Source organism: Mytilus californianus, unplaced genomic scaffold (genome assembly GCF_021869535.1).
Source record: "Mytilus californianus isolate M0D057914Y unplaced genomic scaffold, xbMytCali1.0.p SCAF_11, whole genome shotgun sequence".
Taxonomy (NCBI): domain Eukaryota; kingdom Metazoa; phylum Mollusca; class Bivalvia; order Mytilida; family Mytilidae; genus Mytilus; species Mytilus californianus.
The window spans coordinates 34,239,241-34,311,329 of NW_026262593.1; the positions used below are offsets into that span (position 1 = coordinate 34,239,241).

The 72,089-nt window shown below is 32.7% G+C and overlaps 5 protein-coding genes across 11 annotated transcripts; 1 reads left to right on the top strand and 4 right to left on the bottom strand.

Annotated features, from left to right (window-relative positions):
* Positions 1–22,085: 22,085 nt before the first annotated feature.
* On the bottom strand, positions 22,086–26,036 carry LOC127719960 (uncharacterized). The gene is made up of 3 exons (XM_052226337.1): positions 25,895–26,036; positions 23,461–23,756; positions 22,086–22,812 (listed from the first exon to the last, which is right to left on the bottom strand). The coding sequence occupies exons 1-3, from the start codon at positions 25,927–25,929 to the stop codon at positions 22,163–22,165; spliced, it is 981 nt and encodes a 326-aa protein (XP_052082297.1). The 5' UTR covers positions 25,930–26,036; the 3' UTR covers positions 22,086–22,162.
* A 5-nt stretch (positions 26,037–26,041) lies between these two features.
* On the top strand, positions 26,042–30,731 carry LOC127719961 (uncharacterized). Of its 4 annotated transcripts, none has more exons than XM_052226341.1 (4): positions 26,042–26,164; positions 26,855–27,027; positions 27,720–28,015; positions 29,399–30,731. In XM_052226341.1, the coding sequence occupies exons 2-4, from the start codon at positions 27,020–27,022 to the stop codon at positions 30,070–30,072; spliced, it is 978 nt and encodes a 325-aa protein (XP_052082301.1). In that variant the 5' UTR covers positions 26,042–26,164; positions 26,855–27,019; the 3' UTR covers positions 30,073–30,731. The 4 variants fall into 4 exon arrangements, with proteins under 4 accessions (XP_052082301.1, XP_052082300.1, XP_052082298.1 ...); XM_052226340.1 differs by having other exon boundaries at positions 26,053–26,159; XM_052226338.1 differs by having other exon boundaries at positions 26,053–27,027.
* Positions 30,732–32,772: 2,041 nt separating this feature from the next.
* On the bottom strand, positions 32,773–40,501 carry LOC127719958 (uncharacterized). 2 transcript variants are annotated; one of them, XM_052226335.1, is made up of 3 exons: positions 40,358–40,501; positions 39,332–39,627; positions 32,773–33,786 (listed from the first exon to the last, which is right to left on the bottom strand). In XM_052226335.1, the coding sequence occupies exons 1-3, from the start codon at positions 40,390–40,392 to the stop codon at positions 33,134–33,136; spliced, it is 984 nt and encodes a 327-aa protein (XP_052082295.1). In that variant the 5' UTR covers positions 40,393–40,501; the 3' UTR covers positions 32,773–33,133. The 2 variants fall into 2 exon arrangements, with proteins under 2 accessions (XP_052082295.1, XP_052082294.1); XM_052226334.1 differs by lacking the exon at positions 40,358–40,501 and adding an exon at positions 39,815–40,317.
* Positions 40,502–51,937: 11,436 nt separating this feature from the next.
* LOC127719962 (uncharacterized) lies at positions 51,938–56,488 on the bottom strand. Of its 3 annotated transcripts, none has more exons than XM_052226345.1 (4): positions 56,251–56,488; positions 53,709–53,916; positions 53,259–53,346; positions 51,938–52,752 (listed from the first exon to the last, which is right to left on the bottom strand). In XM_052226345.1, the coding sequence occupies exons 2-4, from the start codon at positions 53,781–53,783 to the stop codon at positions 52,085–52,087; spliced, it is 831 nt and encodes a 276-aa protein (XP_052082305.1). In that variant the 5' UTR covers positions 53,784–53,916; positions 56,251–56,488; the 3' UTR covers positions 51,938–52,084. The 3 variants fall into 3 exon arrangements, with proteins under 3 accessions (XP_052082305.1, XP_052082304.1, XP_052082303.1); XM_052226344.1 differs by lacking the exon at positions 56,251–56,488 and adding an exon at positions 56,025–56,183; XM_052226343.1 differs by lacking the exon at positions 56,251–56,488 and adding an exon at positions 55,342–55,712.
* Positions 56,489–59,695: 3,207 nt separating this feature from the next.
* Positions 59,696–65,863, bottom strand: LOC127719963 (uncharacterized). Its single transcript, XM_052226346.1, has 4 exons — positions 65,697–65,863; positions 61,606–61,813; positions 61,004–61,091; positions 59,696–60,495 (listed from the first exon to the last, which is right to left on the bottom strand). Exons 1-4 carry the CDS (start codon positions 65,720–65,722, stop codon positions 59,846–59,848), a joined length of 972 nt encoding a protein of 323 aa, XP_052082306.1. The 5' UTR covers positions 65,723–65,863; the 3' UTR covers positions 59,696–59,845.
* Between the last annotated feature and the right edge of the window lie 6,226 nt (positions 65,864–72,089).

Below are 72,089 nucleotides of genomic sequence, written 5' to 3' on the forward strand. Positions count from 1 at the left end.
AGGAGAGTCGTCAATAGTTATCGGCTGTCATTTCTTAATGTTTTTCGTTATATGGAGAATTGGGTTCTTATGGGAGATCTTTATCTAAATTTATTCGCTTTATAACCTTGGGACGATTTAGAGCTAGACATATTGACGTATAGATTGTCCGTTGCCCTCGAGATGTCTTATTGTTATTTGTATCGTTGGGTTGCTGTTTCATTGACCCATAGGATCCAACATCTCCTTTAGTTCATATTCCAATGGAAGGAATGATGATGCTAAAGCTGAAGTATTTTGTAATTTTTATGGTGTTTTTATATGATTATTTGATGCCCATACATTTTGATAGAATATTTGCTGCAAATTCCGTTTACAATTATTTTTTTCTTAATTTTTCAAAATTTTAATATTTAATTTCCATGGAAGTTCATTTCAATACCCGGTTTAACCTATAGTAAGTCAAACTTTCGATTTTTTTTTCAAAAGAATTGTACAGAGTGTGCAATGCAAGATTAACACAGTTTAACGGCTGTAGAACTCCTCTGTTAAAATATGATAAAACAACGAATCTTTAATTGATCACGTCATAAAGGTTTTTTTGGAAAATTTTTATATGCACAAAAAAGAAGTATGCTTTTTATTTGCTTGTTATGAGATTGCAAATATTGTTTGAAAGATAAATTACGTCTCACTTTTATTGTTGTTTCGTATCATCAGAGCTTGTGAATGGCTATAATAATAAAGTTCGTTTGAAATTAATGATGCTGGTGAATATGTCGCGCCCATTTAGGAATTGATTTGTTTCTACGTGAAATTTATTTGTACCTCGTGGGATAGTCTATCTTGTTTTAATGGTACATCCGACGACATGTGCAGATGAAATTCGAGGGATACTTAAAGTAAGAATTATATAATATGTAACTATAGAGCCATACATCTTCCTATATTTGATTCCCTTTTTATATTATATTTAATACTGTGCCAATCTTTTAATCCTCGTAGAGGGAAAATATATTTTGGTTTAACTTAACACTAAAGCACCAATGTTCATCCGTGGGTTTTTGGTGAATTTCGTGTGGCTTAAACTTTATTTTTCTTTGTAGTGTTCAGTGAACTTTTTTATTTGTCTATTCAACTTGTTTTTTTTCCTTAATGTTGTCTGAATGTGTTTGGCGTAGTGATTTATGACTGCCCCTTTGTATCTTCTCCATTTTAACTGCACTACTTTTGAACGACTTTTAATTTAATATAGAAATAATGAGATGTGGTATGATTAATATAGAAATAAGGAGATGAGGTATGATTAATATAGAAATAAGGAGATGTGGTATGATTAATATAGAAATAAGGAGATGTGGTATGATTAATATAGAAATAAGGAGATGTGGTATGATTAATATAAAGATAAGGAGATGTGGTATGATTAATATAGAAATAAGGAGATGTGGTATGATTAATATAGAAATAAGGAGATGTGGTATGATTAATATAAAGATAAGGAGATGTGGTATGATTAATATAGAAATAATGAGATGTGGTATGATTGATATAGAAATAATGAGATGTGGTATGATTAATATAGAATTATGGAGATGTGGTAGGATTAATATAGAAATAATGAGATGTGGTATGATTAATATAGAAATAATGAGATGTGGTATGATTAATATAAAGATAAGGAGATGTGATATGATTATTATAGAAATAAGGAGATGTGGTATGATAAATATAGAAATAAGGAGATGTGGTATGATTAATATAAAGATAAGGAGATGTGGTATGATTAATATAGAAATAATGAGATGTGGTATGATTAATATAAAGATAAGGAGATGTGGTATGATTAATATAGAAATAAGGAGATGTGGAATGATTAATATAGAAATAAGGAGATGTGGTATGATTAATATAGAAATTAGGAGATGTGGTATGATTAATATAAAGATAAGGAGATGTGGTATGATTAATATCAAGATAAGGAGATGTGGTATGATTAATATCAAGATAAGGAGATGTGGTATGATTAATATAAAGATAAGGATATGTGGTATGATTAATATAGAAATAAGGAGATGTGGTATGATTAATATAGAAATAAGGAGATGTGGTATGATTACATAAAGATAAGGAGATGTGGTATGATTAATATCAAGATAAGGAGATGTGGTATGATTAATATAGAAATAAGGAGATGTGGTATGATTAATGTAAAAATAAGGAGATGTGGTATAATTAATATAAAGATAAGGAGATGTGGTATGTTTAATATCAAGATAAAGAGATGTGGTATGATTAATATAAAGATAAGGAGATGTGGTATGATTAATAAAGAAATAAGGAGATGTGGTATGATTAATATAGAAATAAGGAGATGTGGTACGATTAATATAGAAATAAGAAGATGTGGTATGATTAATATAAAGATAAGGAGATGTGGTATGATTAATATAAGAATAAGGAGATGTGGTATGATTAATATAAAGATAAGGAGATGTGGTATGATTAATATAGAAGTAAGGAGATGTGGTATGATTAATATAGAAATAAGGAGATGTGGTATGATTTATATGAAAATAAGGAGATGTGGTATGATTAATATAAGAATAAGGAGATGTGGTATGATTAATATAGAAATAAGGAGATGTGGTATGATTAATATAGAAATAAGGAGATGTGGTATGATTAATATAGAAATAAGGAGATGTGATATGATTAATATAGAAACAAGGAGATGTGGAATGATTAATATGAAGATAAGAAGATGTGGTATGATTAATATAGAAATAAGGAGATGTGGTATGATTAATATAGAAATAAGGAGATGTGGTATGATTAATATAAAGATAAGGAGATGTGGTATGATTAATAAGAAAATAAGGAGATGTGGTATGATTAATATAGACATAAGGAGATGTGGTATGGTTAATATAGAAATAATAAGATGTGGTATGATTAATATAGAATTATGGAGATGTGGTAGGATTAATATAGAAATAATGAGATGTGGTATGATTAATATAGAAATAATGAGATGTGGTATGATTAATATAAAGATAAGGAGATGTGATATGATTAATATAGAAATAAGGAGATGTGGTATGATCAATATAAAAATAAGGAGATATGGTACGATTTATATAGAAATAAGGAGATGTGATATGATTAATATAAAAATAAGGAGATGTGGTATGATTAATATAAAAATAAGGAGATGTGATAATAAATTATGATTAATATAGAAATAAGGAGATGTGATAATAAATTATGATTAATATAGAAATAAGGAGATGTGATATGATTAATTTAGAAATAAGGAGATGTGATATGATTAATATAAAGATAAGTAGACGTGATATGATTCATATAAAGATAAGGAAATGTGGTATGATAAATTTAAAAAAAAAAAAAAAGATGTGGTATGATTAATATAAAAATAAGGAGATATGGTATGATTAATATAAAAATAAGGAGATGTGATATGATTAATATAAAAATAAGGAGATGTGGAATGATTAATATAAAAATAAGGAGATGTGGTATGATTAATATAAAGATAAGTAGATGTGATATGATTAATATAAAGATTAGAAGATGTGGTATGATTAATATAAAGATAAGGAGATTTGGTATGACTAATATAAAAATAAGGAGATGTGGTATGATTAATATAAAAATAAGGAGATGTGGTATGATTAATATAAAGATAAGGAGGTGTGGTATGATTAATATAAAGATAAGGAGATGTGGTATGATTAATATAGAAATAATGAGATGTGGTATGATAAATATAGAAATAATGAGATGTGGTATGATTAATATAGAATTATGGAGATGTGGTAGGATTAATATAGACAAAATGAGATGTGGTATGATTAATATAGAAATAATGAGATGTGGTATGATTAATATAAAGATAAGGAGATGTGGTATGATTAATATAAAGATAAGGAGATGTGGTATGATTGATATAGAAATAAGGAGATGTGGTATGATTAATATAGAAATAAGGAGATGTGGTATGATTAATATAAAGATTAGGAGATGTGGTATGATTAATATAGAAATAATGAGATGTGGTATGATTAATATAGAAATAATGAGATGTGGTATGATTAATATAGAATTATGGAGATGTGGTAGGATTAATATAGAAATAATGAGATGTGGTATGATTACTATAGAAATAATGAGATGTGGTATGATTAATATAAAGATAAGGAGATGTGATATGATTAATATAGAAATAAGGAGATGTGGTAGGATTAATATAGAAATAAGGAGATGTGGTATGATTAATATAGAATTATGGAGATGTGGTAGGATTAATATAGAAAAAATGAGATGTGGTATGATTAATATAGAAATAATGAGATGTGGTATGATTAATATCAAGATAAGGAGATGTGGTATGATTAATATAAAGATAAGGAGATGTGGTATGATTGATATAGAAATAAGGAGATGTGGTATGATTAATATAGAAATTAGGAGATGTGGTATGATTAATATAAAGATAAGGAGATGTGGTATGATTAATATCAAGATAAGGAGATGTGGTATGATTAATATCAAGATAAGGAGATGTGGTATGATTAATATAAAGATAAGGATATGTGGTATGATTAATATAGAAATAAGGAGATGTGATATGATTAATATAGAAATAAGGAGATGTGGTATGATTAACATAAAGATAAGGAGATGTGGTATGATTAATATCAAGATAAGGAGATGTGGTATGATTAATATAGAAATAAGGAGATGTGGTATGATTAATGTAAAAATAAGGAGATGTGGTATAATTAATATAAAGATAAGGAGATGTGGTATGTTTAATATCAAGATAAAGAGATGTGGTATGATTAATATAAAGATAAGGAGATGTGGTATGATTAATAAAGAAATAAGGAGATGTGGTATGATTAATATAGAAATAAGGAGATGTGGTACGATTAATATAGAAATAAGAAGATGTGGTATGATTAATATAAAGATAAGGAGATGTGGTATGATTAATATAAGAATAAGGAGATGTGGTATGATTAATATAAAGATAAGGAGATGTGGTATGATTAATATAGAAGTAAGGAGATGTGGTATGATTAATATAGAAATAAGGAGATGTGGTATGATTTATATGAAAATAAGGAGATGTGGTATGATTAATATAAGAATAAGGAGATGTGGTATGATTAATATAGAAATAAGGAGATGTGGTATGATTAATATAGAAATAAGGAGATGTGGTATGATTAATATAGAAATAAGGAGATGTGATATGATTAATATAGAAACAAGGAGATGTGGAATGATTAATATGAAGATAAGAAGATGTGGTATGATTAATATAGAAATAAGGAGATGTGGTATGATTAATATAGAAATAAGGAGATGTGGTATGATTAATATAAAGATAAGGAGATGTGGTATGATTAATAAAAAAATAAGGAGATGTGGTATGATTAATATAGAAATAAGGAGATGTGGTATGATTAATATAGAAATAATAAGATGTGGTATGATTAATATAGAATTATGGAGATGTGGTAGGATTAATATAGAAATAATGAGATGTGGTATGATTAATATAGAAATAATGAGATGTGGTATGATTAATATAAAGATAAGGAGATGTGATATGATTAATATAGAAATAAGGAGATGTGGTATGATCAATATAAAAATAAGGAGATATGGTATGATTTATATAGAAATAAGGAGATGTGATATGATTAATATAAAAATAAGGAGATGTGGTATGATTAATATAAAAATAAGGAGATGTGGTATGATTAATATAAAAATAAGGAGATGTGATAATAAATTATGATTAATATAGAAATAAGGAGATGTGATAATAAATTATGATTAATATAGAAATAAGGAGATGTCATATGATTAATTTAGAAATAAGGAGATGTGATATGATTAATATAAAGATAAGTAGACGTGATATGATTTATATAAAGATAAGGAAATGTGGTATGATTAATTTTAAAAAAAAGGAGATGTGGTATGATTAATATAAAAATAAGGAGATATGGTATGATTAATATAAAAATAAGGAGATGTGGTATGATTAATATAAAAATAAGGAGATGTGGTATGATTAATATAAAGATAAGTAGATGTGATATGATTAATATAAAGATTAGAAGATGTGGTATGATTAATATAAAGATAAGGAGATTTGGTATGACTAATATAAAAAAAGGAGATGTAGTATGATTAATATAAAAATAATGAGATGTGGTATGATTAATATAAAGATAAGGAGGTGTGGTATGATTAATATAAAGATAAGGAGGTGTGGTATGATTAATATAAAGATAAGGAGGTGTGGTATGATTAATATAGAAATAAGGAGATGTGGTATAATTAATATAAAGATAAGGAGATATGGTATGGTTGCCAATGAGACAACTATCCACCAAAGTTCAAAAAGTGGATGTAAGAAATTATAGGCAACCGCACGGTCTTCAACAATGAGAAAAACCCAAACCGTAAAGTCAGCTATAAAAGTCCAAGACAAGAAAAATATGAAAAAACTCAATTGAGAAAAACAAACGACTTAATTTATATCACCGTTATGACCACATGTTTGCATAAAAATATGCAATTCTTGCTGCAATGGCGTCGAACGTAAACTGAGATATCGACTGATATGTTTTGGAGACTTTTTATTTTGATGGTCGCGTTAAAAAAGTATTCAGCTTTTCAACATTCATAACTACACAAGACGTACAAACGACATGCGCAACAATTCATCAGAACTCTTTTCTAACTTCAGTTAACAGATCATTGGACAACGTCCCGGACAATATAAATATAAATGATGAATCCATTAAAACTAAACAATTTTAAGACTACTCGATTCAAAATTGATTAAAATACAAAATTACTATTGGTACGGTGAAATCAAAGTACAAATACGTCATACAAGACTTTGTAGTTTAAAAGAGAGACAAAAGATACCAAAGGGACATTCAAACTCACATATAGAAAATAAACTGACAACGCCATGGCTAAAAAAAGAAAAAGACAAACAGACAAACAGACAAACAACAATACACAAAACACAATATATAAAACTAAAGACTGAGCAACACGAACCCAACCAAAAACTGGGTGTGATCTCAGGTGCTCCGGAAGGGTAAGCAGATCCTGCGCCACATGTGGCACCCGTCGTGTTGCTCATTTTAGTAAAAACCCGGTAATAAGTTTAATTCGGCAGGTCACATTTAAACGAACATTTATGAGGTTCAGGATGTTGATTCCTTCAATGCTGTATTCTTTATTTGTTTAGGTCATTTCCTCTATTCTTTATATATATTGGCCATTATTCTCTATTCTTTATATATATTGGCCATTATTCTCTATTCTTTATATTTAAGCACCCATTATTCTCTATTCTTTATATTTAAGTATCCATTATTCTCTATTCTTTATATTTAAGCACCCATTATTCTCTATTCTTTATATTTAAGTATCCATTATTCTCTATTCTTTATATTTAAGTATCCCTTATTCTCTATTCTTTATATTTAAGCACCCATTATTCTCTATTCTTTATACTTAAGCACCCATTATTCTCTATTCTTTATATTTAAGCACCCATTATTCTCTATTCTTTATATTTAAGCACCCATTATTCTCTATTCTTTTTTTGTCCTATTTTTCTCCATTTTTTATATATGTTTGGTCCATTTTCTGTAGGATTGGTCCATCATTCTCTATTCTGTAAACCCCATCCAGACCCTTATTTAAATAAACGATATCACTCCATGCTCGGAGAGTGAAATAACTGTTCTTCTGACAGAAGAATATCAAATCACTTTTGTTTGGCAAAGATATGCTTAGCCAGGAAGAAAATGAACTCATGTTTAAGCAAGTTCAAATTTTGTTTAGTGGATTCGAAGCAATTATATTGACTTCCTCTGTATCTAGCATTTAAGAGAGATACTCTTGATCAAATCATGGAAACACACATCCGCCACAAGTATAGCCTAAAAGATCTGACGATTTTTATTTTTAACTATTTCAATAGTTGTTTCCCTTTTTTCTTTTGGTAGGGAGGCGGATTAATATCAGGACGATCTTATTTGCAAATCCCTAATACTATGCATAATGCTGCAATCATATGGTGTATGTCATGTTTTCAAATAAAATACATTTAAACTAAGTTTAAACTCAGAATTTCACAAATGACAATTTTAAGATATAATAAATAAATAAGACATAACTGTCTTAATCATTTTCAAAGCTCTCAGTCTCAGTTCATCTGTTAAACAAACCGCATCATTCATGCATTAAACAATTCGATGCGTATGGGAATTTCAAAATCTTTCGCGAGACGGGACAATTTTTGCTCGTTTTCAGATGGCAAAAAAATGATGAGAAAAAAATAAAGTGTTGATTTAAATATTGTAAACATTTGAAGTTTGTTTTTCTTTTTGGCATTGTGTCAAATGATGTGTCTTGTGTGCTACCTGGGTACTGGAATACATTTTTGTGAGACATCTAATTTCTATTAAAAGAATCATTACGATTTTGGATACATATTTGATCTTACAATAACACAGTTCGATTGCATTCGACAAAAAGTTGTTAGAATAGTCGTGAATCTTTGAAATTTTGATACTATATAACAAAAAATAATAGAAGAGGTCCGTCATTGTAGTCTTTGAGCAAATATGTAAACATTTCAAACAGTCTTCAGATGAAATTTACTTGTATCGAATTTGATGTTGTAATCATTTAGCTCATAATTTTACATTTCATTTGACCGACACAAAATTAAGACACAATATTAAATTTTGTTTGCATTATTGGTCAAAGACATAAAGGTGTGTTTAATTCGTGCATATTTCTTTTTATAATGAATTGGTTTTGATATGTTTTTTGAAGTTATATCTTTATGTTTCATCTCCGGCGTAAATAATTACACAGCACATAGTTCCTTCACCGCCTCTTTAAGCATAAGCTGGTCAAAGCAAAAAGCTGTATTTTTCAACAGAACATTGTTTACCTTCTGTTTATATTGCACATTAAAAACTATTTTTGGATCCAATATATTTTCTTACTTGCTTTGTGGTTTCTGGTAGATTGTTATTATATTGCAATCAACACATTTACTGCATATAGTTCAAAAGTCGCCAAATATATTTTTTTTACATCATTTAATTGTTATTATGGTTCTCTTCTACAGAAAAAAAAACTATGAATAAAAGGAAATGTGTGGTTTACGGAAGTGAATTTGAAGGACTATTCGCTATTAATATTTCTTTTGCATAATAGATAAATATATTAATTTTTTCTAGTGTATAGTATTAAACATATTACTTATAGCATCACTCAAATCAGGCTGTGTTTTATATTGAAATAACATGATAAAATCAATGTGACATGTACAAAATATAGGAAATTAACTTGGACTGATAAAACGTTGTTGAGCCATTAAAATAGCATAAAACCATGAAAGCCTCACATCATGCGTTTTAAATTATAGCAATAGCAGATTAGTGGGAAATGTAATGGTCTCACTCTTGAAAAAAAATTGCGACATTTGGTCTGGTATGAAAATGGTTGTTTTGTTGATCTTGCATGTTATCGGAGGTCATGGCTTGATTCTTGATCTCGAAAATAAAACCGATGTCTACTTAACACTCTAACTTCAAATGTTTAAGGAATTATTTGACTCATGTTAAACAAAATTACCCTTAGTAACATTTGATTCAGAAGTTAACAAGTTGAACGTGAAGACATTCCCTTAGAAAGGAGTTGGTTCACTAACTCATAATTTTGGCCCTAAAAATCTGAAAATTTTGAACTGCGATAGTATTGTGAAATTTGATAAAAATGTATATGTTAAAATGTCCAAATGTTATAGTTAAATGAAGATTTCAACCAATAGCGTCATTAATGTATTTGTGACGTCATAAATGATAGTGAATTTCGCAAAAACCTGATTTTTGGCATAATTTGGCAAAATGTATGACAGTTTTCCGAAAAAATAACAGTGGCGCCAGCCTTCGCACACAAATTTTTTGCCGAAATATTCTTTACTTTTCAACAAAAGTTTCAATGGGCGAGGGTTGGCGCCACATATAAAATTATGAAATACGGTTGAATAGAGTATCAATTTTCTTGAAATATGGAGTAAAATGAAATTAATTCCTATTTCAGGCAAATATTCATATGATATTTGTAGCAGATATACAATTTTACTTAATATACAATGTACTTTCAAATATAACAAATTCAGCAATACATACACATATTTTTTACTAAAACAATTGAAGTTTGAAAAATACACCACTACAGGGCCGTTTATTGGGGTTACTGACTCTACTCCTTTGATGTTTTACACCCATTCTCTATTACAATGTACAAAATACATTGTATGCATATACATGTCTTCACGTTTCCACAAGAAACAGAAAAATATATTGGATATTGGACTACTGAATTGAATAATTGTAATATTTTATTTTAGAATGTTAGATCTAGTGATTGCAATAATTCATTAAAGCCTTCGGAAGATAATGTCCATGTCGGTTATTGACAGAAAGTGCTATAAAATAAAAGTTCATGCATCAGTTTCCGGAGATGTGATATACATCAGTACAAAAACGTCAAAGCTTAATAAAATCATAAATGTCGTCCTGTCGATTTGTGCAGATTTTTAGCAAAATTGCTCAGATTGTGGTAAAAGCATGAAATTTAGCATAACATTATAAAATGTTAAGCACAATACAGATATATTAAAATGATAACCTCAATACATTAAAATGTAAGGCACAATGTATTAAAATATTAGGCACAATACATTAAATTGTTACACAATATTTTAATATGTTAAGAACAATATTTTGAAAATAATCATTTATTTTTACAAACTAAATTTAGATGGCATATACTACTGCTCATTTGCCCTGCTTTTATACAGACACATCTATTTGATTCACACCTGTTTTTACTACAACATCCAAATTTTAAACAAATCTTGTCCTTCACATATGGAATCTGATTTTACAGCACGTCTAAAAGAAATAAAGTTTTCAGTGCAAGCATCTAAAAGTCCCCTCCCCCCCCCCCCCCCCAAAAAAAAAGGAAATCATTAACCTCGAACTGATATCGTGTATAAGATCCTATCAGGATACCATGTTTTGTGGCCAGACAAAATATATTGTGAATCCCTAAATGAGGGATACATTTCAAGTGATTAATATTATTTTTTTCTATAAAAACCACTTCTGCACACAAGGGTATTCTTTTTTCTTTGTTGTGGGGATGGTGGTGGTGGTGGTGGTGGTGGGGGGATGAGCTAGGGGGTCCTTACTTGATCAAAACAATAGTATACCAATGAGACATTAATTTTGTTCGTAAGATATTTAAGATTATTTTTATAAGATCCATGCCCCCCCCCCCCCCCCCCCCCGTTGTTAATGTAAAATGATGTGAATAGTAAAATCTATAAAATATAAGTACTTACTTTGTCAACAGATAATTGTATTTGTTATATCTTGCATTTTGATTTTTCCTCTGAAATTTGCAGTAACTTATGAGCATACATTTGCTCCAACCTAAGCAACATCCGTGACTGTAGCATACTTATTTGTTTGTGAAATATTGAGGTTCAACAAATTTTCAAGAAATAAACAAAACAAAAAACAAATGAAAATTTGTCTATATTTGATTTTTTTAATAAAAAAAAAAGATCTTTGAATTATTGATAATCTCTGAAATCATATTAGGGAATTTGTAGAATAATTATCAAAATGTTCAGTGATTATGTAAAATCACTGGTCATTTTCAGGGATTATATAGAATCACTAATGATTTTAGTGATTCTACATAATCCCTGAAAAATTAGGGATTCTACATAATCCTTGATTATACAAATTCACTGTAACATATATATAATATAATTTATGACCACACTTTGTCGAAAAGGATCAAAATTGTAGATATCGAAAACACTGGGGCTGAATAACCTAATGAAAAAATAGACTGGAAGGAATGTATGAAACGCCAAGAGAGGATACATGAGGATTTACCATGCCAAGCAGATACAAAAAGAACAGACATAAACATTTGAGCTGGTAGTCAGTCCTTTGATGCTAGCATACAAAAATGTTGCGCATTGAATTGGTTCCTCCCATCGCTCAATTTGGAACAGCTGAATGAAGGCTATGGAACTGCAGAAACACTCCAGAATCACAAGCCAAAATGGCACAAATCCTATCGAAACACATTTGCAGATCTTAAATATTACGTCAGGGAAAACGAAAACATATTCTGAAGTTGAAGATAAGTCGCCGATTGAAAAAAAAAACAGTAAAATAACCCGTCACAGTAAAGTTGTGCTGGATTAACAAGAACAATGAATGCAGTGTATTTTTTTTTGTCGTGATGTATCTGATCGTCGTCAAAGAATCCGTGACTGTGCACATTGAAAAAAATATGGATTTCGAATTATGTGAGCACGACAAGTGTCTACTAAAAATGCTAAAGGTCAGAAAATAGGAAAATCATAAATATAAAATAATTTAGAGCATAAAGTTGAAATGGGCTTCGACTGAACACTAGGTAAATATATATCAGTAAATCAGGGCTTTGGTTTTCTTGTTTGAATTGTTTCACATTTTGTCATGTCGGGCATTTTAGAGTTTGCTATACGGTATGGGTTTTGCTCATTGTTGATGGTCATATGATGATCTTGAGTTGCCTACATCCACGTCATTTGGTCGCTAAGCAAAAGTTGTCTTATTGACAATTATACCACATCTACTTATATTCATATTGTATGAATAGTTAGATTTTATTCATCAAAAATTTGGTTACCCATGATATAGAAACACATAAACATTAATTGTTTCGTGTGACTGATTTTTAAATGAATGATTTAACTTTGTTTCAATTACATTTATTTGCATTATTATTAACAATATTGTATATATATATATATATATATGAAGATCAACTGTCAAGATGAAGAACAGGAATAAAAGCCCTGTTCATTGATAATTTTCTATGTTTTCTGTGTATTGTGTGCGATTTTGTCCCATGTACATTTACTCCATATCCTTTCATTTTCTATGAAGATTTATAGCCATCAATTTTTGAAATGATGCTTGCAAATGTCCGTTTACAGGTTCTGTAAAAATTGCCAAATAATGCCCGCAAATATGTTGGGTAATGTATGATCTGGTAAAAGAAATTGTATCGGATAAACTTAAATCTCGAGGGAAACCATAAATCAAACGATAATTTTAAAATAATTTGAAATACTTCAGTGAAGAACAACCGTTGAAACTATTTCTGAAAATAATATGCAGCACATCATTTTCGTATGTTTGTCCATCACGACTTTCAAAATATATATCTTAAGTTTCATATCATAATCCATTGTAAGTATTTAAAAATCTTGATCAAATAACAGTTCTTATTGACTTTTGATTGTTTAAATTAAAGAAATATCTAGATTTACTCAGCAGTGGATATCTTTTGACAAAAAAATTCATGTCTCTGATCTCTATAGTACTACTTTGATATGAACTGTTAGTTATCTTGTTGACTCAACACTTTTATAATATACTAGCTAATGGAGTGTGTGTCCGAGCGAGAACTTCTCTAAGTTATTAATTACTTTAGGAATATTTATCTAAAACTCATATTTCACCATTCAGCCCCAGTATTCTTCTATTAAGTCAGACGTCAGGCGCTACCCTGATATACCCTGTCTTATTTCCTGTTTTTGTCCCCTGGTTTTGTAGGTTACGTATTGTGTCGGGTATACTTGATGACGGATGACGCTTGACGTCTTGAGCCGAACAGTTTTTATCATTTTATCTTTTTACTTGATTCAATTTCTGTGTGCTGGTTCATATTCTGGACGCCAGTCTTTGCTTCTTTCTATTGTTCATTTATATGTTTCGGAGTTTAGTGTGACGTCCATTTTCACTGAACTAGTACACATTTTTGTTTAGGGGCCAGCTGAAGTCCGCCTCCGGGTACGGGATTTTCTCGCTGTATTGAAGACCCATTGGTGGCCTTGGGCAATTTTTTGCTCTTTTGTCGGTTGTTGTCTCTTTGACACATTCCCCATTTCCATTTTCAATTTTACTTACAGACCGTATATGGACATCGTATAGAAAAGATTAATGTCGTCTTGAGAAAATACTTTATTCTCCCGATGGTATAGAGTAAATGGACCGTGTGGGAGGAACTTATTTGTTTTTAATTATTGAAGAATGAAACGGAGAAAGTTGCGGTTTTCTAAGTAGTGATCAATGAGACATTCCGTCTACAAAGTATATATTATCCACCATTTTCTACATAAGGAAATGTCTGTACCAAGTCAGGAATATGACAGATGCTTTCAATTCGTTTGATGTGATTGAGCTTTTGATTTTGCTATTTGGTAAGGGACTTTCCGTTTTGATTTTCCTTGAAGTTCGGTATTTTTGTTATTTTACATTTTTTTTTATGGTATGATTTTGATAAACACAAATCACAAGGTTCTCAAAGATTGACGAGCATTACCTGTTCGTTCATCTGTTCATAACATTGTCTACACTCCGCTTAGACTGCATTTTTGACTGCTTTTATGTATGATAGTAGGATGGTTGTCATCACATGCTGTTGATCCGATAATTCTGGTTCAACATTTTTTTGTCGATCTTAAATACAGGACTTTGTACGCTGATTCATATAATTACGTTTTCGTCATTTATGGAACATCGATCAGTTCATCTCTTTTTGTACAATTCATGTGATCTCCGGTTATTGCTTAGTCTTTGTTTGTCTAAAAGCTCAATTTTAAGATGTATAAATCAAAGAAAAGTACTAACAGCACGATTTCAATCACACCATAAAACCAATACTCGGCATGAGTCTTATATTGTGGTAGCTTTTAATCCATTTTTAGATTCAGAAAATGTAATTCTTCCCTTCGAGTAAATAATATTTCAGTTTAAAATTGCACATTTTTAATTAAGTAAACTCTTTTTACGCGCTTATGGTAATACACTAAGTAAACATTGAAAACTTTATTACTTGTAGCACGTTCACAAAACAGTCTGTAGTCTGAATCACTTTTCAGTGGCTGGAATAATATAAAAATAAGGAGATGTGGTATGATTGCTGATGAGATAACTATCCACCAAAGTTCAAATGTAGTGGATGTAAGCAATAATTGGCAACCGTACGGCCTTCAACGATGAGAAAAACCCATACCCGAAATGAAAAATGTGAAACCATTCAGTTGAGAAAACTAAAGGCCTAATATATAACAAAACAATTTACGTATAAAACACATATGACTGACATGAACCAACTACAACCATTGAACTACAGGCTACAGACTTGGGACAGGTACATAAAGAATGTGACGGGGTTAAACATGTTTGTGAGCGCTCAATATGGAATCGCCATATTTCGAAAACCAATGTCTACCAATACAACCCAATGAAATCAGTCGGGGATGGTATTGAAAACATCAACGTGAACATGACAAAATATGATGCGAAGAAATAGCAATTCGTTACTAAAATTACAAAGATATCGAGATTTAAGGAATTCTTTTGTCTAATCGAACACACCCTGAACTATTTGACCAGGCTCAAGCTAGCAGCCACTCGCTAGCAGCCACTTAGCTAGCAGCCAGTTTTCAGATATGTCTATAAACACAAAAGTTGCATAAGATTCAAACGCACTTAAAATGTTTTTATTCATATATAACCGTTAAATTATCTGTTTTTAATATATGATTGAACAGTCGAAGACACTATTCAATGAATTTTAAAATTTAATTTCCTGTTCATTAATTTAAAGACTTATACCAAACAGCGTGGTGCACGCTTTAAATTTTTAATGGACTAGTGTTTGTAGAATCGTTAATAATTATGAAATTGTTCAAATGCTGGCAACAATGTTGTAACATGGTATCGACATTTCCAATTTTCTAATTTTCTGAAATTGTACGACTGAGAGACATGGCTTTCCATATTCTCGGCATCCTGTCAAATAGTTCCTGAAAAGTATCAATTGTTCTGCATTGCAAGAATAGAAAGTTGCACTCGTCCTTTAATATTTTTTTGACAAACAAATTTGTTTTGACGAAAGATTATAAGATTATACTTCTGAACAATTGGATTTCGCTTACATTTTATTGGACGAAAGGTTTATTTGTTGTACTGAATGTATGGTGTGCAGGGATATTATTAATTAGCTATAAAAAAAAAAATCTGACTTTGGACCTATGGTGAAGACAAACCATGAGTTGACCCACCTGGGCCTTTTGGCCCATTAGACCTTATAAGATCATTACCTATCATTTGCACCTAGTGGGCAAAAAGTATTGCCGTAGGGAATTTTTGACAGACTTTTAAAAATTAGGGGTAGGCATGTTAGGCCCTTTAGACTTAAGTTCGGACCTTTGGTGAAGACAAACCATGAGTTGTCCCACCTGGGCCTTTTGGCCCATTGGACCTTACACCATTACCTATCATTTGCACCTAGTGGTAAAAAAAGTATTGCCGTAGGGAATTTTTGACAGACTTTAAAAAATTAGGGGTAGGCATGTTCGGCCCTTTAGACCCAAGTTCAGACAACTCATGGTTTGTCTTCACCAAAGGTCCAAACTTAGGTCTTAAGGGTCTAACATGCCTAACCCTAATTTTTAAATGTCTGTCAAAACTTCCCTACGGCAATACTTTTTTACCCACTATGTGCAAATGATAGGTAAGGTTCAATGGGGCAAAAGGTCCATGTGGGAAAACTCATGATTTGTCTTCACCATAGCTCCAAAGTTAGATTTAAAAAAAAGCCTACCCCTAATTTTTAAAGGGGTGTCAAAATTTCCCTACGGCAATACTTTTGTACCCACTAGACGCAAATGATAGGTAATGGTCTAAGGTACAATGGGCAAAAAGGCCCCGGTGGGACAACTCATTGTTTGTCTTCACCAAAGGTCCTAACTTAGGTCTTAAGGATCTAACATGCCTACCCCTAATTTTTAAAAGTCTGTCAAAAATTCCCTACGGCAATTAGGTGCAAATGATAGGTAATGGTCTAAGGTCCTATGGACCAAAAAGGCCCTGGTGGGACAACTCATGGTTTGTCTTCACTAAATGTCCGAATTTAGGGCTTAAGGGTCTAATATGCCTACCTCTATTTTTTAAAAGTATGTCAAAAATTCCCTACGGCAATACTTTTTTACCCACTAAGTACAAATGGGAGGTAATGGTCTAAGGTCCAATGAGCCAAAAGGCCCAGGTGGGAAAACTCATGGTTTTTCTTCACCAAAGGTCCGAACTTAGGTCTTAAGGGTCTAATATGCCTACCCCTAATTTTTAAAAGTCTGTCAAAAATTCCCTACGGCAATACTTTTTTACCCACTAGGTGCAAATGATAGGTAAGGGTCTAAGGTACAATGGGCCAAAAGGCCCAGGTGGGACAACTCATGGTTTGTCTTCACCAAATGTCCGAACTTAGGTCTTAAGGGTCTAACATGCCTACCCCTAATTTTTAAAAGTCTGTCAAAAATTCCCTTCGGCAATACTTTTTTACCCACTAGGTGCAAATGATTTTTTTTTATTTGTATTTCAGTAGTCAGGCTTTTACAATCCCTGTATATCACCACCTGACTATGGTGTTAAGGGGTTTGATATAGGAAACAAAAAATTTAATAATTGACTACATTTTATTTTCTGTGAATATATATTATATGAATATCAACATTATAATAAAAAGGGGAAAAGAAAATAATCACACACATAATACACCCACTCTTGCACTTGCTTTAACATAACATATATCAACTTGTATATTGCAAAGAAAAATGTTATCTTTGTAAAGATCTGCTCTTTATAAACTGTAAGTTTCATTTTTTACTTTATATGATTTGAATCAAAAGTAATTGTTACTAATCAGTAAAAATGTAATCTACTGGGGCCCAGAAGTTTTGAAAAAAGGTGTGGTACCATTTTTCTAGGTGCAAATGATAGGTAATGGTCTAAGGTCCAATGGGCCAAAAGGCCCAGGTGGGACAACTCATGGTTTGTCTTCACCATAGGTCCAAATTTAGCTTTTGTTTTCAAATAGCTACTTAATCATTTCCCTGCACACCGTACAGTAAGTACAACAAATAAACCTTTCGTCTAATCAAATGTAAGCGAATTCCACTTGTTCAGAAGTAGAATCTTTCATCAAAATAAATTTGTCTGACAAAAAAAATATTAAAGCACGAGTGCAACTTTCTATTCGTGTAATGCAAACAATTGATACTTTTCAGGAACTATTTGACTGGATGCCGAGAATATGGAAAGCTATGTCGTACAATATCACAAAATTAATTTCTAATGAAAAAGTTGATACCATGTTACAACAATTTTGCCAGCATTCAAATAATTTACGATTCTACATACACCATTAAAAATTTAAAGCGTGCAGTACGCTCTTTGGTATATGGAAAGCGATTACTATTGTCTTTAAATTATTGAACAGGAAATTATATTTTGAAATTCGTTGAATAGTGTCATGGACTGCTCAATCATATATTTAAAAACAGATTATTTTGTGGTTATATATTAATAAAAACATTTTAAGTACGTTTGAATCTTATGCAACTTTTGGGTTTTTAGACATATCTGAAAACTGGCTGCTAGCTAAGTGGCTGCTAGCGAGTGGCTGCTAGCTTGAGTCTGGTAACCATTTGCCATAGAGGTGAAATGCTGGCCATTGTTATCAAAGCAAACGTAGCAGATCCTTTCTGTATAACTCTAAGACATACAATCTGTTAGAAATTTTTGATATTTCATAACTTTCTGTTGGTGTTACATAGTTTTAATTTCGATAAAGATTCAGCGGCTCTTTTCACAATAAATCTTACGAGTAATTTTCTTACGAGTAAAATTACTCGTAAGTCATGAACATTTTATTTTAATCGTAAGATTTTTTGTGAAAAGAGCCGCTGAATCATATGAAGTTCTACCGATTGTAAAATTTCCTACGATTCCGATTGTGTTCAACCTTAACTCGCAAATCGCAAATGAGGGCGGGATCAGACATAAACTATAATAACATATGAATTAAATATTCCTATTTTGAATTTTCGGTTATTTTTATGTAGAAAGAAACTACCATGCAGTACTAGCTTGTTTATGGAATTGTAATTCTTTCAGATTCAATATATTCAAGAGCTTAATTACTATCTCCAGAATTCTCTGAGTAAGGGTTGATACTTACAATAAAGTAACTCTACTCTAAAGGTAAAGTGATGATTATTTCATTTAACATTTCCAAAGAAACTTACCTTAATGCAAAATCGTTCTACTAAAACAATATGTAAATACACAAAACAAATAAAATACTTACGGGAATCATTTTGTTTGTTATAGGCAAAAGTGTTGTTGTTTTACACGAGTCCTATGCTGAGATAATCGAAATTGAGATTACAAATCATAGGACGACACTATTCTGCTTCTTCTAAAAAGATGAGAGCGTTTTAACGACTGAAGTGAAGCTGCAACTGGACATAAGGTTATCAATCCTTATCGGCTTCCTAAATTGCACAAGAAATCTTAGAAATCTCGTTTTTATCTGCATCCACTAAATGTTCCACTACAAATAGTTTTCTTCTTCTGTCTAGTGCTCTTACAACCGTTGAGGAACCTGTTATTATAATTGTTACAAAGCCTATGAAAATAGCTCTCAAGTGAATCTCCAAAAAAAATACCGTGATAGTCTTTCTATTGCCAAATAAATATACATATTGTATTTGATACCTTATTTGTATATAAAATAGTGTTTATCAAGCCAAAAAAGATTAGGAATTTTTATTTGAATATATAGATATAGGAAGATGTGGTTTGAGTGCCAATGAGACAACTCTCCATCCAAGTAACAATTTATAAAAGTAAACCATTATAGGTCAAGGTACGACCTTCAACACGGAGCATTGACTCACACCGAACAGCAAGCTATAAAGGGCACCAAAAAATTACTAGTGTAAAACCATTCAAACGGGAGGACCAACGGTCTAATCTATATAAAAACGAGAAACGAGAAATATGTCGTTTTAGCTCGAAAGACTTATCGCAAAAGGTTGTTGGTTTTAATTATTACTTCTGATGTTTTGCTTTCTTTTAGTTTTTTTTTTTTTTATTTTTTTATTTTTGACTGTTGTCTGTTTTATTAATTTTCTTTTTATGTTTTTTGGTTTGTATTGGTTTTTGTTGGTTTTGGAGGAGGCGGAGGAGGAGGAGGAGGATGACGACAGTAGAAGATTTATAGTTAAAAGAAACCGTAATGATTCGTCACTGGGGATCGGGTGGAGGGTTTCTAAATCGAAATTCTTATCATTGCGAATCTTCTTGTACTTGACGTTGCTGTATAAAATCTACCCATGATTTTATCAAAAGTTTAAGTGTTTTGAGCTGGCTTTAAGTATCAGCGAACATTATTTTTTATATTGTTTTTTTTATATATAATATGTTCTTTCGCCGGTATCTATTGTTATTCCATTGAAATTAAGAGGGGTTTATGAGGTCTCCGAATACAACACTAACCTGCATCATGTTCATGGGGGCTTTTACAATTTTCTATAAGAAATAAAGTTATATAATCATATAGCAATATGAAAGTATATAAATTATTGCATGCAAAACATTTGAAAACAGAAAAGAAGAATATAGGGTAGACTGTCAACACAGAGATATGTCGTGTCTGTCACGGTAACTTGATCTAGGACTGAACATTGTTGACGCCTATACCGGGAAACAGCACGATTACCAAGTATCGTTCTATACTTATCATTCATGTCATTATAGATACTAAACTTTCCTTTAATGTATAAACTAGAGTATATACTATCGGTACGATCGTCGACTAGACACAAAAGACGAAATAACATATTTTTACTTTCAAAACGCTACATCGCAAAATATTCTGCTCTTTTAAATCGACGAAATTAGTTTTGTTATAACCGATATTGGTTTTAGTCTTGGTAATATGTTTAACAGATTCGTTTAACCAAATTGGATTGTCTCCCGTTAACCAGAATAACAATAATGCTTTACATTGTTCGAGATAAGTCATATATATAAAGTATAAGATAAAATAAGATAGATAACATTATAAGACCCATTATGGGAAAAATCAGTACAATTCTTAGCAATTAAATAATGTACAATAATGATATATAAAAAAAAATATGAGTTATGAATATAACCCTCAACAATTATGTTCTTGTTCTAAAGAGACAGAATATACCAAAAGGATATACAAACTCATAAGTCGAAAAAGATCTGACGATGTCATGGTAAATAACGAAAAACGACAAATAGAAAAACAAAATGTCTAAAAACATACGATAAAAAACTAAAGGCTGAGCAACACGAATCCCACCAAAAACCGATCTGATCCCAGGAAAACAGGAAGAGTAAACAGATCCAGCTCCACATATGGCTCTCGTCGTGTTGCTGATGTAAGTACAAACCCGGTGATACGTTCATAAAACATGTTAGTGAAGCAGTACTATATATGAATGATATAATTCAAATATTTCCGAAAATTTAAATTACGTTATCTTTAAATAATTCCGTTGATTTATGGTCAAGACTTAAAATAAACAGCAGTTTTATTAAGTTAGATGATTTATGAGAAGTCATTAGTTTATCCTTTCCGAATCCATTACTTCTTACCAATTCTCTGCTACAGATTTCAGTATGCATGACACGTGTTTCTCGAATATTAACATTGAATAACCTTGATTGGTACACTGGAGACCTGACCAAAAAGGGATAATAGGAATCATTCACGAAAAGTATTGGAGAGAACAAAAGACCACACCAACCACCACAAACAACAGACTCATCCGAAAAATATATCATGCTACAGATACTAAATGAGGCGGGATTACACCTCGGAAGTTCACAACAAGTTTCAAGAAATTCAAATATTTTTGTATTTCAACCATGTTACAAATTTTCTGTTGTTAACAGAGAATTGTTGATAATTTGTTATAATTTACGAAATTTATTTAAATGTGTACCTCACTTATGTGCATAAAAAGAGAGGTATACGAAAATAAACGAAAACAATGTTAAAATATATATTTTTAAAATGATTCATGATCGTCTGCGTCTTACAAAACTCACAACAGATAATAAAGTAATTACATTTCAATGGGTTGTTCAGGACCGTTTGGTTCTCCGTCATCAAAATCATATGGTTCAATTCCCATTAACATTTTTGCTTCCTTTGTTTTACCTATTTCTGGTAGCTTTGATAGTGTATGAGAGTTTGATGATCGGGAACATTTGAAAATACTTACACCTTTCGACGGCCAGTGTGATGTATTTTCTAAATTCTCATATGCATTGCGCTTCTTAGCTAAATCAGCTGGGGTTGTCCAAGCTGCAGGAGTCATACAAACAAATACAACATGGCGCCACCTGTCTTTATTAGGTCGCCGAAACTCCGGGCGGGAATTATCGTGAATTGTCCTCGAGTCCCATAAGATTATTCCACCTTTAGGACAGGGAACTTTTGTCATTTTGCATCCTTTTTCTTCAGTATACCATTTTCTCTCCTTTTCGCTCAATTTGAAAAATTCACTCTTCTTAGTTCTTTCCAGTACATATGGAAAGGTTCTCATAAAATTGTCATGCTCTTTGTGTGATTTTGCCAATACACGAAAACAGTGATCAGTTTCATGTGTTTCCTCTATATAAACTCCTCCTTGGTATGCATGTAGTCCTACTCTCTGTCCTCCTTGGTCTAAGTGAAGCCAGTTCTGGTCTGGTTTTGCATACAAATTACTTCCTGATAATTTAAATGTACTGTACAGTTTAAATAGAACATAAAAACATGTATAAATCCACAAAATATTTCATCATTTGTTACTTAACTGTAAAGAGTAGCTTAAATGATAAAGGTTGTTTTCAGAGCACCGTTGGATGGACAGTATATACCAAAGGCTTCAAAAATTATTCTTATTTCATTTTATGTAATGAATTTATTATCTGATTCATTGTCCAGTACCAGTTCCACTATATATTATGAATTATTGAAAGATATGTTTAAAGCTACATTTAAGTTCAGATAAGATCTGTTAGGTCAACACGAGTATGAACGTCGGTTGTGGTTTGTGCTATTTGCCGACAAGAATCATTCTCCAGAAACTACAGTAAAGACAATGAACACGAGAGTTTGTTAATTTCATATGGTGTTGTACGGTTATTGCGACAGTAGCTCAACAACACAAAAAAACATATAGATGCTTACATATTGTCTTCAACGAAAGACATGTAACTATCTGTCAAGCTCTAAATCACTTTAAGTGCAGAAAAGCTGTTTCAAAGTATTTTAAATGACTCGAAAATATCCACAAATATACACATATTCATAAAATTATTGAATTATTGAACTAAATTTCTGGACAAGAACACATTACAATTGAGATAAACACACCTTCTTCTGGAGGACAAGACAAAGCCACAGCATCTATACTCGACAACAATTTGTCCGTTTTCCAGATCTGAGCAAATATTTCTTTCACTTTGAGTCGTACTTGCCAGCTTGCATTAAAGTGGCCAATACTATGCCCTTGTATGAGGGATTCAAAACTGGTGAATGGTAAACCATCATTTTCGAGTTGTTTCGCCCAGTCTTTATATTCTTTGCAATACAGATCACACTCTTCTCTACTTAAAACATTTGGTATTACTACATAACCATTTTCCTCAAGTTCCTTAATGGTCCCATCTCTTAAAAAGAAATGCTCTATTACAATATCAAATACATGAACACGTAAAGACAAGCGATATCAACATCTAACTGAATGATAAAGATTGCGGAAGTTGTGTACAGCTATTTTTCTTATCAGTGACCATGGTATGCACAGGACAAAATAAGATTGGTAATCGATTGTGTTAGAACTATTATAATTTAAAGAACAATAAAAGAACAGAGTTCCAATGTCTCCCGCGTTTCACATATTTCATCTATCCAAGGTACAAGGGCAATAACTAAAAGAGCAATTTTTTTTTGTTCTTTAAAACTTTTTAATAATATTTTAAGGGAAATGAAGGCTTCAGAGCAAATGCAATATGATTTCCATTATGATTTATATTTCCAGGGGCATAACTCGTTAAAAATATTTGATCAGAACTTTATTTTCGAAAGTGTCAAAGACATTGCTGATATAAACCTATGATATAAGTTTCATAAAATTATAGCAAGAATTGAACACTTGAGAGCGATAACATTGCAATTTTCCATATAATCAATATTTTCAAGGGCATAACTCTTTAGAAATAATTGATCGGCACTGATTTTTGAACTCTTCAAGTACATTGATGATATAAACCTATAATATAAATTTGATAAAAATCTGGCGAGAATTGTACATATGAGAGCGCTAACCATGCAATTCTCCATATAATTTATTTTTCCAAGGGGCATAACTCTTTTTGAAATAATTGATAAAAATCTGGCGAGAATTGTACATATGAGAGCGCTAACAATGCAATTTTCAATATTATTAATATGTTTCCAAGGGGCATAACTCTTTTAAACAAAAATTGATCGGCACTGATTTTCACACTCGTCCAAGACCTTGCTAATTATAAACCTATGATATAAGTTTCATAAAATTCTGGCAAGAATTGTACTAACGATGCAATTTTTCATAAAATTAATGTGTCAAAGGGGCATAACTATTTTAAATATAATTGATCGGCACTGATTTTCGAAATCGTCCAAGACATTGCTGATATAAACCTATGATATAAGTTTCATAACAATTTGGCAGGAATTGTAGACGTGAGTGCGCAAATAAGACCAGATGGACGGACGCCTGTTATTTCCATGTCCCCCGTAACGCGTTACGCGGTGGACAAAAACACCGTATGTTGTACAAAGCCGTGAATAACGTATTTTTTATGGTGTGGCGTACAAACCCGTACAAGGATATTTCTGTCGCTCGATTAGGACCAGAGAGCCGATTTCTATTCTTTCATAAACTCATTCACATCACATGGTGTCCCAATGAAATTTTGTATTTGTTTAACATAACAATCCGAGATGATATGATAGTTGTCCTTCAGTTAATGCATTCTATGATTCACTGTGTAGTCACATTTCCTTAACCCTACTTTCATTTTTCCGAAGTGTTGAACTATTTTTTATTTGCGTAGGTAAACTGAATCAATATGTGAAATAATGGGGGATCTCGTTTCCTATTCGAGCGACAGAATTATCCTTCTGCTACAAACCCTTGTCTTGACTCTTTTATTGATGATATCGACATAAAATGGAAAGATACTATAGAACATCTACAAGTTTTTCAGACCTTTGTAATAAGTTACATCATTCTATGAAGTTTACAAAAGAATTTTCAAGCGAGAAAATTGTGTTTCTCGACACCATTACATTTGAAAAAATCGGGGTCATGAGAACCCATGAAAATGTTGGCAAAAGAAGGTGCAATTTTTGTTCCCATACTAGTACCGTCCATTCTGTATTTTTTTTTTTAATTCATGACATCACAGTCAAGAACTGGACGTCGATTTGAGAGCAATAAAAAAAAAATCGAATAAAATCGGCCATCGATTTGGAATCTTACTCTTTCATGACGTTAGAATGGAAGTCGATTTGAGGAACAGACGTCGATTAGAGACCGGAAGTGGAACTGAGTCCTACTTGTTTATATATGTTTGCAACTTCACACATATATACAATTATTAAGGGTAAACGTAAATCACGACCAAAACGCAGCACTTTATTATACACCAAATTAGATCTTATCAAGCATGACTATGGTGTATCTTCCTGTACAAATACTTTTTGAACTAATCAAACATGAATAATTGACTAAGTAAAACACAAAAAAAAATTTTCATACCTGTCAAATTGTATCAATGTTCCACTGGTCGCCATTTTATTAAACGCTTGAGATCCAAAATACTTTTAAGTATTGCCTTTTATTTAAAAAAAAAAGTATAATACCTGGGAATAGTATACTGATTCAATATATTATGTCCCAGATAATACGTACACAAATCCATAAATATAACAAGGTGTTCTAAAAATAGTAATTATGGGATCAATTATATGAACGTAATTTAAATGCCAAATAAGGATTATTTAAACTTCACTGATCATATACGGTAAAGTATGGCTATATTTCTTTTTCAGAATATTGTCCTTATTATAAACGTTATGGCTGCCACTAAATCAATCTAGTGCAATATTTGTAAACACCATTAATTTGTCGCATTGTGAAGATCTGAGTTTGTTTATGTGACTGCGTTTTCGACTAAGGTGTACCAATGCTTTGTAGTAACTATACACATCCTTGGGTGTACATAGAAATCGCTTAGCAATAAACAAGCACTATAATTTGAAGAAAAAGATCAGGCTTTCATCGGGCACACTAGTACCATGTATCGTGTATCGTTTCACAAATAGTCTCCAATAAGGGGGAGTGCAGATGACAGCATTTTTGTTCCCTTATATTTTCAAACAGCTGTCAAAAGAAGCAGAGACATATAATACAATTTATGTCTCTGTACAAACATTTGATGTTTCTTGCTATTACAACATTACATTTTTACATTTAGATGATAGAAATTTATTGTGTTTTATATGATTTTCATCGCCAGAACTAGTATATTGGGAATGAGCTTTTATTATTATTTTTTTTTAATAACGAATATTTCTACTGTAACTCGTGTCATTACGTGTCACGTGATACAGGTAGATCAATATAGTATCATAGTGTCGTTTTTTTTCTATCGTTACCGAGAATTGTCAGTCAATATAAATACTCTGGTTATGTATAATACATTGAATATTTTCAAAGAGATTGCAGAAGGACGTCAAATATGCATGAATGAAGTAGTTGTGCAATACCAAAATCGCTGATCCAGGTAATAAAATCGTAGCTATTTAAAGACGTTACACAAGTACTTCTTTATATTCGGAGAGGAAGTGTAGAACAGAACAGACCTTTCTAGCCTGTACCAATATGGACAGGTAAAATTATTAAAGAAATTGTATCTGTTCCATTAAAAACAGTGAATTTATATTTCTTGTTTACTTGTATATTATTTTATACTGACACACACCAATACAAATGTAGGATTTAATGCTTATTTTTAACCAAATATGTGTACAATAAAACTTTGATTTGTCAGCAGTATTTAATTTGTCAGTCTCACAGGTTAACTTTAATGAATGTTAAGTGTTAAATTTAGTTTCATCAATCAATGAAATGATGCAGTTTCTGAATTTTTTCACTCAGTGCGACTACTAATTATTTTACAGTGGTGGATCCACGATTTTTAAAAAAGGGGGAAGTGCGCACCGAAAATTTAGGTGGCTGGTAGTCAAAATCAGAATAATGAACTGAGAAATAGATACAATCGGCCATACGAAGGAGACCCGCTCGCCCCCTTTTTAATCCTTGTTTTCCTCCTTCATTTCATTTTCAAAACAAAATTATGTTTGTTCTCATGTGTATATATATAAGCGTCTATCGAAAACAACCCACCAGCATATCGGACCGTCTAACAACTGACAATTCAACACAAACAAACAAAAATTATAAAAGTCTTAAGATTTATGAATGGTACGCATGAAAGATAGAAATATACGAACAAGATGGTCATATTGACAGAAGGTATTTCAGCAATCCTATTTTTACAATCCTATTTCATGCGTTTTAGAAAAGCTATCCAAAAGCAGCTGACTGAAAATGGGTTCTGTGTAGTTCCAAATGTTGTACCCGAGGAGAATTGTAACGAATATTTACAAACCTTCAAAAAGTGGTATGCAAGCGTCAAAGAAGATGGACAACGGATGCGTACTTGGAAGTCAATTATTAAGACACATAGGATTGGGCACTTTGAAGCAACATGGAAATGTCGCTTACAGAGCAAACCTGTCTTTGAAAAGATATGGGGAACGGAGAAACTATTGACCAGTGTAGATGCCGTAGCACTCACACCTCCTGCTGAGAAAGGTAACTCAGGTTTGATAAGAATCAAAAACCACTTAATCGTACCCATTATGACCCTATCAAGATACATAGGATTTGGGCAGCAAATCTGTCTTTGAAAAGATATGGAAACGGAGAAACTACTGAACAGTGTAGATATCGTAGCACTTTCACATCCTCCACAGTAAGTTAATTCGGGTTTGATAAAAGTAAATCAAAGTACTGAAGTACTGAACATCGGATGACCACAAGTTCTTGAGGATGGTCAAAAGCACTTGTCTCAGAAAAAAACAACATATCTCTTTACCTAAAACTGAGGTTAATGTACAGAGATATATTTTTTTCTGAGACAAGTTCGTGCGTGGATGATGAATAAATGACAGGAAATTCAACTTCACCGTAATAACTATTATATTGTAGTGATACAAATCAGTATACACTGAGTTGTTGTTTATATTATATTAAAATAACAGTTACATATATATATGATTTGAATCCATTTGTATATCATTCTATTCTACTATTCTAAAAATAGCGCAATGCAAGTGCATGGTGGACACTTTTCTGTAAAAATTCGATTTTTCTAAGATTGGACACGAGTAGGCATTCATATTTTCCCGCAAAATCAATTACAGAGTTACCGGTCCTTGACGGTATTTTCACAAAACGTTCTTTGAGATATTCTTCCGCATGCTTTAACACAATTTTTCGGTACGTGTGCATTGATATTATCAATGATTTTTTACTTATATATATATATCTAACTACAAAACATTTTCATATTATTAATTTATGTTGTAAACAAAAATATTTTTATCAGTATTCATTGAAGAGATGTATTTATATCAAACGATAAGGAATGTTATTTTGCACTCGTTTATGTGCGCGTATTTATCATGTTTATAGATCGGTTACAAACCCAAAACTAATTTACATAATGGAAATCTAGGCGATAGCAATACATCGGGATGACCTCAAGGTCATCGCGATGTAAAAATACTTAATCGTATCAATAATGACCTTATTAAGACACATATGATTTAGGCAGTTTAAACAACATGGAAATACCGCGTACATTGAAGACCTGTCTTATAAAAGATATGGGGAACGGAGAAACTACTGACTAGTGTAGATGCCTTATCACTTTTAAAAACATAATCCACAGAAAGGTAATTCATGTTTGATAAAAGTAAAAAGTACCAACAATGACACCCCCTAAGGCAAAACTACTTTGTCGTACCAATAACTACCCCCCTCTTCTGGTGTATTTTTAACAAACTTTACATACAAAACAAAAATGTAACCTTAACTCTTCCTCACTCGAAAAGTATGCAACTATAAATCTGACGTATGCGTGCTTGTATTAACATAAACAAGATAAAAAGTTTTTTTATTTTTTTACAATAGATGGACAGTTCCGAGAACCTGGTGGATGTTGGTTACATCTTGATCAAAGCGTAAAAAGACTTGGAAATCATGCTTATCAAGGAGCTGTTTATGTAGAGGAGACAACGAAGCAAGACTACTGTTTCCGTGTCTTGAAAAACTCTCATGCACATCATTCAGCATTCTTCAAGAAATTTCCCAAAGCTGCTGACAAAACCAGACAATATGAATTTTTCAAACTAAACAAAACTCAGCGCAAATGGTATGAAGACCAAGGATGTCCGTTGACGTATGTTCCTGTTCCGAAAGGTGGCATGGTTCTTTGGGATTCTCGTACAGTACACGATACAGATCCACCGGAAGTCGGACGTCCAAAAGCAGATAAATGGAGATGTGTTGTTTTTGTAAGCATGACGCCTGCCTTTTGGGCCGACGAATCTTGTCATGAATTCAAGCAAGGCGTTTATGAAAAATTGCAACTTACAACACATTGGTCATCTCAGGGACAGAAAGCCTTTGTTAATTATAAACCGAAGAAACGCAAAAGTGATGGTGCATTTATTGATGAACAGTCGATCGAAGAGCTCCCTCCGGTAGCCAAAACAGTGCAAGTGAAATTACTAATGGGCGTTGAAAAGTACAACTTTGATGACGGTAAACCAAATGGACCTCCTGCTCCAACTTGGATACCATAGACTATGGACTTTTTTTGGTGCCATATCAACTTTGATACCATAGACTACGGACTTTGTTTGTGTCATATCAACTTGGGTACCATAGACTATGGACCATTTCTCGTGTCATATCCAGCTGACTGCTGTTTATAAAATTAATACAAATGTATATCATGTTTAAATGCACTTTGTTTAAAACAAGCATAAAATATTTATGTGCTAAAATGCTCCACCTATTTTGTAGAAATACATATGTTCACTTTATCGTTAAACTTGTCTTACTAAATGCAATGAAACAAACAAATTGTTTGGTTACTGAATTTTGAAGTAATCACCTCAAAAACAAGTATTTTCTCTGCTCAAAGTCCATCAAGCAAAAACAAAATAAAGTCTATTGTTACACAAACTATTTCAACGCCCCCCCCCCCTCCCCACCCACCCCCCCCCCCCCCCTTTCCAACCCAAATTGTAAAAGCCATTCCGCAATCTTTCAAATTCATTCCCCATGTACCGCACATAAATTCATTATTTGAAACTTATTAAAAATGATATATAACAACGAGGTAGTATTTTATTGTTAAATGTATAGAATTGTAAATATTATGTGTGAAAATCATTATCTTGGTTCTTTGTATTTTATGTATTGAGTTTGGGATTATTAAAATGCAATCGTTTATCTGCATTGTGTTGGTATCTTTTACATGAGAAAATAAAATGCTCCACTGGACGCAGCTTGATACGACCGCAGAGATCGAACCCTAAACAGTTGGGGTAAGTATGGACACTTCCTTCAAGCTTGATACAGCTCTGAATTTGGATTGTGATTAAATATTTGACACAGCATAGGTTTCTGACAAAAAATGAATGTTGTCAAAGAATTGAAATTGGACTTTTACCTATTATGGTCCAATATCCAAAATCTAAATACACAGTTAGATTCAGCATATTCAAGTACATAAATACACATTTTTAGCTAAGTTTTTAAAGGAGTTCGCTTCATAAATATATATATATTACATTAGTAATTTGGGCTTGTATTATATTTGCCTTCGGGGTTATATAATCCGTTCATCCTATTTCGACTATTCAAAATTCAAGAGTCAATCCTTAATTGAGGTAAATATATGGCCTTCCAAATACCGTTTCGATTCCTAACATCACTGAAGAGACATTAATTGTCGAAATCCGGATATAGTGTACAAATTTTTGCACCTCATGTTTGCGGTATACCATCTTTTCCGCAAGTTTATTGTTTTCTGTTTGGTATTAAATTAATAATTAAGATCCATTTTGTTACATCTGGTGATCCGTTTATTTGGCAATCGCCATGGCAGTCAGCAGGTTTAAAGAACATCCGTTGTTCGACTGCTAGTCAAATCCGTTTTGTTAAAATACACTTTTTTACTTTTTTGGTCTTTTGGAAAATGTTGTTTGTGCTGTATTTAGACCCCTCTACCAAGAAATTTGTTTTGCATGCACACGTATAAAAATTGCGCAATCTTAGGTTTGCACGTTGTTTTCAATTTAGACTTATATATACATATAATGCCTCGGTGGCTGAGTGAGTCCAACTACTGTATCACTAGCCTGTCAACATAGGCCTGAGGTCGTGAGTTCGAACCCCGCACGATGCAGGTGCATTCGACGCTTATCTGTATTGAATAGGATTTTCAGTTTTCCAGGTAAAGGTTAGGTGGTTCTCTCCAGGCACTTCGGCTTCCTCCACTAGTAATAATTGACCGCCACGTAATAACCAATAGTGCTGAAATCAATCAATATAGACAATGTCATCTGTATTTACACTTCGAGGTAACCCTTTTCAAACTTTGTAGGAATAATTATTTGGAGACTATCACTTAACATTAATCACTGAATGATACTACAATTAACATATTGTAAACCCCATTTCAATTTTGTCTGAGGCTAAACATCATCGTCTGAACCAAATATGTAAGGAATAATGTATAGACATAAAAATAAGGTTGCCAATGGTGCATCTGTCCTGTGTGAATCAAGGAGATGTTGTAAGATTGCCAATGGGGCATCTGTCCTGTGTGAACCAAGGAGATGCTGTAAGATTGCCAATGGGCCCATCTGTCCTGTGTGAACCAAGAACAAAGATGTTAACAACTACAGGTAATCACACAGTCTTCGACAACGAGATTAACCAATGCATACCTTATAGTAGGCTTTAAAAGTATCTTAATATAAATTCCTAATTGTTTTCAGTCTAATTAAAACCGTAGTGACATATGCAATTTATACTTTCTGACTGCACAATGTTATGAGTAAAATTTCCATTGCATGCATATGCGTAATTTATCGTGAAATTGGTCATAGCTGTCTTTGTGCATTGATACAGAAGAGCAGCACAGGCGCTGCATGGAACGCCTATTGTTGTTATTAATCGTGATATTTAAAGTAAACTAAATGTTGTACATGTATTCAGACAATAACTAAATTGCCAAAAATAAACTATATTCATCATCATTAATAAGAATTCTTTAGACCCAATAAACGGAAAAAAACGCAGACTAATTAACATCCGGAATGAAAAGGATCTATTCCCTAAAAAAAGTAACGTATGTCATTAATTCACTCTGTAGAAATGGATATGAATAAAAGAGAGCCTGTAGATACCATAGAAATATGAAAACTTCTAGGTCGAAGACAAACTGACAATGTCATGGGAAAAAACAAAAAACGACCAAAAGACGAACAACACGTTTCAATAATTTATGTGGTAAAATCTTCTAGTGTTTGAGAAGAATAATTACATATACAATGTTTGAGCACATCAAGATGTGTATGTATTACACATAACCTTACACTAAGTATTATAATATCCAAAACAGTTCTCATCTGTAGACAAATATTAACCACTGATATAAACGTCTCTGCTATAAACTTTGCATCTTCAATCAGAGTAATGTTCGTCGTTTCCACGAAATCAAATAATTTTTCCGTAATATTACATTGTATATCGATAAATCTCTAAAGATGTTCCATCCACAGTAACACAGCTCGATTAACACATTACGATATACATTTAAAAAAAAACATATACACATGTAACATCAATTTACAGTTTTATTTCAGGATTAGGCGGACCGTTTGGGGTACCGTCTTCAAAATCATATGGCTCTATTCCCATTAACATTTTTGCCTCCTTTGTCTTTGCTATTTCTGGTAGCTCTGTTATTGTAGGCGTCTTCTGTGATGGTGAACAGGGGAATAGTCCTACACCAACGGATGGCCAATGTGACGTCATTAATAAATTCTTATAAGATTCATGCTTCTTAGCTAAGTCCCCTGGCGTTGCCCATGCAGCTGGAGTCATACAAACAAACACGATATGTCGCCACCGGTCTTGATTAGGACGTCCAAACTCTGGTCGAGAATTATCATGTACTGTCCTAGAATCCCACAAGATTATTCCACCTTTAGGCGCAGGAACCTTTGTTAATTTACATCCTCGTTCCTCAATGTACCATTTTGTTTCTTTTTCGTCTAATTTATAAAACTCGATATCCCTAGTTTCAGGAGCTACATGAGGAAATTTTTTCATGAAATTTTCATGTTCTTTATGTGATTTTGCCAATACACGAAAACAGTGGTCAGTTTCACAAGCTTCTTCGAGATAAACAGCTCCTTGAAAAGCGTGTAGGCCTATTCTGTGTCCGCCTTGGTCAATGTGTAGCCAGTCTTGATTTGGTTTTGCATACAACTTGTTTCCTGAAAAATAAAGGTAGTTTTATATTAAGTTTTGAAATACCTCATGGATGTAGAAACACAATGACCGACTAGTCCTGCTTGTCCAAAAATCTCTCGTGCAGGTATATATGTTACAACTTCTTATCCTGGACAAGTAATTTCTGTATAAGCACAACCAGTAAGGACAAGTCAAAAACATTTTTTTTGTAAGTACTTGTCCTTGGACAAGTGAAAAATGTTTATATTTCCACTCCCCTGTACCTAAACAAACTTCCATACTGAACAAGATAAACAATAGACATCAGAACACTCGATCTCACTAAATATATTCTATATGAAGTGACAACAGAAGTCACTCAGCGTTTTTTCAACAACAAAACAAACAAACAAATACAAACATTCAATTCATCAATCAAACCTTCATCTAGTTAAATTTGATTCCACTTTTGGTAACTGCAATATCTTTAATGTAATCAATTTTCAGTAAAAATACACTTTTACTTTTTTATCATTTAAAAGCAAGTAATTTTTATCATAGTACCCTCTAAATGAAAAATAATAACTTAATGCAACCTTTATATTAATCAAAGCTTTAAAGGCAGTTGTATTTTCAATATTTGGTCAAATATGATTCAATATGCTCAATTGGTGTACTAGTGGATTAAAACTTCTATTTATAATAAAATGCTCCGCTGGGTGCAGCTTCATACGACCGCAGAGGTTGAACCCTAAACAGTTGTGGCAGCATGGACACTATATTCAAGACTTGATACAACTCTAAATTTGGATTGTGATTTAATATTTGACACAGCATAGGTTTCTGACACAGAATGAATGTTGTCAAAGAACTGAAAATTTGAAATTTGACTTTTACCTATTATGGTCCAATATCCACAATCAAAATAAAAGGTTAGATTCAGCATATCCAAGTACACCAAGAATTTCATTTATTTATTTATTAATGGACAATAAAAGCTAAGTTTATAAGGGGTTTGCTTCATAAAAGAAAAAATAAATGGGGGATGTGTCCATGGGACACAGATGATGCCCCCGCTTGCATATAACGTTATAAAGGGACATAACTCAAGAACCGTAAAAGTGACGCCATCCAAATTCGTACTTGACCTGGGTTTAGTGTTAATAAGCATTGTGTATAAGTTTCATAACATTTGGTTTAGGCAAACGTAAGTTAGAGAACGGAAACGAAAAATTCAGCATGTTTTCCATTTATAAAGAGCATAACTCTAGAAAGGTAAAAGTGACGCCACCCAAATTCAGACAAGATCTGTGTTTTGTGGTAATAAGCATTGTGTATAAGTTTCATAACATTTGGTTGAGGCAGACTAAAGTAAGAGAACGGAAACCAATTTCGGGAGCGTACGGACGTACAGACGGACATGGGTAAAACTTAATGCCTCCTCCGCGACGGCGGGGGCATAAAAACATATATATATATAGCATTCTGAAAATTCATTTAATACAGAATAATAAACAAACCTTCCACGAAGTTCTTTGAAAAGTTTATAAAAAAAAATGAAAAAACAATTTCCAAAATATCATTCCTCATTAGCACAATGTTTTTAAATAAAATGCTCCGCTGGGGCGCAGCTTAATACGACCGCAGAGGTCGAACCCTGAACAGTTGGGGCAAGTATGGACACAACATTCAAGCTTGATACAGCACTGAATTTGGATTGTAATTAAATATTTGACACAGAATGAATGTGGTCTAAGAACTTAAAAAATTTTAATTTACCTATTCAAACCATATCATTATTATTTGTTTATATATATATATATATATATATATATAAATCAGAAATAACCAATTTAAAATTGAAAATTCTAAAGAAAAAAAATGGAAAAAAAAATCCCCCCCCCAAATTTTTAGAACCCCCTTATGATTCATCACCCCCAAACTCAATCCCAGCCTTCCCTTTGTGGTATGGTACCTTGCAGTACAATTTCAGAGAGATCCATACACTTGAACACAAGTTATTGTCTGGAAACTAGAAAAATGCTTGTTTTTTGGCCCCTTTTTGGCCCCAAATTCCTAAACGATTAGGGCAATTACCCCAAAACTCAAACCCAGCTTTCCCTTTGAAATATGGAACCTTGTAGTACAATTTCATAAAGATCCATACACTTACACACAAGTTATTGTCATGAAACTAGAAAAATGCTTGTTTTTTGCCCCTTTTTGGCCCCTAATTCCTAAAATTTGGAGGCAATTACCCCCAAAATCAATCCCAGCCTTTCCTTTGTGGTATGGTACCTTGCAGTACAATGTCAGAGAGATCCATACACTAACACACAAGTTATTGTCTGGAAACTAGAAAAATGCTTATTTTTGGCCCCTTATTCCAAAACGTTTTGGGCAATTACCCCCAAACTCAATTCCAGCTTTTCCTTTGTGATATGGAACCTTGTAGTACAATTTCAGAGAGATCCATACACTTACACACAAGTTATTGTCATGAAACTAGAAAACTGCTTGTTTTTTGCCCCTTTTTTGCCCCTTATTCCTAAAATTTGGAGTCAATTACCCCCAAAATCAATCCCAGCATTCCCTTTGTGATATGGAACCTTGTGGTACAATGTTAGAGAGATCCATACACTTACACACAAGTTATTGTCATGAAACTAGAAAAATGCTTGTTTTTTGCCCCTTTTTGGCCCCTAATTCCTAAAATTTGGAGGCAATTACCCCCAAAATCAATCCCAGCATTCCCTTTGTGATATGGAACCTTGTGGTACAATGTCAGAGAGATCCATACACTAACACACAAGTTATGTCTGGAAGTTACGAAAATGCTTATTTTTGGCCCCTTTTTGGCCCCTAATGCCTTAACTGTTGGTACCATAACCCCTAAAATCAATCCCCACCTTCCTTTTGTGATATTGAACCTTATGGTAAAATTTCATAGAGATCCATTTACTTAAACTAAAGTTAGAGTGCGAGAACCAATGTGTCTTCGGACGACGACGACGACGACGACGCCAACGTCATACCAATATACGACCGCAAAATTTTTTTGCGGTCGTATAAAAATCTATAAAACTTACCTTTGAGTATTTTTCAAAATATTTGATAATGAACAGTAAATTTCAAATTATATTTATACATAATTTCTAAAATAAGATTTGATGCTGTAACTATTTTTAACTATGACTCTACTTACAATTTCTATTAATTGTGCAGTACAGATCCTAATTTGGATTGTCATTAAATATTTGACATAGCATAGTTTCTGACAAAGAATGACTGTGGTCTAAGAATATAAAATTTTAAATTGGACATTTGCCTATTATCCAAAAATCTAATACATGGTTAGAATCAGCGTATCAAAGAACCCCAAGAATTCAATTTTTGATGAAAACAAACAAAGTTTAATTTTGGACCTCAATGTGGATCAATTCAATAACAGGGCCCAAAATCCAAAATCTAAATACGTGGTTAGATTAAGCATATCAAAGAACCCCAAAATTATTTTTTTCTTAAATCAAAAAAAGTTTAATTTTGAACCTCGATTTGGACCAATTTGAAAACTGGGCCAAAATCCAAAATCTAAATACATGTTTAGATTCAGCACATCAAAGAACCCCTTGAATTCATTTTTTGTTAAAATCAAATTAAGTTTATATTGGACCCTTTGGACCTTAATGTTGACCAATTTGAAAACCGGTCCCAAAATCAAAAATCTAAATACACGGTTGGATTCAGCATATCAAAGAACCCCAAGAATTCATTTTTTTTAATCAAACGAAGTTTAATTTTGGACCCTTTGGAACTTAATGTGAACCAAATTAAAAACAGGCCCTAAAATAAAAATTCGAAATACACGGTTAGATTGGGCATATCAAAGAACCCTAATCATTCAATTTTTGATCAAATCAAACAAAGTTTAATTTTGGACCCTTTGTAACCCAATGTGGACCAATTCAAAAACGAGGCCAAAATAAAAAATCTCCATACACGGTTAGATTCAGCATATAAAAGAACTCGAATAATTCAAGACTTTGATTTAAACTACATAGAAATTGGTCAAGAACTATAAGCAATTTATACAAAGTATTAGAAAAGTATTGTTTTGGTCCCTTTTTCCTAAAAGGTAGGGGCCATAACCCCCAAAATCATTCCCACCCTTCCTTTTTTGGTATGGAACCTTGTGGTACAATTTCATGGAGATCCATAGACTTATACTCAAGTTATTGTCTGGAAACGAGAAAATACTAGTTTTATGGCGCCTTTTTGGTCCGTAATTCCTAAACGGTTTGGCCATAACCCTTAAAATCAATCCCAACCTTTCTTCAGAGGTACAATTTCATAGAGATCCATACACTTATACACAAGTTATTGTTCTGTAACAAGAAAAATGCTTGTTTTTGGCCATTAATTCCTAAACAGTTGGGACAATAACCCAAAAATCAATCCCAACCTTGCTATTGTGGTATGAAACCTTGTGGTACAATTTCATAGAGATCCATACACTTATTCTCAAGTTATTGTCTGGAAATCAAATGTCTTCGGACGACGACGACGCTGACAACGTCATAGCATTATATGAACAAACACAAAAATTTTGCGGTCGTAGAAAATAAGAAGATGTGGTTTGTTGCCAAAATGATGAAACTCTTCACCAGAGACCAAATGAGGTAGAAGTTAACAACTATAGATAACAGTACGGTCTTCAACCATGACAAAGAACATACCACATAGCAAGCTACAAAAGGCCCCGAAAAAACATATCATCACTTTTAAGTAAAATATAATATTATCTTTCATAGCCCAATATATGTGGACTCTTTACACTATAAAATATATTAAGATTAAGTCAAATTGAATCATCCCTCCTAATATAATCGTGAACTTTAAAGTAAATTGGAAGAGAACACAAGACTTATAGATTAAAGGTTATCTTAAATATATTTTGATTCTTTGTCTTTTTTTCTCTGAAAATAAATTTGCAGGTTTTCTTTTGTGATACTCTAATTTCAACCACTAAATGTAAGACTTATAAGCAATTATTAAAGTGTAAGTTTCAACTGAAGAAAGTTGAAGGAAAGGAGTTTGAAAAAAAATATCAGGTTTTTAATCTTTTTTCATTTTACCAGACTATAATGCGTTCATTGTACTAAAAGTTCGTATAATTATACTGAAAGGTATTTCGAAGCGAATATGACTTTATATCAATATATATAATGATAATGGTGATTGATTGATTAATTGATGGTATTTAAAGCCAATTTTAGATCGCTTGGCTATATCGTAGCGGCCATTTTTTATTGGTGGAGGTAGCCGTATTAACTGGAGAGAACCACTGACTTTCGGCTGGAAAAGTAGTGTTCAAAATCCCAACCTGTGTGTTGACAAGCCAGTGATCGCTGAAGATGAGCTTCTTAGACCACTCGGCCACCGAGGCTGATATTAATGATGAAAAATAATATTCAAACGATATGATATTATATGTAGCATCACTGAAGAGATATGTATTGTCGAAGTGCGAGTCTGGTGCAAAATAATGGTAATGTTAATGTTATCAGAACTTATACTTTTGTCACATACCTTCTTCAGGGGGATATGACAAAGCCACAGCATCTATACTTGACAATAACTTTTCTGTCTTCCAAATCTGGGAAAACACTTCCTTCACCTTAAGCCGCGCCCTCCAGCTAGCATTAAAGTGCCCAATACTGTATCCTTGAATGAGTGATTCAAAGCTTGTAAATGGTATACCAGTATCTTCTACCTGCTTAGCCCAATCTTTATATTCTTTTATATACGTGTCACATTCTTGTAAACTTAATACATTTGGTATCACGGCATAACCATTATCCTCTAAACTCTTAATAGCGGCATCTCTAAATAAAAACAATACGTATCAGAAATTGTGAGTTGGTTTATTTAAGAATCGTTCAAGTTATACAATTCAAATTTCATATATTACAAACCTTATTTGGTGTTTATACATTGTTTTATCGCGTGTGTTTCTTAGTATAGTATTTAATTTCTATTTTTAACGTGATGATAAATATAGGTAGTATTTACCTTGTTGTGAAATCATAACATACTGCAATTTTCACGTTTATAAAATATACAAGTAAATTGTCCGCGACAAGACAGCACATAACTTAAATTTCGTGTACTAAAGAGTAGGTTCTGACGTCTTCATACTGTTTCTTTGTTAATAAATTGCGTCTTAATTGTTGGGTTTCTTTTTTTTGATTAACAAAAACCAAAGTACTGGAACTTATAAAATGTTATAGGTAATATCATATCTAAAACACTGGGCTAAAAATACGATAATTTGTTTAAGAGTTATATTTCCTTGTTTATAAATCTACACAATGGGAAATATAACAATATTATCAACAGATATCAAATAGTGTCTGTCCTAAGGTTTGAGAGGATCGGTGACTCTTACAAATAGATCTGTCAAAATATTAACCAGGGAGAAGGAAACCCTTTCGAAAACATTGTTAGTAAAAACTAATATCCGTATCAGCCTGTTTATGGATATTACTTAAATTTCATCGTCTTTATTTATGTTCATTTGAAGTTATTTTATTTAAAAAGATAAAAATAACATACCTGTTAAACTGCATCGGATTTCCTTTTACCTGCATAACCTACGCACAAAAATTATGATTTCACAACAAGGTAAATACTTCCTATATTTATCATCATGTTAAAAATAGAAATTAGATACTTTACTAAGAAAAACACGAGATAAAACAATGTATAAATATGGAACGCCACAGCTGTCTTATGTGGAACTCTGATATTACTTTATGTTGTTTTATTATTACTTGATGATATTTTGTCTTTACTTAATATGGTTTTGACATTACGTAATGATGTTTTGATATAACTCAATATGGAATAATCATTACTTAATGATATTTCGATATTACACGATATGGTTTCGTATTGACTTGATATAGTTTTGTCATTACTCAATATGGTTTTGTCATTACTCGATGTGGTTTCACCATTATTTAATGTGGTTGTGTCATTAATCAATGTGGTTTTAACATTACTTGATGTGAATGTGATTTAACGTTATGTAGTTGTTTCATTACATGATGTGGTTTTGTTATTTCGTAATGATGATTTGCCTATTCTTTATATGGTCTTAACATTACGTAACGATGTTTCAAAATTTGACGATTTTACACTACATGATGTGTTTGTTTCATTATTTGATGTGGTCCTGTCATTCTTTGATGTGGTTATCCCATTACTGGGGGTCTAATCCCGGATCCCGCTTATTGTTTTGTCAGATTCCCGTATCCCGCTTATCATTTTTTAGTTTCCCGTTTACCGCTTATATTTTTTTTCTATAAGAAGTCGCCTTGCAAGAGCCCTCCTATCGGTATATCACACTTGTATTACCATTGGCAAGATATCAGGGAACCGATAAATGGCTTACTGGTGTCACAAATTTAGGAATGATACAAAAAGTTTGCCAGTGACTCGCTCAAGGTGGGTGGTACTCTGAGCGAAAAGACTGTGAGAAGAGAAGCGTAACTACATGTCCAATAAACTGTGGGTAAACATTGCGACAGGGGATCTGGGGCCGCTGAATGCACCCAGCAGGTCTATGGTAGATTTGAGCCGGAGTAGGCTACTCGAAGTTGCTGAAAGCTAGTTGATTGATTGATTAATTGCTAAAAATGGCAAATAGTTCATGATTGTTCAGAACAAAAACAAATTTACAATAAATACAACAGGTAGCTAGGTCCTGATCGTCGAGAATGAAGGTCTGGAATTTTAGAAATGCAATGCATAGAAAATGTGGTTTTCTTGGATAGGAACATAGATTTTGCCTTTCAGTAGACCACCTATACGAACCCCTCAAAGACTTGTTGCAAGTTGCTTAACGTGTAGAGAGCGTGGCATTCTCTCTACACTAGCGGCATCGGATTTAACGTCCCCATTCTGACCAGACGTGACTGCGTAATTATACATTACGCACAACCAAACGAACGCCTAACTTCGACAAGGATTTTATTGTAGGTCGGATAAGGACCAAGTGGAAAGCTAGTTGAAAGTCATCAAAAATTAATAAAAAATAAATCATGTATATAAAAAAGGCAGGGTTTTGGGCATGATGAGGCTAATTCAAGTATTTGTTGATAGAAATGAAATGATCTGAACCAAAGATCTAGTTTTTAGTTTATACAAGGTGGAATATAATGACATTCTATCCAATACTCAATTCACTAAGGATGATAGACTAGTGTACAAATGACATTTGATAATTAAGAGTTTAACCAAGTTCACATGTATCTACAGATAATGTTGTTTTTATTTTTTATATATAAAAGAAATTTGTGAAAAAAAAATGTGTATAGGTACGTGCCTAAAATGCCTAACGGCAGCTACGCCCCTGACTGTCATAAGATTATATTGAGAGAAAAAACGGAATACATCTGATATGATAAACAAACAAAAAATACTTATATCCCCATCACACTAGGACCACGATCCTACTACGATCTCAGAAATTATAAAATTTTGAAAGTCATAGTAAGATCGTGGTAAGGTCGTTATAAGGACATGCCAAGTCTTCATGATCGTGGAGCTTTGAATATGCTCAAAACATTCGTAGTGTAGTCATGGCCAAAACTAGTTGAAGCAGAACCTATGAACTCAGTCGTCGTAAGGACGTAGTTAGATCGGGATGGGCGTAGAAGCATCGTATTGGAAACGTGGTACAATCGGGGTAGCCAATGGACAATATTTCGCTGCAACCTTAGGTAGGCCTATAAGATTTCACTGCGACTATCCCGATTTCACTTTAGTCTCAATTACGCTTCTACAATATTGATTCGATTGTTCTACGGTAAAGAAGACAATAATGCGCTGCTACTTTGCCCTTGTCGTCCTCGTCCATATCACTACGATTCTACTACGTCCTAGCCACGAGAATTGTGTTATATTTCGTAATTTACAAATTGGAAATTTCAAAATTGCATACCTTTTTTGATGCCTCTGCTTTTTATTTAGCACCCCGATCTCTAAGTGTTTTTAATACCTTTAGTGGAAAGTTATCTCCAAGAAACTGATGTGTACAATGGGAAAGTCAAGATATTTATAGGGACGAAGAGCGTAGTGACAACGAAGTGGAGTCGTTTTTCGATCGTAGTAGACACGTATTGAAATCGTAATGCGATCGGGAAGGTTTTTGAAGAAGCATTCAGAGATCGTGTAAGTCGTGGTAAGGTCTTATTAGACGCAGCAAGAGCGTGACAAGATAGTAACTATATATATATATATAGAACGTGTTACTGTCGTAGCGAAATCGTAGCAGGATCTTATCAGGATCATAGCAAGATCGCAGTATCAACGTGAAAGCTATGAAATAAATTAATGAATATTCAAGCCAACCATACCACGATCTCACTGCAATCTTAAAATTGAGAATGGAAATGGGGAATGTGTCAAAGGGACAACAACCCGACCATAGAACAGACAACAGCAGAAGGTCGCAAACAGGTCTTCAATGCAGCGAGAAATTCCCGCACCCGGAGGCGTCCTTCAGCTGGCCCCTAAACAAATATATATACTAGTTCAGTGATAATGAACGCCATACTAAACTCCAAATTGTACACAAGAAACTAAAATTAAAAATAATACAAGACTAACAAAGGCTAGAGGCTCCTGACTTGGGACAGGCGCAAAAATGCGGCGGGGTTAAACATGCTTATGAGATCTCAACCCTCCCCCTATACCTCTAGCCAATGTAGAAAAGTAAACGCATAACAATACGCACATTAAAATTCAGTTCAAGAGAAGTCCGAGTCTGATGTCAGAAGATGTAACCAAAGAAAATAAACAAAATGACAATAATACATAAATAACAACAGACTACTAGCAGTTAACTGACATGCCAGCTCCAGACTTCAATTAAACTGATTGAAAGATTATGTCTTCATCATATGAATATCAGGCACAATCCTTCCCGTTAGGGGTTTAGTATCATACCATCATAACATATATGAGAAGAACATAACCCGTGTCATGCCAACAACTGGTTTTTAAATAAATGTGTTTAGTGCCGATGCAAAGACCCTATAAGTGAATCAATATTAACGCCAAAATATGCAATCTTTAATGACCTGACAACAGTATCGTAACTATATCCCTTCTTAATAAGTCTATTTAAAGGTTTTGTTAGCTTCAGAGGTGAATACTGACATTTTTGTGCTTTATAAAGAATATTTCCATAAAAAATTGGATGTGAAATACCTGAACGTATAAGAAGTCTGCATGTTGAGCTATATTTAAGAATGATGTCCTTATACCGATGATAAAATTTAGTAAATGTTTTGACTAGTTTGTGATATCGAAAACCCTGGTGTAATAATTTTTCAGTAATACATAAATTTCTCTCGTTAAAATCTAAAACATTGTTACATACACGAGCGAATCGTACAAGTTGAGATATATAAACACCGTAAGATGGTGACAAGGGAACGTCACCATCTAAAAATGGATAATTAACGATAGGAAATGAAAAATCATCTCTTTTATCATATATTTTAGTATTAAGCTTTCCATTAATGATATAGATATCAAGATCGAGGAAAGGGCAGTGGTCATTGTTAGTATTAGCTTTATTTAAAGTAAGTTCAACAGGATAAATTTCTTTAGTATACATACTGAAGTCGTCATTATTGAGAGCCAAAATATCATCCAAATATCTAAAAGTATTATTAAATTTGTGTATCAGATGTTGTTTCGATGGGTCTTTGCTGATTTTTGTCATAAATTGTAACTCATAGCAATACAAAAAAAGGTCCGCAATAAGTGGTGCACAGTTAGTCCCCATTGGAATTCCGATAACCTGACGATATACGGAATCTCCAAAGCGAACAAAAATGTTATCTAGTAAAAATTCAAGGGCATATATAGTATCAAAGCATGTCCAATTGACATAGTTTTTTGTTTATTGCTACTAAAAAATGACCTAAAAGAGTTTGAACATATATATTCACATTCTGACTTTTTAAATGCCCATTTAATTAGGTGTGTGAATTTTTTCTTAATGAGAATGTGAGGCAATGTGGTATATAGGGTAGAAAAATCAAAACTTTGAACAGATTCAAAATCACCAATATATGCATGTAATTTATCAAGTACTTCCAACGAGTTCTTGACACTCCAAAAGTAATTAATTCCACTGTTTTCGAAGGCCTTTTTTGAACAATTTATTATCAGGTTTTTGATTGTACCAAGTGTACTGGTAAGAAGAATAGACAATTTAGTAGTGGAACAATGGCTTGAAGACGAAATAAATCTATATTTGTAAGGTGTTTTGTGTAGCTTCGGAAGCCAATACATAGTTGGGACTTTCATTGTATTTGGTTCTGCTTGTAAAGCGGTAGCTAAAAGTTTATGTTTGTTACAGATGTCGTTATCTATTTTAGTTAGTAAATCACTCAAGTATGAGGTCAACTCCTTATTCATGGTCTTGGTCTAGTGTGATGGGGGCTTTACATCCACTTCTTTTGAACTTTGGTGGACATCTGTCTCATTGACAGTCAATCCACATCCCTTTTTTTCATTTTTTGACAACAAATTTTGATTCACGCTTAATAAAATGATGATTTTCCCGGATTCCCGGCTCATTTTTTGGTAATTTCACGTGTCCCGCCCGACATTATTTCCCGTTTTCACGAACAATAATTTGACTTTCACGTGTCACGCTTACAAAAATCGGCCAATCCCGCGTCACGCTTAGACCCCAATGAGACCCACATTACTTGATGAGGTAAAATCACGTGACCAATTCGGAAAAACCTGTTCTATTTTTAGATAGATTTTCATGTTGTATGTGCCTTGGATGAGTGTGGCCATCCATCGAATTAGAGTTCAAATTAAAGTTCGGGTTACTGTTTGAGTTAAACTTTGAGTTAGTCTTCGATTTCGAATTCAAGTCATTATTAGAATTAAAGTTTTAGTTAGCATTGGGTTTCGAGTTGGACTTCGAGTATGAGTCACATTTAAAGGTAGAGTTCTATAGTTACAACATTAAATTTGAGTCACTTTTTGAGGTAGAGTTTGAGTAAGATTCGAATTTAAGTCTCATTTAGATTAATTAAGATTTTGAGTTGAAATTCGAGCTATCTTCTTTAAACAAGGACTTTTGCTCGGGCTTCCGAAAAGAGGGCTCCGGGGTATGCGTACAAAAGATAAACAATGTTACAGTATACAAAACGCAACATAGAAGTTGAAATAAAGTTAGATGTGGTGTGATTGACAATGAGACAACTATCCACCAGAGTTTAAATGCAGTGGATGTAAGAAATCATATATAGACAACCGTACAGCCTTCAACACACCGTATAGTCAGCTACAAAAGGCCACCATGCACCATGTGAAAAAATTCAAACGAAAAAACAAACGGTCTTATTCATAAATAAACAATCTACAAAAAAAAAATGACACACATTTATACAACGACAACAATTGAACTTCATGCTCCTGACTTGGGGCAGGTTCATAAAGAAAGTGCACGTGGCGGAGTTTAACATGTATGTGAGCGCTAAATCCTAACCTTACATCGGACTATTACAGTTGTGTAACAGCACAATACGAGAAAAAAAGTGTAAACTAGACAAAGTGATGCCCCCACACTCAACTCATTTAACCGCTTATACCCCAAAAATGACAAAAAAAGTTCAATTATCTCCCAAAAGAGCAAAAGATAATAAAAATAAAAACCCTGACCACAAACTGTAGGAGGAGTTATCTGGAAACGCTCTTCTTATGCAAGTAAATTTCCCAAAAAATTACAAAGTTCAACTATCTCCCAAAAGAGCAAATGTTATTAAACATTAAACCCTAACCACATGCACACCTTCAATATATGTACAAACAGACAGTAAAGAGAAAACTTCCTAGGATTCAAACTGTAGGAGAAGTTATGCCGAATAACTATATACCCATAATGAGACGGACAGACAGATGGACGGACGGACGGACAGGGGTAAAACAATATGCCCCCCAACTTTCAGTTGCAGTGGTATACAAAACAGTTTCATTTGGCTGATTCAATAGATCGGTATGACTGGGTAATATAAATCCATCGGGGTGATCTCGGATGCTCCAGAAAGGCACCCGTTGTGTTATTCGAGAAAGTACAAACCCAGTGATTTGGTTTTATTTGGTAGTTTACAAAGATGACGGTATTATGGTTACGACCACTGGAACATGTCCGTCGTCACATGCAAAACAGATATTCCAAAAAGTTATTTTTCAATTAGTGCGAGGTAGATCAGGGAATTCAATTGATTACAAATAAAAGATTGATATTCGTATAAGTTCAAATGATCATTTACGCTAAAAAAAACAAATCGGAGAATTCTTATTTTATAGTATTGATGCTTTGTCGCTTAGTCCGAGCCCCCCTCCCCCTGTTTCCCTGTAACTTTAGTGTGAGTTGATTTGAAGTGTTTCATTTGTTAACAATAAAGTTCAAGTCTTTTGATTTGTGTCGAGCCTGCGACATCAATGTAGCGGCAGTGAGACACACCAAACCTATATTTCGTCGTCGATAGTGGCGTCGGCGTCTCCATCTCCATTTTTTTTTATTTCTATTGAGTTTAACCTTTCATTATACATGTTACTAAACATGTATGCCATCATAATTTTGTACTTTTAGAATATCATACTGTATTTGTTTACCTCGACTATTGTATCTGTATTTATATTGTATGTTTCTCTGTAAACTTGTATTTATTTTTTAGAGAATAAAGTATCTATCTATCTATCTATCTATATAGATCGTTAGGTTTCTAGTTTTTTACATTTTTCCTTTCGGGACCTTTTATAGCTTACTATAGGGTATGGGTTTTGCTCATTGTTGAAAACCATACAGTTTTAGTTTAGTTTAATAAAACCGAATTAAACTGTTTTGACATGATAAATTTGTAAACCTCCATGAAGTGTTTTAAAACTTGTATAGGAGTTATTCCTCAATTTCAAGAAAAAGTACTACAGAAAAACATTTTTTTTAATTTTGTTTTTACCGATAAATGTATAGATAAATGTACAGCCGATCAACATGACGCTTTTACACTTATAGCAGCAATATCAAGCGAGACACAGGGTTCCGTGGAATATTTTACAAATTTATTACAAAAATACTGCTTCCGTTTGAGAACTTAGGATAAAAACAACAGGACCAAGTGGTTTGGGGATATCCCAATTATGTCCGAAATACTGTAAACTTTTTAATACTTTTTTTCTTATTATTGTCTGCCGTTCCCCTTTTTCATACCAAATAACTCTGAACAACCACTCGAACTTTAATTTGAACTTTAACTCAATGGATAGCGATACCCATCCAAAGCACATTAAACAAACGATATATTGAAATCTGTTTAAAAATAGAACATATTTTTTTCCGAATTGGTCACGTGGTTTTACCTCATCAAGTAATGGGATAACCACATCAAAGAATGACAGGACCACATCAAATAATGAAACAAACACATCATGTAGTGTAAAATCGTCAAATTTTGAAACATCATTGCGTAATGTTAAAACCGTATAAAGAATAGGCAAATCATCATTACGAAATAACAAAACCACATCATGTAATGAAACAACTACATAACGTTAAGTCACATTCACATCAAGTAATGTTAAAACCACATTGACTAATGACACAAACACATTAAATAATGGTGAAACCACATTAAATAATGGTGAAACCACATTAAATAATGGTGAAACCACATCGAGTAATGACAAAACCATATTGAGTAATGACAAAACTATATCAAGTCAATACGAAACCATATCGTGTAATACTGAAATATCATTAAGTAATGACTATTCCATATTGAGTTATATCAAAACATCATTACGTAATGTCAAAACCATATTAAGTAAAGACAAAATATCTTCAAGTAATAATAAAACAACATAAGGTAATATCAGAGTTCCACATAAGACAGCTGTGGCGTTCCATATATAAACACCAAATAAGGTTTGTAATTGTCCACGAGTACCGTATATCATAATTTCGATGAAAAAGTTGAAATCTCTTCGGATCCCTAATTTTTCTATTAATTCTATGGACTTAGCATTTCTATCATGATCCAATATAATTCACTCTGCTAGTGAAATTCGATTTATCATGCATGTTAATAGAAATGCGTTTCTCCATGTATACTGCCATGGCGTTGTCAGTTTATTTTCGACTGATGAGTTTGAATGTCCCTTTGGTATCTTTCGCCTCTCTTTCCTAAAGTCCGAACTTCCTACGGGTTGATTTGTCCATTCCTGGACTTCTACCGACAGTAAAACCCTGGCTAAAGTTGTGCTTCCGTTTGGCTCTGGGTTTTTTAATACGCCGCCACGTCTGGTCGGAAAAAGACGTTACATCCAATGCCTCATGTAGGGTGTATGCCACGCCTTCTGCACGTCAAAGAACCTTTGCCGTTTGATTGATTGTTTGCTTAACGTCCAGTGGCAAATATTTTGGTACATTTTCAAGACGATAACACATTAACAACTACAACGATATGAAGGTCGGGAAATTAAAACTGTCATTGGAAAATGACGGTTCGTGTAAATGTTGGATAGGGACAATGTCCTCACCATAGAACACCGATGGACCACTCAGAGAGTATAGTTGCAAATGTTCTGAGCGTGCCGTTCACCCTATACGAGGCATCGGATTTAACGTCCCCTTTCCCACCGGATTTGGCGGTGTATTTATACAGCCAAACGGACGCTCCACTTAAGCAAGGGTCTAGCTGCCGCCAGGAGAAGTCCAGGGATGACAATATTGCTATAGCCTTAGCAACCTTTAGGGTTCATATCCAACTATGAAACCACAGAATAAAGTAATTTGGCCCAAATTTCCCGACTGAATTAAGAATGTTCTGATTGTGGAGGTTAACTACTTTAGTATACATATGGGATTATGCAGGGCTCTTAGGACGTTAACGAATCCTGAAACTAATACTTTAACAGTTTCGTTTAGCTTTGAAGAATATAAATGAAAATTCTTGTAACATAGAGATTAAGTGTTTGTATTGTTTTCCCTTGTTTACCGACATAAAAATGACCAGCAATGAATTTAAATGTATAATTTGGACGACTATCCAATCGTTTAACCCGGTATTCCAGGTCACCGTTTTCTTTCGCAAAGTACCTTTACGACAAGCAGTGTAAGTCAAATAAATGACGGTCAATCACCAATTGTACTGTTTACAATTGTTTGCAGACATTTTCTATAAATAGTCTGTATATACAGAAAATATTTTCAAATATACTGTCTTATCTAGTCTTGTGTTGTTTATTTTTTGAAATTTTGGTCATTTTTGTTTTCTGCTCCTTGGTCGGGTTGTTGTCTCTTTGACACATTTCCCGTTTCCATTCTCTAAAGTTTAGAACATTTACATTTTCATGAGAAAACCCGAATAAAGGAGATCATAATAAAGGGGATCATAATAGAATCATGTGCAAAACAGTGTAGCCGAGACCATTGATTGGCGCGCTAAAATATCCCATTGACTGGGTCAGATTAGGTGAACGTTCGTCTGTAACGCCCACAACTCACGACGTATTTATTATAGACATTTATACTGTGGGGTCACCAAAGGGTCTCAACGCCTAAATAAAATAATTCGAAAAACTAATCATGAATAACCTTTGTGTTTTGATTTATATTGAATACTTAAAATGTATAGTTTGATGATCTTTTCTGCTAACTACTATACTTGTTGTTCAATATGGGGAAACTGTAATAACTTTCTATTAGATAGTTTACTAAAACTGCAAAAGAGAGCAGCAAGAATAATTTTAGACGAACATGATTACACCAAACCTTCAAGCGAATTATTTCACGAATGTAACATTGTGCCGATTACACAAAGAATACATTATCATAAATCTTTACTAATGTATAAGGCAAAACATGGCTTAGGTCCAGAATATATGTCCAGTCTTATTCTATCAGCTTCTGCAAACCAAAAATACAATACGAGATTTTCGTCCCCAGATAATTTTATAATTCCAAAACCAAATACAGAGTTGTATAAGTCTAGTTTCTCGTACAATGGACCAAAAGTATGGAATGCTCTTCCTAATTCAATTAAAAAATCAAACACAGTATTAGAATTTAAACATAACTACAAATCTATGTACTTTTAACATTACCATGATATTTGTACTGTAATGCCATATATAATAATTGTTTATTGTATTTAAATTGTATTACATCTTTATTTATCATTATTATTGAATATGCACTGTTTATTTTTTATGTTATTTTTTTTGTCTTAAGAGAGCCTTATTGAAAATTGGTGTAATCCAAATGAGTTACTCTCTCTAAATAAAGATATTGTTATTATTATTATTATTACACTTGTGATAAACCCTTGGCAACAGAAACATATTCAGCTTTTTTTTTAATCGACCCAATTTACATAGTAATGGACGACTTCGTACATTTTATGATCGCAAATAAAATATGTATATAATATACTGTGCACTGTAGTTCGTATATATACTGAGACCCTTTGGCAACCCCACAGTTTAAATGTTTATAATAAATACGTCGTGAGTTGTGGGCGTTACAGACGAACGTTCACCTTATCTGACCCAGTCAATGGGATATTTTAGCGCGCCAATCAATGGTCTCGGCTACACTGTTTTGCACATGATTCTAAATAGATAGAACGCTCAATATTTATAATGTGTTTATATCTTTTTCTAAATTCCCTGAATAAACCAATGAATCTGTATTAAAAGTACTTTAGAATTATTTCAGTAATTTTGTAAATTCCCTAGTCAAAATCCAAGATTTCTTGAATTATCTAATAAATTCAGTGATTATACCCGTCTATTAGACACTTTTTGAAATAATTGACATTGTTTTGAAAACTGTTGTGGTTAAACGACATTTTGAACTTTAAAATTCAAAGCTTTTACAATGCTTATCAATAATAAAGGAATATGTTCTTACAAATGTATCGTATTATTCAATCTGCTGGGATTGAATTAAAAGTCGTTGGAGTTTCACCTAGCTTTTTACGTTAACATTCTCTATACAGCTCCTTATTATTCATACCAAAGGAATAATCAATCCGGAGAATGACAGACAATACCTAGACCTATTGAAACGAATGAATAACAAAAGTAATACAAAATTTCGGTTGTCTATTTTATTTGATTTTTTCGCTTATCTGTCATCATCAGTGAATTGACCCAATAGGTCAATATATGCAACGTTTTAAAACGAGAAGTCTAGTTTTCCTTTCAATTACAACTGTTATCTTAAGATGATATAAGTTATATCCAGTTAGGGGCAGGTGGACCATTTGCCTCACCATCTTTAAAATCGTATCTATCGACGCCCATTAATAATTTGGCCTCCTTTGTTTGTGAAATTGCAGGAAGTCTTTTTATTGAGAGTACATCATCACGTTTTTCTTCTGATTTTTCTGATTTGTGTGATCTGTGACGCTTTTGACCTTGAGATGACCAATGAGTTGTCATGGCAATATCAGCGTAAGCCTTGTTTTTAAATTCGATATCGTCTTTTCCTGCCCATTTTGCAGGTGTCATGCTTACAAAACAGACACAGCGCCATCTGTCCGTATCTGGTCTTCCACTTAGTGGAGCTAAATTATCATGCGCAGTCCTAGAATCCCATAAAACGATTCCACCTTTTGGAACAGGAACGGATATCAAATGACAACCATTGTTTTCGTACCATGTTCTTTCTTCCTCGTTGAATTTGTAAAATTCACAACGCTTTGATTTTTCGCCGGCATAAGGGAAAGCTCTGAAAAATTCTGAATGGAATTCATGCGATCCGTCCATTACTCGGAAACAATAGTCTTTGTCGGTTGATTCCTCCAGATAAACGGCCCCTTGGTATGCATGGAGACCCCTACGTTTTGCACCTTGGTCCAAATGCATCCAACAATCACCATGCGAGCGGAAATCGGCTTCACCTGTTAAATGATATATTACGTATTATATTTTCAATACACTGACTTTTTATATGATCATTTTTGTAACATTGTCTTTTTTTATTATTTATTTTAAATGTTACAACCAAGGGGACAAAAAGAATTATTACAGAATCCACTGCAAAAGATCTTGATAGGACTAAGTTGCAACGCACTAATTTGTATATGACTTTCTAAAGCAGTATTTGGAACCCTGTTGATTGCAATGCCTAAAGTTTTACCCCTGCTTTCAATGATTCGTTTAGTTTTGAGCTCTTCAATGGAATGTATATCTAAAACATTGTTGTATACACGAAAATCGGTATCATATGGGTTTTTTATGAAGCAAATGCTTCAATCCCTGTAAGTTTTTCTTTTGTTTTGCATAATACGTTAGTAACTGAAAAGCGAATATTCTGAAAAAACGGTAGTTTCCTTGCACAGCTCGACAGGAAAGAAAGGTTATGATGAAGTTAGTATGATTATAAAGTCAGTCAACTGTCAATTACCTGTTTCTGAAGGCATAGAAATTGCAATTCCATCTACGCTTGTCAGAAGTTTCTTCGTCCCCCATACCATTTCAAAAACCGGCTTCACCTATAAATTAAAGAAATTTTCAATATTAATTCACACGAAGAATATTATAGAATAGAATAAAGACCAGAGAATTCATTGTACCACAAGAAATTGATACAAAATCCTTTTAGAGGTAGCCAAATGCTTAGAAGAAACAAAAGGAAAATACTTGAAAAATCAACCGTCATGCAAAATATGAAGCTTTAACTGATTTATTCAAAATAAAACAAATACGATTTGCCAATACCATAGACCACTGGGTCTTAAGTACAATGACACGACCTGAGTGGTAAGAGTCACATATAGGTATCTAAACTACATTGTATTTACCGATACTCTATGCAGGGAATGTGTTAGATAATTGTTTACAAAAATTCATTTACCTTGAGTCTTATTTTCCATGTTGTGTCAAAATGACCGACTCTGTATGATTGTATGACGGATCTTCGCTGCATCATTTTTGCTCTAGAATCCTTTAAAATGGAATACCATCTTTTATAACTTCCAGCATGCTCATCACATTCTTCCTTTAATAAAACATTTGGAATTACCACATATCCATTAGTCTTTAAATTCTCTAGGATGTCGTCTCTGCAAAAATGTTATATGAATAAATGAGAAGACAGCAAAGTATATCAACTAGACAGTATCCAAGGGGTTACAACGAAATATATCCAAGAAGGTACAATTGAATGTATTAATCATTAGAAATACAAAAGCCCCTTTGGTCTTTCTACTTGCCGTATAAACCTTTCTTAAACGATGAAAAAAAAACAACAGCGACCGATTTACATTAGATAATGATTTGGTAATTCCAAATGTTATGAAACGTATGTGAAATATATTCGCAACATAATTCTCTTAAAAAAAATATAAAGTGATTCAAGTTCAGAGCTTTTCAAATTCTCAACTTAAATATCATGTTGGTTTTTTTCTAATAAATATGTAAATGGCGCCTGGTTAGTAAGTAAAGTTCAAAAGATAGTTTGCAATGATTGTCGTGATAAAGGTAAGACTAAAACATATGTATCTATATTTCAAATTAAAATCCCTCTTAACCTTTTTTTATCACAGAACATAAAGAAGGGTTATGGTGTATCAATTTATTACAACTAGTCACGATATTGAATTAACATACAAAAACCCAAAAAGCAACGGAGGGATTAAAATTACTTTTATGGGTTTCACTGGCCATTCTTTGTATGAGACAACCCATGGAAAAGCGAAAGGTATCATAAAAACATACAAAATCAAAATAATAAAACTGGAAATTTGTCTTATCCCCCCTCCCCCCAAAAGGGAATGTCTTCATTTCAATTTAAATTCAGAGAAAAATCCTTAAATGTCGATATATTAAATAGTGGACAGTCATACGGAAAGTAAACTGAGCAATATCCATTCTAAACGGACCAACCAACAAACCAAGTTTTCAGACGTTCACAAGTTGAACTCCTCAACCGACCATTCCTTTAAAAAAAAGGATAAGCCTTGAAAACTACATATGTATCTGTATCTGTATGTTACTCAGTGCATTATATTTTCATCATGTCAAAGTACATGGTACTTTATAGCGTAATTGTTTCCAATCAACATACCACATCCAAGGAAAACAGATAGAACGATTCATTTGTTTATATTTTATTCTTACAGAAAGAACACATTTAAGTTACAAGACTTCACTGATTTCCCTTTTAAGACCGATTTATAAAAAATATTATAGAAATAAACACATTGTTATTGATGTGTAAACTGGGGCGATTAATTCACAAACTGAATAAAAGTACGAAGGGCTTATATATGAATATATGACGTTTTGAAAGCTCTGTTTAGACCCTTTTGGTTTAATGCCTAAATTTTTCCCCTGCTGTCAGTGAATTGTTTAATTTTGAGCTCTCCAACAAAAGGCATATCTAAAAACATTTTTTGTGTACACGAAAGTCGGCATCATATTGGTTTTTATGGACATAGATAACTGATTGATTAATGCTATAGAATCTAAAATGAAATAACACCTACCTCAAAAACTTCATTTTAATTTAACGGAATAATCTTCAGCGTGAGAGTTTTCATTCGAATGACGCCATGATTCGCCATGGTGTTAACAATGCCAACTTGGGATCATTCGTTTTATTTCGCGGAATTTTAATTCTAATTTCATACATTTTTCAAACTTTAATACATTATTTCTTTTTGTTGTGCGTTAAAAAAGAACACTCTGACTATTATGTATTTGTTTTTTAATCTCAATTTGCTTAGATCATCTGGATCCCATGCACGACTATCGCGCATGAATAGATCACAATGAAGGTTACGAAAGTAGTTTCGGCAACATGGTTTATCGAAGTGTAAACCAAAGCAAAATATTCTAACGGTCCAATCCGATTAAAGTATTTGTAGTAGGCAAATCATATGAGAATTATCGTATTGTGATTGTGAAATGAGCAAACCTTTTTAATTGTTCCTCGCGAATATAATGATATAGCTGTAAACGTGTCTATGATAAATATAGACAATGGCCCTATATACTATTCAGATCAACGGACTGAACCTAGGATACGTTGAATGCGTTTTAGATAAACTTAATGACGTCCTTGGTGTAGCATGATTGCAAAAAAAACTGTTATGTTATCATATATATTGTTTCAATAGGTTTACTTTTGTGAAAACTTGTGAAAGATTTGAGTAAATAAAAACTTTACCTGTTCATAGCGAAACAATATGTTTTAAAATCAATCCCTACTGTACATGTTATTTGTTTTTATTTACAGAAGGTATCTTTCACAACAATTGGTAATTTAAAGTATGCAGTAATAATATCTATATGTAGCATAAATACACAACATGTAAGTTTCACAACAATTGGTAATTTAAATTAAAGTGTGTGTTATAATATTTATATTAAGTAACTATAAATATACTACTAACAGGTAAGTCCAATATCCATTTTGAAATCAATGCTGTCGCCTATTGAAAAAAACGTAGATAACTCGAATTCACTATTAGACTAAAAACGTTGGTAGTGGTACTGTATCTACTAATAGACCTGTTTAAATAACTCTCGATCGGCGCCGGACGTCTGCACTCATTGATTTGAAATTTGACCTTTTTGATAGACATTTGCACTTTAATTTATAGGACATTTGCGCTTTTAAAAAACGGACATTTGCGTTTTTTCTATATAACATTTTTTTACATACATGGTTAAAAGTTTAAAAAATCATTTAATATAAAAAAAAACCACATTTTCATACATATTATATAGAGCTAAAAGGTTAAATATTCGGCCCTCATATCCTTGTGTCAGATGAAAACACTTTAAGAGGGTGGATGGAAGTAAATTCCTTATAACAAACGTTACTTTCTCTTCAAAGTCAACATGCAAGGCAGGTGGTTAAAAATTTCAAATTTAGGTTTAAATTACAAAATTGAAACAAGTTTAGATAAATTATGTTCAGTTATTCGGACTTTCCATGCAATAGATAGAACACAAGAGGAATATAGTTTCCATTTTTAAAACCACGAATTGTATACATAGAGCTGCTTGAAGAATATAGCGCAAAATTTGAACGTTCCATCCATAAAATATTCGTTTTCTCTATCGTTTGATGAATATTTTTTTCTGATTTTGTGGTTTGTATGGGAGAACTTTCAAAGAATGTGTGAAAATCTTTCCTTGACATTGGTTAATTTGTTTAAGATTACAAGAAAAAATTCATAAGTCAAAAGCGCAAATGTCCCGTTAACCGGTCAATTTAGTTCAGGTATCAAAGTTTAAAGCGCAAATGTATATAGTGTTTGGAGCGCAAGTGCCCTTTTGTGTTACGTGTCAAAAAGCACAATCACCTCTCGACACCGGCTAATGACACCTACGGTTTACAGGTGAAATGGCGGGTCGCATCAATTAAGGCTTAAAATTTTCAATAAGAAAAATACGAATTGATACCCGATCTACTTGTATATATGACTATTTTGAAAAAGAACGTATATCGAAGAGATCGTTATTTTTGATTTTTCATGTGTTTTTTCTCTCTCTAATATGATACTCATTACATGTATTTATACAACGTTTAAGTTGAATTTTATAAATATTCAAGAAAAATTAACTGCTACCATTTCATTTTCGATTCATTTCTTTCTACATTTGTACGATTATAAATATTTATATTTTGGAGTCTTCCATGGAAGACTGCACCGTCTTCAAAAAGCGTCTAGTACTTTTTTTCATGTCGCTACATGTTATTATTCCCTCAAAACAATCTATTTTCACTGCATTTGATGTACACATTGAAGATAGGAGGCTCTGGATGGGGTCCTTCATTTCTGTATTCTTTAATGTTTTTATGGCATTTTTCTCTATTCTTTATACTTAATGCACATTATTCTCTATTCTTTATATTTTATCACCTCATTTTTCTCTATTCTTCATTTTCCTATTCCATTTTGCTCTATTCTTTATATTTTTCCCCATTATTCTCTATTCTGTAAACCCCCATCCACTATCTCATATCGGGAGGGCTACACATATTTACATTATAATGTGTGTGCGTGCGTGTGTGTGTCTGTCTGTTTTCTTTTAATTGGCATAGTAACGTGTTTTTCTTCGTCGTGACAGTTCCATTGTAAATTGTAAATTATTGTATATGACTTTTGAATTGCATGCACTGCCGACGCGTTGGTTTTCCCTCAGTTTGAATATGTTATAGTGATTTTTTTTAAAATTAGGAATTTTGTAATACCTCTGACATATTCGGATACTTTTAAAATCACTAACTTTTAAAGTAGTTTTATATAAATAGGGAATGTGTCCATGGGACACAGATAATGCCCCCGCTTGCATATCATATAAAGTTATAAAGGGACATAACTGAAGAACGGTAAAAGTGACGCTACCCAAATTTGTACTAATCTGAGTTTTGTGGTAATTGGTATTGTGTATCAGTTTCATAACATTTGGTTGAGGCAAACTTAAGTTAGAAAACAGAAAACGAAAAATTCAGCAATTTTTCTATTTGTAAAGGGGTATAACTCTAGAACCGTTTAAGTGACGCCACCAAAATTCAAACTTGATCTGTGTTTTATGATAATAAGCATTGTGTATAAGTTTCATAAAATTTGGTTGAGGCAAACTTAAGTTAGAGAATGAAAACCAACTTTGAGACGTACGGACGGACAAGGGTATACTTAATGCCCCCTCCACTAAAAAAAAACACTTAAAATATTGCTGAGGATACTGTAAAATCGCCAATTCGCTGTTAATCACAAAAATGTCATGAATGAATTAAAACTTATGTTTTCTAATACATGTATAGATAACATAGTTGAACTATCCTTTTTTAACAGACATTATAGATTTTGTTTTAAAAACGGGTGATTATAAATAATCGAATAATATGAAAAACAAATTGCAGTACACAGGATACATTTTGTATATCACAAATGGCAAATAGTTTAACTGCTTGACAAAAAGTTATGAATCATATGCAAATCAACCTACCCGAAGGAATTTAGGATTTGACGCATCCCCACATTGCATCATACATAGAGATTAAAAGTATTTTTTCACTTATGATTTTTGACCTAAATTAAAGATCCAATTAATCAAATTAAAATCTCATCCAAGATACAGACTAATATTTTTTTTAAGCCAGACGCGCGTTTCGTCTACAAAAGACTCATCAGTAAGGCTTACATCAAAGAAGTGAAAAGGCCAATTAAAGTACGAAGTTGAAGAACATGTATAAAATATAGAAAATTATATGGTTTTCAGCAATAATTGGTTTGCTTTCATGCATTTTGAACAGTTTCAGATATACAGCATTCAATATATGACATTATGCAAAGTAAGTGATCACAGGGAAAATGATTAAATTGATCTATTGTTGTCTTGATAATGACCTGTCCATTCTCAGTAGTCAATTAAGACAATTATTCGGTACTGACGTGATTTATAACATATACTTATTTAACATTCCCAGTTTTACTTTAAATCAGGAATTTTATGAATTATCTAGTAATCAACTCAGTGATAATACAAATCGATTGAGTACTTTTTGAAATCATGAGCACTACGAAAGCGTGGTGGTTTCTAAACTTCAACGGACAAAATTGATCGACAACATTTTGAAAGCTGATTTTTGTGCATTCTGCTTTTAATTTCAGTCTGTTCTTTTTTAGTTTCAAGTCTATTACAAGGCTTATCACAACTACAGGGATGTATTCTTAAAGCTATCATTTCATCTTCTGGAATTGAATAAAAAGGGTTATTCACTCATTTTTGTACAGTAACATTCTCTATAAAGTCGTACCAAAGGAACAAGCAAAAACCGGGAAATTACGTACAACACCACAAACAAAAGAACAAAACAATACAAACTTTTGGCGACCTGTTTTATTTATTACTGTATCGAACCTGTCACCACCAGTTAATTATAAAAGACCTAAAAGGTCAATGTATGTAACATATTAAAACGAGTATTCTAGTTTTTCGAATCAATCACAAATATATCTAAGCTGAGATATGTTACATCCAGTAAGGGGCTGGTGGACCATTTGGTTCGCCATCATTAAAATCGTAACTATCGACGCCCACTAGTAATTTGGCCTCCTTCGTTCGTGAGGTTGCAGGAAGTTTTTTGATTGATAGTACATCATCGCATTTTTCTTCTGATTTGTGACGCTTTTGACCTTGAGATGACCAATGAGTTGTCATGGCAATATCAGCGTATGCCTTGTTTTTAAATTCGATATCGTCTTTTCCTGCCCATAATGCAGGTGTCATGCTTACAAAACAGACACAGCGCCATCTGTCCGTATCTGGTCGTCCACTGAGTGGAGCTATATTATCATGCGCAGTCCTAGAATCCCATAAAACGATTCCACCCTTTGGAACAGGAACGCACATCAACTGACAACCATTGTTTTCATACCATGTTCTTTCTTCCTCATTGAACTTGTAAAATTCACAACGCTTTGATTTTTCGCAGGCATAAGGGAAAGCTCTGAAGAATTCTGAATGGAAATCATGTGATCCATCCATTACCCGGAAACAATAGTCTTTGTCGGTTGATTCTTCCAGGTAAACAGCTCCTTGGTATGCATGGAGACCCCTGCGTTTTGCACCTTGGTCCAAATGCATCCAACAATCACTATTTGAGCGGAAATCAGCTTCACCTTTTAAATTATAATTTTTAGTTATTTTATTTTTGGTATGATCACTTTTGTATCATTTTCTTTAATTTATTTATTTTGAATTTAATAGACTCTATAGAATTATTGCAGAGTGCACTGCAAAAAGATCTTGACAGTACATTTGTACTAACACTAAGGTGACACAGCACTAATTCAAATTTGACTTCAGACTGAAATCAATGTCTATGACCTTTTGGTTTTAACTTCTAAAACGTCTTCCTGCTTTCCACGAAACGTTTAGTTTTGACGTTCCTATCGAATGTTTACCTCAAAAACAATTTCGTGCGCATGAAAATCGCTAACATATGATTTTTAATTAGAAATGTCTGTGAGTTTTTAAGTTTGTTTTGCATAACTCGTCAGTAACTGTAATATATTATTTATTAACAAGGCGAATTTTCCGAAAGGACTTCTTTCAAAAATCATGTAATAAAAATGAAAGAATATGGTTAAGTAGGTATACTTATTAATTCAGTCAACTCTCAGTTACCTGTTTCTGAAGGCATCGAAATTGCAATTCCATCTACGCTTGTCAGAAGTTTCTTTGTTCCCCATATCATTTCAAAAACAGGTTTGACCTAAATTAAAGAAATTTTCAATATTAATTAAGACCAAGAATATAATAGAATAGAATTTAAAAAACAAATGAGTATTGCAACACGAGTCAAAGATACAAAGTCCTTCCTTATGTAGCCAAATGTGCAATACAAAATAAAGATATGTGAAAAGTGAACGGTAATGCAATGATATCAAGCTAAACCGATATGTTAAAATTCTAACAAATAAGTTTAGCCATCACTTAAGTTCCTCTTGTCTTAAGTAGAATGATAAGAGTGGCAAGAGGCGCTAATAGGTATCTTAACTGCATTTTTTATACAGTACTCCATGAGGTCACACTAGAAAATTCAGAAGAAACCAAGAAAATTTGACGTCATAATTAGATTTTGACGAATCATTTGCCGAGAACAAAGTTTAAGAGATCAAAAATATTTGTCTCACACCGATCGAGAAATGTGAAAAAAGCATGAAAATTGGAGAAACTGTACTCAATGTAGGGAATGCATTATATTATTGTTTACAAAATTCATTTACCTGGAGTCTTATTTTCCATGTTGTGTTAAAATGACCGACTCTGTATGACTGTATGACGGACCTTCGCTGTTTCATTTTTGCTGTATTGTCCTTTAAAATGGAATACCATCTTTTATAACTACCAGCATGTTCATCACATTCCTCTTCTGTTAAAACATTTGGAATTACCACATAGCCATTAGTCTTTAAATTCTCTAGAATTTTGTCTCTGAAAAATCATGTAATATGAACAAATGGAAAAAACAAAGTAGATCAATGAGGCGATAACCCAAGGGGACAAAACGAAATACAACCAAAAAGGTCATGATCTCAGTAACTTCTATTATTAATCATTAGAAATATAAAAGCATATGTTGTCTTCTTCTCGTCGTACACACATTTTAAAAGACGAAAATAAAAATACAACAACACTCGAATTACATTAGATAAGGATACTGTTATGTTAAATATATCCGAAACACAATTCGCTTCAAAAAGTGATTCAAGTACAGAGCTTTTCAAATTTTCAACTTTTTTTTTTTTTTATTGTAATCCAAAATACATCAAATGAGTTCTAGATCAGATAAACTTATGAAGCACTTGGCGTAGCACTGTAATACTTTACTTATATGTGGACCCTTTGGCTAAAATGGCTGCGTTTTCACCTCAAAATTTACTCCGAGTACAGACTAACCTGTGCATCTGGAAAAGTTTTGAGGCATAGCATGCCCTAGATAAATAAAATTCAAATGCATTTTATGTTGAAAATTTAACCTTAACTGGATTTCCTGTGCACTTTTTTTCGTCCCTTCAGAAGATGATAAAACTAACCATCAGTTGAGTTTCACTTGATATGGTCCACTCAGGTACACAGTTTAAATCACCAATTATTGTCCCTCTATTGTCCATGTCAATCAATAGAGTTCACTCTAATTATTACCTGTGGGGAAGTTCTCAAACCTCTTTCCCAACTTTGTCTATTTTGGCACCTTCTGGGGGAATGAAAAAAGTGCACTGCAAAATCCAGTAAAGTTTTTAATTTTTTAAAACATAAAATGTATTTAAATTCTATTTATCTTATGCATGCTATGCCTTTAATTTTTCCAGATACCCAGGTTTGTCTGTATTCAGAGTAAATTTTGAGGTGAAAATGCAGACATTTTAGTCAAAGGGTCCACATGAACCTTATCAACCAAGCGTAGTTTTCATAATTTAGTGGCGTAGCTTGCCTTCTGTTATTACTGAGGCAGGGGGTCTGGGGGCTGTGCCCCCCAGAAGCTATCGAGGTTTTTACAATTTGAACAAGAAGAATCTATTAAAAATAATAGTTGTTGTTTACTTTTATTTCATCATAATAATGTTTATATGCCTTACACTAAGTTATACTACCGATTTATTAGTTGATTACTGGTACCGGCATCATTTTCAATGTTCAGATGAATACATAAATCTTCTCGAAAACATTTACCACTTTTTCAAATCGAATCCTTTCAGTGAACTTCCCAGATTTAAAATTCTTTACGAATACAGGAGACGGATATGTCAAGTTCAAAATCGTCCTGAGTCTATAGAAAGTTGTGCATGATTTAAACCGATACTATCTAATCTACGGTCAACTCAAAGTTATAAAAATAACAAAACACGTGAAGATATCACATAAGACAACCACTGACAAGTTATTTTCCTGACTTGCTAACAGTAACTGAAATCTAGCTCAAAAGCCTAATCTGCCGAAATATTTCCAAGCCGTCGTACTCTAATATAGGTGGCTGTACCTCACTGTGACATTAGATTTAACGTTATATCAGAAGGAAAACATGACCTTGTTCGATGACCAGAAGAAACCTATACAGAATTTTCAATACAGAAAAACAAACGCAACGATTAAGGTTTATTTGAAATACTTTTTGTGTTGATCATTTACTCGCTTGGTCGTGGGTCACGAATCAACGAATTATAGATAATCATCACAAAACGACGGACGGATTGAACAGCAGAATTTCTTGATAAATTAGGAGATAAACACATGCTACAAGTAAAGTGCACCACGGCACTTGTATTGGTTGTGTTTCGTCCTGGAAGGTCTTTAATTCTTAAATGGTTTTGAACTTTTTTCCATTCACGATGAAAATGACAACCGGTGAAGTAGTCCGAGATTACTCTGACGTCCAACGGCTGTTTTGCCAGACAAGCTGGGGCCGTGGGACGTCAGAGCTCGTCCCATATCAAAAAGTGGATATTTGCCCGTCCAAAATAGATGCGCTGCTTCGTCGCTTCTGGTGCCAACGGACGGCCTTGGAATTATATAAATCGGGTATCAATTTGTTCATTTTTCATTTATCTCTTCATTTATGTAAGTTTCACCTACCTGCCATCCTTTATTTTCTCATATTTAGACAGTTTTCACAGTGACCCATCGATTCAGACATTTTTACTTTTATTTTCAAATGGCCGTCAAGTTACGAGAGATTTTGCGACCTCGAGACTCAAATATGCAAATATTTATACTTTTTTCACCTCCTTTTTAGGAGATCGATATTTAACATTTAGTAGCCAACCACGATTTTTCACCTCCTTTACAGGAGATCGGTATTAAGCATTTAGTGCCAACCACGATAACATTCGGAAGCTCTCTGATATTTACATTGTTTGCATCGTAAATGAGCGAGGTGTTAGATTATATATTCATATTGACCTAGGGTCATATGCATACATCATTTCCCATAGTCCATTGTGCCTTACTTTTTTCTCGTGATCACATGACAATCTTTCAAAATGAAAGTCAAAATGCCAGAATCGGTGGGTCACTGTGAAAACTGTCTAAATATGAGAAAACAAAGGGTGGCAGGTAGGTGAAACTTACATAAATGAAGAGATAAATGAAAAATGAACAAATTGATACCCGATTTATATAATTCCAAGGCCGTCCGTTGGCACCAGAAGCGACGAAGCAGCGCATCTATTTTGGACGGGCAAATATCCACTTTTTGATATGGGACGAGCTCTGACGTCCCACGGCCCCAGCTTGTCTGGCAAAACAGCCGTTGGACGTCAGAGTAATCTCGGACTACCGGTGAAGTACTAACATTTACGTTATTCTGAAGTCTTCAAGCTGAATGAAAACAGTATTTGGTTGAAATTTTTATATATAAACTGACATAATGTATGAACTAACAGACATATAATAAATATTTCTCTGGAATTAGTGACTCCTTTAAATATTTTAAATTCCCTGCTAGTGAAAACTATAAATTTCAAATAGCGAGAATAAAACTTGAGAACCGCAACATATAAATTATTTTCTGTGCATGTTGATTGATGTATATTTTATTTTGATTGGTACCATAGTCAATGAAACTCTGTGTATTTGAAGTTCTACATGTAGGGGAAAATGTCGACACACAACGATGTTTTAATTTTAGACGTTACGGTTATAAATGAGGGTTTAAATTATTTTCGCCCATAATTTGATTTTCCTTTCTTTTATATTTTAGCACTATTTTAAATCTCTATTCTTTAACTTTAAATTAATTTCATGGCATTTTTCTGTTTTCTATAAAACCTCATCCAGACCCTCATATTCTAGAAATCATTCTCACACAAAATTAAATAACTTACCTGATCAATGGTCAAATGATTCGATCGGGGAAGACTCGTGAGTTGGATCATCATCTATTCTACTGATTTTACTTGCAATGGGGTAGGAATAAATAAATCTGTTGTCGATTTTTTTTACTCCGACAAATTTAGATTACAGAAAACTACCGCAAAGGGGATTTCCAACTAGGGGAGGGAAATGTTTCCATAAGTCTTGAATTCGCAAAGGGTATGAATCAATAGCGGCAACAAGACGAAACAAGTCGGTATATTAGCGTTAAGTAACTAGTCTGCTGCATTAGGTGGAAATCGTTTAAAAGATTAAAGATTATAAAGGAAAAGTTTTTTTTTTTTTTTTTTACCGGACCGAGGCAACTGTCTTGGTTGCCTCAACGTAAGCTACGTCAATGAATTTAATTATTACACGAAAAACTGTTATGCTAGTACTATAAATCTAAATGACTTTTTGTATTGTTTCAATCGGTTTACTTTTGTAAAAGTTCACACAACTTTACCTGTTCATTTTGAAATAATATCTCATATAATCAATCCCTACTGTACATGTTATTTGTTTATATTTACAGAAGGTAAATTTCACAACAATTGGTAATTCAAAGTATGTAGTAATAATATCTATATTTAGTACAAGTACACTACAGTCCAATATCCATTTTAAAATCAATATTGCCACCTATTGAAAAAAGTGCAGATAACTCGAATTTGCTATAAGACTAACAACGTCGGTAAAAAGTGTAATACAAAATCAGATGTGTTATTGTATCTACCAAATAAAAACTTTCGACTCTCGACACCGGTTATATTGATGAATACGATTTACAAGCTAAGTTAATTATGATATCTCATAAAGAAAACTAGACATTTTCAATACTTTTTAAGATATCTTACTTATTTTTATAAGATATCTCAAATGCTTAATAAGATATCTTATTTATTTTGTAAGATCACTTATTAATTTTATAAGATAGATATCTTAACTACATTGTATATATACCGGTACTCCATTTAGGTAATGTTCTATATTATTGTTTACAAAAATTCGTGTACTAGAACTGTCCTCATTTTTTATATAAATCCTTTAAAATGAAATACCATCTTAAATACTAGTACCTTCAAGCATGCTCATTACGTTTCTCTTCTGTTAAAACATTTGGAATCACCACTTGGCCTATGGCATGAAGAAGATAAATTAGACATGGCATGAAGAAGATAAATTAGACAGTTATCCAGAGAAAAAAAAACCAAAATTTTGATTCGTTGTATTGTTCACAAGAAATACAAAAACCCGTTTGGTCTTTCTTCACGTCGCTTAACATTTCATAAAACGACGAAAATAAAGAAACCTAGACAAATAAACCATTATGTGATGTATATCTGCATGATAGTTCCCTTCAAAGTTACTTTGCAGATCATTCAAGAAGAGTATTGCTATATCTTTGCAAGTGATTCCAGTACAAAGCTTTTCAATTTCTCAACTGATATAATTTTTTCTCTCTCGAATAATTATGTTAATGGCGTTTGGTAAGTAAACATAGTATAAGACAGACCACTTCATGCACTAAAAATGAACACCAAAACAGTAGTAAATCGCAAAGGGCAACTTGGGGTCACAACTTGGGTCCAAAATTGGAATGGACATGGAACGTAAGATTAAAACAAGCTGTTAATAACTTTAGTAAAGACGATGAAATATCGTACATCATAAATTTCGTGCGTCCAAAGTGCTCTTCGGGAATTACGGCTCAATTGTATAAATTTTTAAATTTTGCATGGACGGACATCTTGAACCAAAATGAATCAATGTGTATCTGAAAGTCAAGATATATAATAATTTCATTAGATTGTTAGTTCTGTTTGAGAATGTCCAGGTTAATGGTATTGTTTTTTACACAGAACTTTCTTTTCAGACAAACCATTATAACCATAAAACAACAACAGGGTGAGATAATAAAAAAGAAATGAAAAACACTCGCTAGTTGCCGCATCAACGTGAAAAACCCAAATAAAAATGTTGACAGTATTATTCCGTTTAAAGTTTTATTGCATTACTGGGCGAGCTATTGTAATCTAGACAGTCGAAATTTTGGCTGCTCTCTTAATCTAAAAGACAACAACAACATATAAAACATTGTTCTTGCATAACATTTTATAAAAAAAGAAATGATGCATAAAAATGAAATGTCAATAAATCGAACGATGATTTAATTGTGTTTTAAAGTGTTTTAACAAATACAGAGTTTACAGTTCAAGTTCTTTCGTAGTTAAATAGTTCAGTATACTCTGGGACTAATATGTTTATATATTTGTGTTAATGGCGTTTGGTAAGTAAACATAGTATAAGACACACCACTACATGCACTAAAAATGAACACCAAATATATTGGTCCTAGGTATACTACTACTGGACAGCCTATTGCAGAAAGTGTGATTTGATTGTTTATACACGTCATCAAGTTAAAGGTAATACTACTCTATGGCAGGAAGTATTATATATCAATGAAGTCACCTGTTAATTAGTGCAAAACTAAGTTTTATTGATCATGCTAATGTAAGTCCTTTTTAACATTTTAACAATTATAACAAAATATTCTGTACTTGCGAAGTTTAACTGTAAATTTAATTCTGACTTTACGTCTGAAAATATATTAGTTTTCTTGGTTTACATTAAATTTTGTCATTTCAAGCTTTTATAGCTTGATATGCGGTATGGGTTTGCACATTATAGAAGGCCGTACTATGTCCTATAGTTGTTAACTTCTACGTCATTTTGAATTCGGTGGAGAGATGTCTCATTGAATTGGGAATCATACCAAACCCTCTTATTTTTATATAACGAATTATCGATGTTATTTTTTGCATAATTATACTGTCGTATTTTGTATCCCACATTTTTGAAAAAAATTAACTAGACTGGTCGTTGTTTTATTTGTACCAGAACCTTAACTGAAAACGCAAATTGCCAATTTCATGTTCAGGAAATCTTTTAGTTATTTTCCTGTTTTGCCTTTTATAATAGTACCTAGATTGTGTAATTTAACAAATGCCTTTTTGTAAGTCAATAAGGAAGGCCAGAATAATATTTGTTATTTCTCTATGTATTTTGTAAGTCAATAAGGAAGGCCAGAATAATATTTTTTTATTTCTCTATGTATTTTGTAAGTCAATAAGGAAGGCCAGAATAATATTTTATATTTCTCTATGTGTTTTGTAGGTCAATAAGGAAGGCCAGAATAATATTTCATATTTCTCTATGTATTTTGTAAGTCAATAAGGAAGGCCAGAATAATATTTTATATTTCTCTATGTATTTTGTAGGTCAATAAGGAAGGCCAGAATAATATTTCATATTTCTCTATGTATTTTGTAAGTCAATAAGGAAGGCCAGAATAGTATTTTATATTTCTCTATGTATTTTGTAGGTCAATAAGAAAGGCCAGAATAATATTTTATATTTCTTTATGTATTTTGTAAGTCAATAAGGAAGGCCAGAATAATATTTTATATTTCTCTATGTACCTTGTAGGTCAACAAGGAAGGCCAGAATAATATTTCATATTTCTCTATGTATTTTGTAAGTCAATAAGGAAGGCCAGAATAATATTTTATATTTCTCTATGTATTTTGTAGGTCAATAAGGAAGGCCAGAATAATATTTCATATTTCTCTATGTATTTTGTAAGTCAATAAGGAAGGCCAGAATAATATTTTATATTTCTCTATGTATTTTGTAGGTCAATAAGGAAGGCCAGAATAATATTTCATATTTCTCTATGTATTTTGTAAGTCAATAAGGAAGGCCAGAATAATATTTTATATTTCTCTATGTATTTTGTAGGTCAATAAGGAAGGCCAGAATAATATTTCATATTTCTCTATGTATTTTGTAAGTCAATAAGGAAGGCCAGAATAATATTTTATATTTCTCTATGTATTTTGTAGGTCAATAAGGAAGGCCAGAATAATATTTCATATTTCTCTATGTATTTTGTAAGTCAATAAGGAAGGCCAGAATAGTATTTTATATTTCTCTATGTATTTTGTAGGTCAATAAGGAAGGACAATAATATTCTATATTTCTCTATGTATTTTGTAAGTCAATAAGGAAGGCCAGAATAGTATTTTATATTTCTCTATGTATTTTGTAGGTCAATAAGGAAGGCCAGAATAATATTTTATATTTCTCTATGTATTTTGTAGGTCAATAAGGAAGGCCAGAATAATATTTTATATTTCTCTATGTATTTTGTAGGTCAATAAGGAAGGCCAGAATATTATTTTATATTTCTCTAAGTATTTTGTAGGTCAATAAGGAAGGCCAGAATAGTATTTTATATTTCTCTATGTATTTTGTAGGTCAATAAAGAAGGCCAGAATAATATTTTATATTTCTCTATGTATTTTGTAAGTCAATAAGGAAGGCCAGAATAGTATTTTATATTTCTCTATGTATTTTGTAAGTCAATAAGGAAGGCCAGAATAATATTTTATATTTCTCTATGTATTTTGTAGGTCAATAAGGAAGGCCAGAATAATATTTTATATTTCTCTATGTATTTTGTAGGTCAATAAGGAAGGCCAGAATAATATTTTATATTTCTCTATGTATTTTGTAGGTCAATAAAGAAGGCCAGAATAATATTTTATATTTCTCTATGTATTTTGTAGGTCAATAAGGAAGGCCAGAATAATATTTTATATTTCTCTATGTATTTTGTAGGTCAATAAGGAAGGCCAGAATAATATTTTATATTTCTCTATGTATTTTGTAGGTCAATAAGGAAGGCCAGAATAATATTTTATATTTCTCTATTGTATTTTGTACAAATATCATCTAACAATAGGAGGCACAGTACTTTTTTTAAGGCTTCTTGTTTCTCTTCAATAATTAATTTTGCATCCTTCTTTAAAAGCTGTTAATCTGTTCTGTACAATTAATTCTGTCTGTTAGTTTGCACAAGTGTTATGTTAATGGATTTATGGGTTTATATGAAGAAAGACAATAGTATTTTGTCTTTCCTTGTTTTCTAAAAAAATAGATCGTACTTTATATTCGGCATTTTTAACTTTTGTATGCCCCCGCCGTAGCGGAGGGGCATTAAGTTTAACCCTTGTCCGTCTGTACGTCCGTACGTCCCAGAGTTGGTTTCCGTTCTCCAACTTAAGTTTGTCTCAACCAAATATTATGAAACTTGTACACAATGCTTATTATCACTAAATACAGATCAAGTTTGAATTTTGGTGGCGTCACTTTTACCGTTCTAGAGTTATGCTCCTTTACAAATGAAAAAAATGCTAACTTTTTCGTTTCCGTTCTCTAACTTAAGTTTGCCTCTACCAAATGTTATGAAACTTATACACAATGCTTATTACCATAATAAACAGATCAAGTTTGAATTTTGGTGCCGTCACTTTTACTGTTCTAGAGTTATGCCCTTTACAAATGGAATAAAATGCTCCGCTGGGCGCAGCTTGATACGACCGCAGAGGTCGAACCCTGAACAGTTGGGGCAAGTATTGACACAACATTCAAGCTTGATACAGCACTGAATTTGGATTGTGATTAAATATTTGACACAGCATAGGTTTCTGACACAGAATGAATGTGGTCTAAGAACTTAAAAAATTTTAATTTACCTATTCAAACCATATCATTATTATTTGCTTTTATATATAAATCAGAAATAACCAATTTAAAATGAAAAATTTTAAAGAAAAAAAAGGAAAAAAATATCCCTCCCCAAAATTTTTTGAACCCCCTTATGATTCATCACCCCCAAACTCAATCCCAGCCTTCCCTTTGTGGTATGGTACCTTGCAGTACAATTTCAGAGAGATCCATACACTTGAACACAAGTTATTGTCTGGAAACTAGAAACATGTTTGTTTTTAGGCCCCAAATTCCTAAACGTTTTGGGCAATTACCCCCAAACTCAATTCCAGCTTTCCCTTTGTGATATGGAACCTTGTTGTACAATTTCATAAAGATCAATACACTTACACACAAGTTATTGTCATAAAACTAGAAAAAAAGCTTGTTTTTTGGCCCTTTTTGGCCCCTAATTCCTAAAATTTTGAGGCAATTACTCCCAAACTCTATCCCAGCCTTCCCTTTGTGGTATGGTACCTTGCAGTACAATTTCAGAGAGATCCATGAAATCAAACACAAGTTATTGTATGGAAACTAGAAAAATGCTTATTTTTGGCCCCTTTTTGGCCCCTTATTCCTGAAAACTTTGGGCAATTACCCCCAAACTCAATTCCAGCTTTCCCTTTGTGATATGGAACCTTGTAGTACAATTTCAGAAAGATCAATACACTTACACACAAGTTATTGTCATAGAATTAGAAAAATGCTTGTTTTTTTGCCCCTTTTTGGCCCCTAATTCCTAAAATTTTGAAGCAATTACCCCCAAAATCAATCCCAGCATTCCCTTTGTGATATGGAACCTTGTGGTACAATGTCAGAGAGATCCATACACTAACACACAAGTTATGTCTGGAAGTTACAAAAATGCTTATTTTTGGCCCCTAATTCCTTAACTGTTGGTACCACAACCCCCAAAATCAATCCCAACCTTCCTTTTGTGGTATTGAACCTTATGGTAAAATTTCATAGAGATCAATTCACTTAAACTAAAGTTAGAGTGCGAAAACTAATGTGTCTTCGGACGACGACGCCGACGTCATACCAATATACGACCGCAAAATTGTTTTGCGGTCGTATAAAAATTGTTAAATTTTTCTTTTTTTTCTAAATATCAAGTCATTTTTAAAATTGGAGTTATCTTCCTTTGTCCATGATTATAGTGGAATCAACTACAATCAATGCTTTATACAATGCAATGTTTAATTTTGCCTTCCACTGATAAATTAAAGCTTCATTTCTAAAA

What these genes read in the sequence shown, in the direction of transcription:
- LOC127719962 (XM_052226343.1), bottom strand. An exon ending in CATGGAAAATAAGACTCAAG is followed by an intron (nt 53,347 to 53,708) that starts GTAAATGAATTT and finishes TTTAATTTATAG; the next exon opens with GTGAAGCCGGTTTTTGAAAT. An exon ending in TTCTATGCCTTCAGAAACAG is followed by an intron (nt 52,753 to 53,258) that starts GTAATTGACAGT and finishes ATCATTTAACAG; the next exon opens with GTGAAGCCGATTTCCGCTCG.
- LOC127719963 (XM_052226346.1), bottom strand. Translation starts at nt 65,722, where the DNA reads ATGAGATATTATTTCAAAATGAACAG. An exon ending in TATTATTTCAAAATGAACAG is followed by an intron (nt 61,814 to 65,696) that starts GTAAAGTTGTGT and finishes ATGATTTTTCAG; the next exon opens with AGACAAAATTCTAGAGAATT. An exon ending in TTCGATGCCTTCAGAAACAG is followed by an intron (nt 60,496 to 61,003) that starts GTAACTGAGAGT and finishes ATAATTTAAAAG; the next exon opens with GTGAAGCTGATTTCCGCTCA.
- LOC127719960 (XM_052226337.1), bottom strand. Translation starts at nt 25,929, where the DNA reads ATGGCGACCAGTGGAACATTGATACAATTTGACAG. An exon ending in ACATTGATACAATTTGACAG is followed by an intron (nt 23,757 to 25,894) that starts GTATGAAAATTT and finishes TTTCTTTTTAAG; the next exon opens with AGATGGGACCATTAAGGAAC. An exon ending in GTCTTGTCCTCCAGAAGAAG is followed by an intron (nt 22,813 to 23,460) that starts GTGTGTTTATCT and finishes TTAAATTATCAG; the next exon opens with GAAGTAATTTGTATGCAAAA.
- LOC127719961 (XM_052226341.1), top strand. An exon ending in CACACCTCCTGCTGAGAAAG is followed by an intron (nt 28,016 to 29,398) that starts GTAACTCAGGTT and finishes TTTTTACAATAG; the next exon opens with ATGGACAGTTCCGAGAACCT.
- LOC127719958 (XM_052226334.1), bottom strand. Translation starts at nt 39,894, where the DNA reads ATGTGCTGTCTTGTCGCGGACAATTTACTTGTATATTTTATAAACGTG. An exon ending in TGTTATGATTTCACAACAAG is followed by an intron (nt 39,628 to 39,814) that starts GTAAATACTACC and finishes GTTTTTATTTAG; the next exon opens with AGATGCCGCTATTAAGAGTT. An exon ending in GTCATATCCCCCTGAAGAAG is followed by an intron (nt 33,787 to 39,331) that starts GTATGTGACAAA and finishes TTTATTTTTCAG; the next exon opens with GAAACAAGTTGTATGCAAAA.